The sequence below is a fragment of the Arachis hypogaea genome, chromosome 15 (assembly GCF_003086295.3).
Source record: "Arachis hypogaea cultivar Tifrunner chromosome 15, arahy.Tifrunner.gnm2.J5K5, whole genome shotgun sequence".
Classification (NCBI taxonomy): Eukaryota; Viridiplantae; Streptophyta; class Magnoliopsida; order Fabales; family Fabaceae; genus Arachis; species Arachis hypogaea.
Genome location: NC_092050.1, coordinates 140,423,796 through 140,495,884, shown reverse-complemented (window position 1 = coordinate 140,495,884; position 72,089 = coordinate 140,423,796). Strand labels below are relative to the sequence as shown.

General features: G+C 32.9%; 2 protein-coding genes across 2 annotated transcripts; both read left to right on the top strand.

Annotated features, from left to right (window-relative positions):
• The first annotated feature begins 22,981 nt into the window (after window positions 1-22,981).
• On the top strand, window positions 22,982-26,505 carry LOC112750918 (uncharacterized). Its single transcript, XM_029293286.2, has 2 exons — window positions 22,982-24,669; window positions 26,244-26,505. The coding sequence occupies exon 1, from the start codon at window positions 23,621-23,623 to the stop codon at window positions 24,656-24,658; it is 1,038 nt and encodes a 345-aa protein (XP_029149119.1). The 5' UTR covers window positions 22,982-23,620; the 3' UTR covers window positions 24,659-24,669; window positions 26,244-26,505.
• Window positions 26,506-33,087: 6,582 nt separating this feature from the next.
• LOC140179369 (uncharacterized) lies at window positions 33,088-35,712 on the top strand. Its single transcript, XM_072218226.1, has 4 exons — window positions 33,088-34,930; window positions 35,036-35,240; window positions 35,340-35,470; window positions 35,555-35,712. Exons 1-4 carry the CDS (start codon window positions 33,088-33,090, stop codon window positions 35,710-35,712), a joined length of 2,337 nt encoding a protein of 778 aa, XP_072074327.1.
• Window positions 35,713-72,089: the final 36,377 nt, after the last annotated feature.

Here is a 72,089-nt window from a genome sequence, read left to right as displayed (position 1 = left end):
CACCCAATCATGTCTAATACGATACACCCTAACCGCAACAACTCAACTACAGAATGACTTTTAAAGCCATAAACTGTAAATACAGAGCATGCAGATATAATACAGTTCTAAAAACACACCTAATCATGTCTGTTATAATACAGCTGAACAACAACAAGTAAATTAAAATAACAAAAAACCAGTAAAGTGTAGATACACCCACACTTCTACCTAAAATACACCCAAACAAGAATTGATCTACACCCGAGCGTCTGCTACAAATTCCAGGTAATTAATCACAACTAATACATTGAATCGACAGATTCAGGTAAACGTGTTACTTTCACAGTCAATGTTCAGCAATTTTTCAACTACACAATGCTATACAAATTACTGAAAGAAATTTCATACTAATCTTATGTAAATCAAACCTCAGGGACTTCGTTAGATTCTGACTCATAATCCACTTCGCCTGCATTCAGATGACAATCTGAGGTTGAATGATCCATTATCTTCAAAACGAGATCAAACTTTGATTTCGAAAAACAACAAATCAAAAATAGAAAACGAAGCTCCAGTTGCAGAGAGAGACAAAGGTAACCTAAACGAAGAAGATGCTAGTGAGAAAAGGAGAAGAAAAGGAGAAGAAAAGGAGAAGAAGGAGGGTAAACGCGGGAGAAGAAGAAGAACGAAATCTCAAAATAACGAAAACGAAAAGGGAAAGAAATATTTTAAATCTGGTAGTTAGATATACGCGCGATGTTATATAGCGCGTGTAATCAACGTACCTAAAGCAGCGCGTATTTTGATCTTATTGTTTAATAAACTTGTAATGCATACAAGCCATTGGGGCTTGTATGCAGAGCTTTTCCGTATGCAAAAAGGCCTAACTCTTATAAAATTTATATAAAAGTTCTAATTAATTCAAATTCGAATTACAAAAATCTAGTTAAATTAATTTTAGTAAAATAATTTTTCTAAAAATAAAATCTTAGACAAATAAATAAATCTCAACTAACTCATTATTTAATTTTCAAAAAATTAGGATCTTACATTCTATCCCATTTATAAAAATTTTTGTCTGCAAAAATTGATATAATATACGAAATATTATATAGTTTTAACACTTTACTAAAACTTAAAAAAGAAGTATAATGTAGAGCAAAAATAATTAAAAAATAGGTTTATATTAAAACAATGTATTTGACATACACACACTCTTGTTCTGTTGACAAATCAAAACGCTTTCCAACTCGTTTATCACTCCCCAAAGTACATCCGTAAGTCAAACATCAAGACTAATTTTTCAACTTGTACCAAGAATCAATTTAGCTTCCTCTTGAACTAAAAATTTTTCTCACCACACTCTTGCTTCCTAATCTCTTAATTCTAGTCTATTGCACACATCCAATATATCCATAGTATAGCAACCACTTTCACGTCAAGCTTTAGAATTTCAGCTTTCCAAGCTTCAACACGGTCGACTTCACTTTGACAAAAACAAAATAAAATATAAAGTGCATTTTCGTTAAAAAACTACAAAATATTTATTTCAGTAAATAAAATATTTATTTAATTATTTTAAGAAAACCGTTAAAAAATGGACCACCACAATAATTTTTTGAATTTTTTTATTTAAATCAAGTAAATATAATAATTACATAAATGTATTTAATGTAAAGAAATTATGGATGTGCATTCTCATTACACATCCCGGATATAAAAGGAGAAAATTCGTTAAACCCATAAATCAGAGACTCTGTACCAGAGATAAATAAATAAAAAAAAAAAACAAAAATCGAGTGTACCTGGAATATGACACAACTACGCAGTTGTGCATAAACCGAATACATTGTATCCGAGATATAGATGAGACCAAATTCGAGACACTGTACCCAAGATACATGTATAAATGTATGTGATTTTCTATATCCTAGATAAGTACATTAGAAAAAAGACCTATATAAATAACTTCTTAACTCATCCATTCATCACACTAAATCAATCTCAATTATATAAACTCTTTCTTTTTTTTGTTTCTCAAACAAATGGCCAATAATAAGTTTTTTTTTTGTGATAGTTTATCCCAATGAGATTATTAGAAATGGTGAAAAGGGAGTGATATTTGAGTGAAATTTATCTGTGATGTTGTGCACTTGCCGTGATGATTTTTTAATGCGCTTAAAATTGTCATACTGGGCAACATAGAGGCAATTGGTTAAAAAAAATTGCACTACAAGAAAAACGCTAATTACCGTCGGATTTATCGGAAAATTTACCAAAAAAAATCGCCACTAATATGTTTACCGTCGGAATAAATCCGACAGTATAAACCTCGCCGGTAATTATTTATCAGCAGATTTTTTCATCCGACGGTAATATATTATTAATTAATAATTAAATTAATAACTACTATAACACCATCACTATCAGAATGTCCCGCTTCTAGTTACATCATTCTGAAAGCAAGGATATCACGACGACTTAACTCTATATAAATATAATAAGTAGGAGCCTTTAAATAAAATGAAGCTTAAAATAGAAGACGTTTTTTTAACACTTTATTTTCTTCTAAAAATAAATCACACAGATATACATAGCTACATCACAATTCACGAATGCACTTTATATTTACTATAACAGTTTATACAAATAATATACAAACATATATTATATAGTTATAGTTCATATCCGTCTTTAAAAGATGTAAAATAATAAGGGCGAGGTGGCACCTTGTACCGCCGGCACTGTTTCTCTCTCCTCCCTCCTCTCTTCTCTTTTCCATTTTCTTCAATCTCCCGGTCTCCTCTCTGATCCCTTTCTTATTCTTTACTGTGTGTGTGCAGTGTTATGGTTAGGGAGAGAGTAGTGAAGGAGTTTGAATAATTTTAGGGTTAAGGTTAGAAAAGAGAATAAGGATATAATAAAAGTTTTGATAAAATTAGATAGTAAAATAGTAATTTAAAATTAAATATAATTATTTTTTAGAATATTATTTATTTATAAATTCACTAATTAATTTTAAATAGCTATTCTAATTTAAAAATTAAATATAATTTAATTATTTTTTTAATTAATAAAATTAAAAAATTAAATTTCAAATCTCAATTATTTAAATTAAATTAACAAATTTTTATTATTTTTCAATTAGTAAAAATATAACTGTAAATATGCAAAAAGGCCTCACTGTTATAAAATTTATATAAGAGTTCTAATTAATTCAAATTCGAATTACAAAAATCTAGTTAAATTAATTTTAGTAAAATAGTTTTTCTAAAAATAAAATTTTAGACAAATAAATGAATCTCAACTAACTCATTATTTAATTTTTAAAAAATCAGGATCTTACATTCTGTCCCATTTATAAAAAAAAATTTCGCAAAAATTGATATAATATACGAAATATTATATAATTTTAACACTTTACTAAAACTTGAGAAAGAAGTATAATGTAGAGCAAAAATAATTAAAAGATAGATTTGTGTTAAAACAATGTATTTGACATACACATACTCTAGTTCTGTTGACAAATCAAAACGCGCGCTTTTCAACTCGTTTATCACTCCCCAAAGTACATCCGTACGACAAACATCAAGACTAATTTTTCAACTTGTACCAAGAATCTCTTTAGCTTCCTCTTGGACTAAAAGTTTTTCTCACCACACTCTTACTTCATAATCTCTTAATTCTAGTCTATTGCACACATCCAATATATCCATGGTATAGCAACCAGTTTCACGTCAAGCTTTAGAATTTCAGCTTTCCAAGCTTTAACACTGTCGACTTCACTTTGACAAAAACGAAATAATATATAAAGAGCATTTTCATTAAACAACTACAAAATGTTTATTTCAGTAAATAAAATATTTATTTAATTTATTTTAAGAAAACCATTAAAAAATGGACCACCATAATAATTTTTTGAATTTTCTATTTAAATCAAGTAAATATAATAATTACATAAATGTATTTAATGTAAAGAAATTATGGATGTGCATTCTCATTACACATCCCGGATATATAAGAGAAAATTCATTAAACCCATAAACCAGAGACTCTGTACCAGAGATAAATAAATAAAAAAAAAGAAAAAACAAAAATCGAGTATACCTAGAATATGACTCAACTACGCAGTTGTGCATAAACCGGATACATTGTATCCGGGATATAGACGAGACCAAATTCGAGGCACTGTACCCGAGATACATGTATAAATGTATATGGTTCTCTATATCCTAGATAAGTACATTAGAAAAAAGACCTATATAAGTGACTTCTTGACTCATCTATTTATCACACTAAATCTATCTCAATTACATCAACTCTTTCTTTTTTTTGTTTCTCATACAAATGGCCAATAACAAGTTTTTTTTTTTTTTTTTGTGATAGTTTATCCCAACGAGATTATTAGAAATGGTGAAAAGGGAGTGATATTTGAGTGAAATTTATCTGTGATGTTTTGCATTTGCCGTGATGATTTTTTAATGCGCTCAAAATTGTCATACTGAGCAACATAGAGGCAAATGGTTAAAAAAAATTGCACTACAAGAAAAAAATTAAGTACCGTCGAATTTATCGGAGAATTTACTAAAAAAATTCGCCACTAATTTGTTTACCGTCGGAATAAATCTGACAGTATAAACCTCGCCGGTAATTATTTATCAGTAGATTTTTTCATCCGACGGTAATATATTATTAATTAATAATTAAATTAATAACTACTATAACACCATCACTATTAGAATGTCCCGCTTCCAGTTGCGTCATTCTGAAAGCGAGGATATCACGACGACTTAACTCTATATAAATATAATAAGTAGGAGCCTTTAAATAAAATGAAGCTTAAAATAGAAGACGTTTTTTTAACACTTTATTTTCTTCTAAAAATAAATTACACAGATATACATAACTACATCACAATTCACGACTGCACTTTTTATTTACTATAACAGTTTATACAAATAATATACAAACATATATTATATAGTTATAGTTCCTATCCATCTTTAAAAGATGTAAAATAATAAGAGCGAGGTGGCACCTAGTACCGCCGGTACTGTTTTTCTCTCCTCCCTCCTCTCTTCTCTTCTCCATTTTCTTCAATCTCCCGGTCTCCTCTTTGATCCCTTTCTTCTTCTTTACCATATGTGTGCAGTGTTAGGCTTAGGGAGAGAGTCGTGAAGGAGTGTGCGAATAATTTTAGGGTTAAGGTTAGAAAAGGGAATAAGGGTATAATAAAAATTTTGATAAAATTAGATAGTAAAATAGTAATTTAAAATTAATTATAATTATTTTTTAGAATATTATTTATTTATAAACCCACTAATTAATTTTAAACAGTTATTCTAATTTAAAAATTAAAGATAATTTAATTATTTTTTTAATTCATAAAATTAAAATATTAAATTTCAAATCTCAATTATTCAAATTAAATTAACAAATTCTCATTATTTTTCAATTAGTGAAAATATAACTGTAAATATGCATAAAGGCCTAACTCTTATAAAATTTATATAAGAGTTCTAATTAATTCAAATTCAAATTACAAAAATCTAGTTAAATTAATTTTAGTAAAATAGTTTTTCTAAAAATAAAATCTTAGACAAATAAATAAATCTTAACTAACTCATTATTTAATTTTTAAAAAATCATAATCTTACATTCTATCCCATTTATAAAAATTTGTGCCCGCAAAAATTGATATATATAATATACGAAATATTATATATTATATAGTTTTAACACTTTACTAAAACTTGAGAAAGAAGTATAATGTAGAGCAAAAATAATTAAAAGATAGGTTTGTATTAAAACAATGTATTTGACATACACACACTCTTGTTCTGTTGACAAATCAAGGCGCTTTCCAACTCGTTTATCACATTCTAAAGTACATCCCTAAGTCAAACATCAAGACTAATTTTTCAACTTGTACCAAGAATCTCTTTAGCTTCCTCTCGTACTAAAAATTTTTCTCACCACACTCTTACTTCATAATCTCTTAATTCTAGTCTATTGCACACATCCAATATATCCATGGTATAGCAACCAGTTTCACGTCAAGCTTTAGAATTTCAGCTTTCAAAACTTCAACACTGTCGACTTCACTTTGACAAAAACAAAATAAAAAATAAAGTGCATTTTCGTTAAAAAATTACAAAATGTTTATTTCAGTAAATAAAATATTTATTTAATTTATTTTAAAAAACCGTTAAAAAATGGACCACCACAATAATTTTTTGAATTTTTTATTTAAATCAAGTAAATATAATAATTACATAAATGTATTTAGTGTAAAGAAATTATGGATGTGCATTCTCATTACACGTCCCGGATATAAAAGGAGAAAATTCGTTAAACCCATAAATCAGAGACTCTGTACCAGAGATAAATAAATAAAAAAAAAACAAAAAACAAAAATCGAGTGTACCTGAAATATGACACAACTACGCAGTTGTGCATAAACCGGATACATTGTATCTGGGATATAGATGAGACCAAATTTGAGGCACTGTACCCGAGATACATGTATAAATGTATATGGTTCTCTATACCCTCGATAAGTACATTAGAAAAAGACCTATATAAGTAACTTCTTGACTCATCCATTCATCACACTAAATCTATCTCAATTACATCAACTCTTTCTTTTTTTTGTTTCTCATACAAATGGCCAATAAGAAGTTTTTTTTTTTTTTTTTTTGTGATAGTTTATCCCAATGAGATTATTAGAAATGGTGAAAAGGGAGTGATATTTAAGTGAAATTTATCTGTGATGTTGTGCACTTGCCGTGATGATTTTTAATGCGCTTAAAATTGTCATACTGAGCAACATAGAGGCAATTGGTTAAAAAAATTGCACTACAAGAAAACACTAAGTACCGTTAAATTTCTCGGAGAATTTACCAAAAAAATTCGCCACTAATATGTTTACCGTCGGAATAAATCTGACAGTATAAACCTCGCCGGTAATTATTTATCAGCAGATTTTTTATCCGACGGTAATATATTATTAATTAATAATTAAATTAATAACTACTATAACACCATCACTATCAGAATGTTACGCTTCTAGTTGCGCCATTCTAAAAGCGAGGATATCACGACGACTTAACTCTATATAAATATAATAAGTAGGAGCCTTTAAATAAAATGAAGTTTAAAATAGAAGAGGTTTTTTTAACACTTTATTTTCTTCTAAAAATAAATCACATAGATATACATAACTACATCAGAATTCACGACTGCACTTTTTATTTACTATAACAGTTTATACAAATAATATACAAACATATATTATATAGTTATAGTTCCTATCCCTCTTTAAAAGATGTAAAATAATAAGGGCGAGGTGGTACCTAGTACCGCCGGCACTGTTTCTCTCTCCTCCTCCTCTCTTCTTTTCTCCATTTCCTTCAATCTCCCGGTCTCTTCTTTGATCCCTTTCTTCTTCTTTACCGTGTGTGTGCAGTGTTAGGATTAGGGAGAGAGTAGTGAAGGAGTGTGTGAATAATTTTAGGGTTAAGGTTAGAAAAGGGAATAAAGGTATAATAAAAATTTTAATAAAATTAGATAGTAAAATAGTAATTTAAAATTAAATATAATTATTTTTTAAAATATTATTTATTTATAAACTCACTAATTAGTTTTAAATATCTATTCTAATTTAAAAATTAAAGATAATTTAATTATTTTTTTTAATTCATAAAATTAAAGTATTGAATTTCACATCTCAATTATTCAAATTAAATTAACAAATTTTCATTATTTTTCAATTAGAAAAAATATAACTGTAAATATGCAAAAAGACCTAACTCTTATAAAATTTATATAAGAGTTCTAATTAATTCAAATTCGAATTTAAAAAAATCTAGTTAAATTAATTTTAGTAAAATAGTTTTTTTAAAAATAAAATCTTAGACAAATAAATAAATCTCAACTAACTCATTATTTAATTTTTAAAAAATCAGGATCTTACATTCTATCCCATTTATAAAAATTTTTGTCCACAAAATTGATATAACATATGAAATATTATATAGTTTTAACACTTTACTAAAACTTGAGAAAGAAGTATAATGCAGAGCAAAAATAATTAAAAGATAGGTTTGTATTAAAACAATGTATTTGACATACACACTCTTGTTCTGTTGATATATCAAAACGCTTTCCAACTCGTTTATCACTCTCCAAAATACATCCGTACGTCAAACATCAAGACTAATTTTTCAACTTATACCAAGAATCTCTTTAGCTTCCTCTTGGATTAAAAACTTTTCTCACCACACTCTTACTTCATAATCTCTTAATTCTAGTCTATTGCATACATCCAATATATCCATGGTATAGTAACCAGTTTCACGTCAAGCTTTAGAATTTCAGCTTTCCAAGCTTCAACACTGTCGACTTCACTTTGACAAAACTCTCTAACAACACATGCAACTTTGGCAAAACTTGCTTTTATAGTTTTCTATTGTACTTTACCAAATAACTCCCGGAGGATTTTTAACCTCAATAATCACTTCGCAAACCTATTATCAACCATAAATTTGACGTTAACAAAACTTTTTTTGCGAGAAATCAAAACTTCACAACTTCTTGTAACGTCGCATACTTACAAGTTTCACCTTTCACGTCCATAAATCGTGTCTTAAAGAACTAACATATCGATGGTTATATACAGTGACGGATCCAAAAATTTTAATAATGGGGTAAAAATATACTAAAATAAAATTTATTAATATTAATATTTATATTATGTAATATAAAATTAGAGATATAAAAATTAAAAAGAATTAGTGTACAACTTCTTTTTAAAAAAATACTTTTTATTATAAATAATTTCTAAAAAATAAATTTTTTTGTTATATTCTAAAATCTGAACTCAAAATCTTAGTTAAATTATAAATAACTTATTATTCCATGTTCTCAACTAACTGCATTTTTATTATTTTTATATATTTAATAAATAAAAGAATTAATCAATAGACACGTTAAATTTATTAATACACTAGTATTTATAATTTGAAGTTTGAATTATATTTAAGTACCAAAAGATTTAACTCTATGGATTATCTCCTACTCAATTAAAAAATTCATTAATTTATTATAATATTTATGAAAAAAATAATTTTTTAAACAAAAATAACGGTACAAACAAGACTGTTTCAAAGTTAAAATATATAACATTAATTAATAGATAGATAAATAAATAATGTTCTTTTTTATATCAAATAATTTTTGAAGGAAAAAAAAAGACATTGATAATTTTATGTGTGTTTAAAAAATTAAGTTTTTAATTTGGTAATTAATAATTAGTTAGTTTAAAAAAAGTACCTTATCATTACTTATTAATTTTTTTTATTGAGTTGATTCATTTATTTTTAGTTTTAATATTAAATCAGATTTAACAAGATAAATACTGCTTCATGTTAAGTTTAATTAAATAAAATATTTTTTAAGTTTAATTACTCTGTTGGTCCCTATAGTTTCACAAAATTTTCAATTAAGTCCCTATACTTTTTTTTCTTTTAATTGGGTCCCTATACGTTAATTTTTTTCAATTTAGTCCCTACCGTGACAAAAAGTCTAAAATAACAGAATATTCTCTTAAAAAAAATGAATATTCTCTCTTTTAGGATAGCAAGACACTCTTATATTTTTTAAATTCCAAAAAAACCCTTCTCACTTCTACACTCACATATCCTTAGCCCTAATCTCTACATCGAGCTCTCTCCGGATCTTCCGCACGCTGCCCTCTCGCCGCGCCTCCTCCTCTCGGCATCCCTGTCGTGCCGAGCTTCCATATCCATGCTCTTGGTGACACTACCAATGGCTGCAATTCCATGGGTCCTCACTTCAATCCTCTTAACAAACACCATGGAGCTCCTGCCGATCATCACCGTCATGCTGGTGATTTGGGTAACTGATAAACCACTATTTTATGGTTTATCTGGTGCTAATTTGAGTGGTTTTTATCAGCTTTTCACCCACTTATTCATATGATTTGCATGGTTTTACAATTCCTTCCTAGATTTATTCTATGATTGAAAACTTGCTTCCTAAAGCTTTAAATTGTGTATTTTAATTTCTCCTTTATACCATTCGATGTCGTGATCTGTGCATTAAGTGTTTCAGGCTTTATAAGGCAGGAATGGCTTAGAGAATGGATAGGAAGCTTGCAAAAATGGAAGGAGCACGAGAAATAGAGGAGACAACCAGCGAGAAGTGACGCACACGCATGGCTCACACGTGCGCGCAAAACGGAGAAAATCACAGCGATGCGTACGCGTGCTCGACGCGTACGCGTGAAAGCAGATCAGCACAATGACACAAGCGCGCGCCTGACGCGCACGCGTGGAAAGGGAATTCAGCCAGTGACGCGTACGCATAACCGACGTGTACGCGTGACGTGCGCGATCTGCAGAAAATTCTGAAAATGTTGGGGGCGATTTCGGGCCGCATTTTGACCCAGTTTTCGGCCTAGAAACACAGATTAAAGTCAGGGAACATGCAGAGTCTCAAGACACGGCTCATAATTCATAATTTTAGTTTTAGATGTAGTTTTTAGAGAGAGAGGTTCTCTCCTCTCTCTTAAGTTTTAGGATTAGGATTCTTTTTATTTTTATTACTCCAATACCAGGTTCAATATTTCCCTTTAATTAATATTTCTCTTCTATTTTTATTTTATTCCAATGCTTTTACTTGTTAATATTCCAATTTAGCTTACGAACCTTTTTATGTCAAGATTTGAATATTCTATTTAATGTTATTTGAGGTATTTCAGATTTGATTTTGCTTTATTTTATTTATGCTTTTAATTTAATTTAAGGTATTTTTCCTTTTGGTTTTGGTTAAGTGATTAATAACACTTGAGTTATCAAACTCAGCTATTGATTGAAATTGGAATTCCTTGCTGGTTAATTTGTACTCCAATAACTCTAGTCTTTCTATAGGAATTGACTAGGACTTGAGGATCAAATTAATTAGTCCACTTGACTCTCCTTTGTTTAGTAAGGGTTAATTAAAGTGGGAGCAGAGTCCAATTCTCATCACATCTGATAAGGATAACTAGGATAGGACTTCAATTTCTTATACCTTGCCAAAAGCTTTTATTATTATTAATTTATTTTTTTTGTTATTTAAATTGCTTGTTCCCTATTTCAAAAACCAAAAAATATATCTTTTTACATAACCAATAATAAATCATACCTCCCTGCAATTCCTTGAGAAGACAACCCGAGGTTTCAATACTTCGGTTATCAATTTTATTGGGTTTTGTTACTTGTGACAACCAAACTTTTGTACGAAAGGATTCTCTGTTGGTTTAGAAACTATACTTACAACGCGATTATATTTTGATAAAATTTCTTTACCGATAGAAAATCCGATCGTCAAAAATGGCGTCGTTGCCGGGGAATTGCAAACGTGTGCCTTATTATTGGTTATTGTAAATATTTTTATTTTGCTTGTTTATTTGTTTTTATTCTTATTTTTAAATTTTATTAGTTACTATGAGTTATCACCCCCCATCACTTTGAGTTTGGTTCTAATGCTGTTGTAAGGAATGGAAGCTATAACAGGAACATGCATCAAGGTCAGAACAATCAGAGATGGATGGAGCCACGAGGATCTGGTCAACCCTTTAGGCAACAACACCTTCCAAACTACCATGGACAACGACCATTTACCAATGCATGTCGAGATAATAGTTATGGTGGACCCTCTTGTAATTACCGACAAGCCCCGCCATATTCCTATGAACCACCTCCTCAACACAGCTTTGAACCACCACACTCACAAGTCCCCTACCACCATTAACCTCCATATGACCCTAACCCGTATCCACCCCAATTCCAACCCAATTATTCCCAAGAACCACCACTTTCCTATGCGCCATGTTCATATCCATCGTCCCAAGAAACAAGGGAGCAACTCAAGGAAATATTTGAAAGATTTCATGCCACACTTCACTAATTGAATCAAGCGATAAATAGACTACCTTCCCGACGTTCGGACACTCAAGGAACCTCCATGGCTTCATATGGACAATCTAATGAAGAACGTAGCATGAAGGAGACACTAGAAACTTCGGTGGACAGTAAGGAGCATGACTTTGTATTGGAACAATTGGAGGAAGCCGTAATTATTGAAGAGGTAGAAGTGGTTGAAGACTTAGGAGATGCTGAACCTCCATGGGAACCTCCAGTCATAGAACCTCCCTCCAAGAAGCTTGAAATTGATGTTGAGGAGGGTGTATAACCTCCAAGGCATATCATGGTTGAAGACTTTGAAGAGGTTGATCAAGAGATGGATTCAATCATTGATGAATTCTTATATGCAATTGAATCTTCTCCCATTAGACTTGACATGGAGACTAAGGAAGAAGAAGCACAACCTCCCATGCCCTTGGTGAACAATGAAGAAGAGATCGAATTGGAAGAAAGCTACCAAGAGGAAGAGGTTGAAATTGAAGAAACTTGCAAGGAGGTGGAAGTTGTCAAAGAAGAGCCCAAGGGAATGAAGCTGAAAATCACCCTGCCAAAGTTGTTGGAGGCCTCTCCCCCAAAGCCATCACCATCCATCCCTTCATTCAAGTGGGTAAATATCTCATCTCTAAGCTTAATTAGCTCACTTGAATATGCTTTACTTGAGACAGATGGTCAGCTTAGAGCTCTTTGTGGCTTTAAGAGTGAGAGGGAGATGATTAGTGGTAGGACTCGTCATGCAAGATTCAATATGGTGGAAAGCTCAAAGTTTAAATGCAAAGGTTGGTGTAAAGCTCAACTGAATGGGTCTAGAAAGTTGTTTGGCCGCTTTAGTGAGAATCCAGATTGCTTGCTACCCGGATGGAATCATGATGATCAACAAGAAGACGGGTGCAAAGGGAAGATCTGGGACCCCGGAATTCAGTCTAGAAATCAACACTCTTGGGGCCTTGTCACTTGCTTTAACCTGCTTGAAGGCTTTTTGCGCCTAGTTTGGGATCCCGGAGGCCATTAAAATTCCAAACAGTGGTGGAGATTTTTGGATGAATACAAGCACAAGCCACTATAGCAGGAAGCTCACCAAATGTCCAACTTAAGGACTTTAACTAAAAGTTCTAGGTAGGAGACAACCCACCATGGTATGATCGTTCCTTTTTCAATTATAATTTTATTTAGTTTTGTTTGTTTTTGAGTTTTATTTTATTTTATTTCATTGAACCTAGAATTATTCATAACATCCACATCAGCATTACATTTTGCATCCTGCATAAAAAAAAACACGCACGCGACGTGTAAGCGTCGCTGACGCGTCCGCGTCACAGGTGCATTAGGAAGAAAAGAAAAGTGAATAGAAAGTCACGCGAAAGCATGGTTGGAGGCGTGCCTTAGGAACAAACATGCCCACGCGACCGCGTCGCTGACGCAGTCGCGTCATTTTGAAAAATAGCCTCCCACGCATCCGCGTCACCCACGCGAACGCGTGACCCTGCAAAATCGACGTAAAGAGGTGTATGGCAGTAAGTTATGATGGAGTGGGACTGGAATGATGCTAGAAGCACCAGCCCTATCACGCGACCGCGTGTCCCACGCGGCCGCGTCGTTTTCAAAAGATGGCCATTCACGCGATCGCGTCAACCACGCGAACGCGTCACCCTAAATTTTGGCAAAATGAGTTTCAAACAGAGAGTTGCGCGAACGCGAGGCTGCACTCGCGCCAATCACACAAAGCAGGCCACGCGACCGCGTCACTTGAACATTTCACACACCACGCGATCGCGTGACCCACGCGTCCACGTCGCCTGCGCCGCCCAACTTATCCAGATCAGCGCCAATTATCTTATCTTTTCTTTTCTAATCCTAATTTCTTCTATCTTTTCTTCTTTCTTCCTTCTATCCTACTTTCCTTTTCTTCATCTCTTTAACTTCTCATCCTTCTTTTCTTTCATTCTATTTTACTTAATTTACTTGCATACTTTCATTCATTGCATTTTAATTTTGTGCATATTTCTATTTTCTTTTCTAAATTTTTTATTTTTCCATTGGTGTTAAATTTTCTTATTCAACTGTTGCATCTTTTCTTAAATTATTCCGGTACTTCATGACTTGTTTTATTCTGATTGGGAATTATTATTCATAAGTCAATGCTAATTTTTGTAATACTGGTATTTCTTTTGCATTGATATGTACTTATACTATCTTGCATTACCCACACTCTCTCCCCTGTTGTTGCAAATTTTATGCCATGTGCTTCTATTATTTTCTCACTTGCATGTTGTAGCTACCATGTAATTGAGATCCTCATTATTTGGCATTAACCTAACCATATTTTATTTATTTTCTTATCTTTATTTTTGTATTACTTTTCTTCTTTTTCCTCTTCTTTCAGGCTGGCCACAGAGAAAGAAAAAGGGAAAGCTTCTCAAAGGGGCAACAAACAAGTCCATCTGCACAATCTTTGGAGAAAAGTGTCAGTTGGAACAACCCGTCCACTTGCACATCTTAGCATGCACCGAGGACGGTGCAATCTTTAAGTGTGGGGAGGTCGATACCGACTTCCAGGGATTAGTTACCTTCTTTTCAACACCAATATTCTATTTTCTTTGTTTGTTCACGGTTGCATTTGCATATTTGATTGCATGTTTGTTTGATTTTATGCATTTAGTTACTACTTGGTTGAAGTAATATTTTCTTTTTCAAGAAATTTTTATAGTATTTCACTAATTTAAATTGAAAAATTTTTGTTAAATTTGTTTGAAGTTGTATCTGGAACATGAATTATAGCTAAGAACACACAACCTGTGAGATTTTGAGCTTATTTATATGGTTACATTATTTAACCATAAATTTTTATTCTTGTGTGTTTTCTTCCCTATGATTGCAATCTTTGCTTTGTTCCATTCTATATGTCCACTATTTAGTGTATTTACATGCTTGCATATGATTGAGGCCATTGTTTGATTTTAGCTCACATATCCCAAATAAGCCTACCCTTTAAATTACCTTTGTTAGCCACTTTGAGCCTTTTAATCCCATCTATTCTATATTTCACCACATCACTAGCCTTAAGCGGAAAAATAATTAAATATCCCAATTGAATCTTTGGTTAGCTTAAGATAGAAATTGTGTGTTAATTAAGTATGGGAAAATTGTGGGAACATGGGTTAATAAGGGAATGTGTCATGATAAAATAATGGGAATTTGGGTACCTACTCATGTGAAACTAGAAAAATTAAAAATCCATATGCATTGATAAGCTATGTTTATTTTCATGTTCAAAAAAAAAAAGAGAGAAAAATCCAAAAATATTCAATAAATAAGTAAATAAACAAGGGGACAAAATTACCCCAATGTTAAGTTTAATAAAAGATCAATACATATGTGATAATAAAAAAAAATTTTTAAAAAAAGGTTTATGCATGAGTATGAGATGAAAAAAAATGGGAATTTTGGGTAGCTAGGTATGATTTTAGAATTACATAGAGTGTGTGTGTTAGGTGAGAGTTTAGGTTAGTCAAAGATTCATATTACTGCTCACTTGGCCATACATGTATCCTTACCTTTACCTCAGCCCCATTACAACCCTGAAAAGACCTCGTGATGTTTGCATTGGTATGCTAAATATTTGTTGATTGGTTAGATGAAGAACAAGGTTTAGAAAGCATGACTAGAGAAGAATAGAGTGATTGACCCTAGACACTTGAGAATTAGAGTGATATACACTACCAGTGAGGGTTCAATGCTTGATTCTATGTTCCCTGCTTTCATGAGCTCACTTCTTACAAGTTTACTTGCTTTCTTATTGTATGATTTGAATTAGTGAAAATTGGTTTGTATTTGTCTTGGAGAACTTGTTTGCTTTTAACCAAGTAGGTAGAATCATTTTAGCAAATCGTTGCATTTATATTTAGGTTGCATTTCATGAGTCTTACTGTCCCTTATTAATTCTCTTTGTCTCCTTGAGCTTAGCATGAGGACATGCTAATGTTTAAGTGTGGGGAGGTTGATAAACCACTATTTTATGGTTTATCTGGTGCTAATTTGAGTGGTTTTTATCAGCTTTTCACCCACTTATTCATATGATTTGCATGGTTTTACAACTCCTTCCTGGATTTATTCTATGATTGAAAACTTGCTCTCTAAAGCTTTAAATTGTGTATTTTAATTTCTCCTTTATACCATTCGATGCCGTGATCTGTGCGTTAAGTGTTTCATGCTTTATAAGGCAGGAATGGCTTAGAGAATGGAGAGGAAGCTTGCAAAAATAGAAGGAGCACAAGAAATAGAAGAGACAACCAGCGAGAAGTGACGCGCACGCATGGCTCACGCGTGCGCGCAAAATGGAGAAAATCACAGCGACGCGTACGCGTGCTCGACGCGTACGCGTGCTCGACGCGTACGCGTGAAAGCAGATCAGCACAACAACGCGAGCGCAAGCCTGACGCGCACGCGTGGAAAGGGAATTCGGCCAGTGACGCGTACGCGTACGCGTGACGTGCGTGATCTGCAGAAAATTCAGAAAACACTGGGGGCAATTTCGGCCGCATTTTGACCCAATTTTTGGCCCAGAAACACAGATTAAAGTCAAGGAACATGCAGAGACTCAAGACACGGCTCATAATTCATAATTTTAGTTTTAGATGTAGTTTTTAGAGAGAGAGGTTTTCTCCTCTCTCTTAAGTTTTAGGATTAGGATTCCTTTTATTTTTATTACTCCAATACCAGGTTCAATATTTTGATTTAATTAATATTTCTCTTCTATTTTTATTTTATTCCAATGCTTTTACTTGTTAATGTTCCAATTTAGTTTACGAACCTTTTTATGTCAAGATTTGAATATTCTATTTAATGTTATTTGAGGTATTTCAGATTTGATTTTGCTTTATTTTATTTATACTTTTAATTTAATTTAAGGTATTTTCCCTTTTGGTTTTGGTTAAGTGATTAATAACACTTGAGTTATCAAACTCAGCTATTGATTGAAATTGGAATTTCTTGCTGGTTAATTTATACTCCAATAACTCTAGTCTTTCCATATGAATTGACTAGGACTTGAGGATCACATTAATTAGTCCACTTGACTCTCCTTTTTTTAGCAAGGGTTAATTAAAGTGAGAGCAAAGTCCAATTCTCATCACATCTAATAAGGATAACTAGGACAGGACTTCAATTTCTTATAACTTGCCAAAAGCTTTTATTATTATTAATTTATTTTTCTTGTTGTTTAAATTGCTTGTTCCCTATTTCAAAAACCCAAAAATATATCTTTTTACATAACCAATAATAAATCATACCTTCCTGCAATTCCTTGAGAAGACGACCCGAGGTTTCAATACTTCGGTTATCAATTTTATTGGGTTTTGTTACTTGTGACAACCAAACTTTTGTACGAAAGGATTCTCTGTTGGTTTAGAAACTATACTTATAACGCGATTATATTTTGATAAAATTTCTTTACGGATAGAAAATCCGATCGTCAATAACATTCTTGCAGCCCTGATGGTATGATTTTTTTTCAATTCTTTCTATCAATTGATTTTTCTCCTAACAACACATTTTGTTCTTTTCTCATTCAGGGGTTGCTGAGATTTCTATCACAGATTCACAGGTAATTACTCAACTAAACTTTGGTTATTACTGTGTTTGTAGAATTTAAATTTGACATCTTTTTTGTTGTATAATTCATATTTCAATTTGATAAATGAACCCTTAATTGTACTTATCTCTTTCAACTTTAAATGTAGTTTAATTGGATCTAGAATGCTTTAGTTCTTCTTTCTGATGCCTTTCCGTTCTCGATGTAGATTCCGTTGAGTGGAGTGCATTCCATACTTGGCAGGGCGATTGTTGTGCATGCTGATCCTGATGACCTTAGAAGGGGTAAGATAGGCCAAGTAGTTGAACATATCAATGTGATTTACTCTTCCTTTACTCCATAACCGTTACTACTCTTGGATTATTTTTCCTCAATATTGAGATGTTGAAAGAGAGAATTATTTTTTGTTTGATTGATAATTAAATTGTCCCGGCATGTTAACAGCTCTTTATTTTTCGTAGGAATTGAGCCCTGGACTTTCGTTCAGAGGTTAGGAGAAGCTGTTTCATTCCAGCAGGTTGTCCTCACCAAGTTAGAAATCTGAAGGTAAGAACATACATGATGCATTAATGATTAGGCACATCTTTAGTGTATTGAGTTGTTTCTTTATATATCTGCAGTATTTTAATTCAATAAAAATGTAAAGAATTTTCTTTTGTGAAGTGAGCCGGATAAAATTGCTAATCATATTCAAAATAGTTATCCCACAACCATTCTAGCCATCACGCCAAATCTGGAGGATAATTTTACAACTTTAAATTTAGGAATAGAACCAGATATCGGCTTCTCAAAAGGCCTATTTCTGCTTATTAAGAATTTGTTTTTGTATATCAGAAGTTTATTGTCACTAACTAATTTGTTTAAATTTGATAGTTCCAGCATGAACTTTACGTGTCCTTTATATTGCGAGCTTAATAGTTTTTTGTTGGTGTATAATGTAAATGCTTTACACTTTTTGAATTGCTGTGTTATTTACACCAGGTGAAGAAAATTATAGTACACACAATGAAATATGTGGTTGAAAATTTGGAGAAAGCACGGTTAGTGTTTGCGATCTTTACTCCTATCTGGTCTGCATTGTGATGCATGCATGATTTGATTACAATATTCACTTTGATAAGGCATTGTTAGATTATTGTTTCTAGGTTCATAAATCATGACTATAAATTTAAGTTTATTATTTGATTTACTAAATTGGTGATTTTTATATAGGTCTGAGAAAAGTGAGGTTCAGGATGGTTGCATATATTTACTGATGAACTGAAGTCTGCTCTCTCTGCTCTCTCATAATTCTTCTCGGCTCAAAATTGTCTGTTATCAATGTTATTATTGATCTCTATGCTAGTTCAAGGAGTGAGAGGCTGCAACACGAGAACTGATTTTCAAATTTTAAATTTCAATAACACAAATTACATAGCCTTGTGGTTTTTTATTGTGTACCATGATATGATAAAGACACAAATTATATTCTATGAATCCATACAAATGTAAAATGTTACATTATCATAATGAATACTTGAAGGATGAAAAGTGAATTTTATATATGCTTATTACTATTATTTATATTTCATTTTATCGATTCTTTTTTTTAGGTTCTTAAGATAAGGTATTTTGAAAGTCAAAAAAAGAAGAAGGTATTTTTGGTACAATTTGTATATAAATAAGCAAAAGAATAATAGTGACAAAATAAAATGGATTATAAGAATATTTTTCATGTCTTAAAATCATTGAATAGGGATTATAAGAATATCTTTCATTGAATATTTATAGTTTCACCGAATTTTCAATTAAGTCCTTATATTTTTTTTTGTTTTCAATTAGGTCCTAAGGGTATAAAAGTAATTTCACAATTCACTAACATTTTTTTGACGTTTAATGTTAATAGGGACTAAATTGACAAAAAAAATTAACGTATAGAGACCCAATTAAAAGGAAAAAAAGTATAAGAACCTAATTGAAAATTTCGCGAAACTATAGAGACCAATAGAATAATTAAACCTATTATTTAAAGATAAATTCTAAAAGAATCGTCTATAATTTATTATGAAAAAAAAAATAACAGCATAATAAGAATAAATATATATAGTATATAGATATATATAATTTTTAGTTTTTCTTCAAAATTCCAATGGGGCAAGTGCCCTCTCTCCTTCTAAGGTAGGTATGTGCCTGATTATATATAGGAATCACACAGTGACCTCGAAACAAGCTCGAGTTTACTCAAAGATACAAACCTTAGGAAGAGAAGAATAAACATCACGGACGGTGTTCGTAAGAATTCGGAAACCTTAAGCCTAATTCCATTTCACACAATACACTCCCTCACCCTTTCACCAAAAACAGTCGCCGTCACCCTCGTTACCCACACACGAAGAAGGAAAAAATAAAAAGAAAAGATAAGAGAGGGAGAAACGGAGAGGGGGAAAACGAAAGGGAGAAAAGGAAGGAGAGGGATGGCGCGGTGGGCGTCACTGTCACCGTCGCTGCCTCTGTGCCATTGAGAGGAGAGAGCCCGCAGAGAGAGGGAGATGGCGCGGTGGGCGTCACTGCCACCGTCGCTGCCGCTGTGCCATTGAGAAGAGAGAGCCCGCAGAGAGAGGGAGGGAGGGAGAGAGAGGGAGGAGGAGGAGCCGTCGAGCCACACGTTGCGTTGAACGTCGTCGAGAGAGGGAGGAGCACGAGCTGGAAGGGGGTGTCGCTGACGTCCCGCGTCGTCGCATCTCGCCACGCCATCGCCGTTCATCGTTTCCAGTCGTCGCCGCCGCCGTCGTGTCGCCATTGCCGTCGCCCGTCGCGGGAGAGAGGAGACGCGCGAGTTAGGGACGCACGCAACGGAGAGGAGATGTGCGTGGAGAGAGAAGGCGTCGCGGGGTGGTTCTGCCGCTTATGAAGCTCGCCGGAGTTGTTCGGAGGTTGCTGCTGCTCTATCTGGTCCTGTTTTGAGCTGCGCCGCGATGTCTGTGGCCACTGGGAACGGTGATGTGGCCGCTAGAGTCACCGGCCGGAGTTGCTACTGTCCAGTTCAATTGTTCCTCCTTAATTACGATAAGCGTTTTTGTTCTGGAAGCTTTGAAATCAACATTCTATTATGTTTGCTTAAAGATTCTGAAGTTTTGGTATCGTAGAGTCGAGTTAAGGTCATTGCATGTTGCAATTAAAGTTGTTTCTGTTGCTGTAGAAATAAGACGGAGCTGTAGTTGTGGAGAAGAAGGGACTTTTGACGCGTTTGGTGAATATTAAGGTTGCAGGAAGATTTGGGGAACAAAATTTTAGAATTTAGTTTGTGTGTATGCTTTAAATCTTTTTCAATGTGTATTTGTTTTATAATTTGGATTTTGAAGTTTAAGACTAATGTAATAGTAGTTGGTTTGCATGGACTATCGAATTTTTATTAATATTGTTATTTATAGTTTTTGTAGTTGTTATACCTTAAATGCAATTTCCTAAATGTCATATTGTTCAATTGATAATTTATAGATTTAGTTAATATGTTTTCGGGTATATGATAAATTTATCATTAATAAAAAATTTTAAATATTTTTATTTAATGAAGATAAAATACATACATTAAAAATTTGAATATTTATATTTTCAATAAAAACTTTTCACTAATAACAAGTTTATCGTATGATCTTAAAAATTACTATACATGTTAGCTAAATTCATAATTTATTTTAGATAAAGAAACTAAATATATAATAACCTAAGTTCATTATATTAATAAAGTCATGTATTAATAAATCTAAAAATATTATGTTTGGAAAATATTAAAATAATTTTGGTGATTATCTTTATTATTTTCAAATAATATTTATATTCATTAAATTTTAGGATATTTCTATCAGTATTGTAAAAGTTGTTCTCATTTAAAATTGGTTTAATTATTCTGTTGGTCCTTATAATTTTGTGAAATTTTCAATTAGGTCCTTATATGTTTTTTCTTTTTAATTTGATCCCTATACCAAATTTTTTTTTTTCAATTAAGTCCCTCTTAGTTAGGGGTGGCAAACGGGTCTAAACCCGCCGGGCCGCCCCGCGTAACCCGCCGAAAAAGGCGGGTCAGGCTGGAAATTGGGACCGCCAAATAGCAAAAACCCGCCTAACCCGCACCGCTTAAACTGCGAGCTTTGGCGGGGCGGGGCGGGCTTCCCCGCCGGGCTTAGTGTTTTTTTAGTGAGGGGGTATTTTTACAATTTTTTGGCCAAAACCTAACTTCTCCCAACCTAACTTACAAGAGTATGAAGATAAAAATTGAGTGGTTTGGATTATGTTTATGTTATTTTGGAGACAATATTTATAATTATGTTTTAAATTATGTTTATTTTGCTTTGGAGAGAATATTTATATTTATGTTTTGGATGAAAACTTGGTTTATAATTATGTTTATTAGATATTTATAATTACAAAGATTTTATTGTTTATGAATATAAAAAATATAATTTTTTATGCCTTTAGAAATTATAATAGTTAAAAGTAAAAAATAGAAGAGATTTTTTTATATCTTTATATATATTATTTAATAGTTAAAAGTAAAAAAAAAAGGGTATTTGGCGGGCTTAGCCCGCCGGCCCGCCAGCCCGCCGTTAGGCGGGGCGGGCTAGGATTTTGGGACCGCCTCACTAGGCGGGGCGGGGCGGGGCGGGCTTTCCCGCTTGCCACCCCTACTCTTAGTAGTAATTGGCTTAATTTTATAGGGACCCAACTAAAAAAAAAGAATTGGTACAGGAACCTAAATAAAAAGAAAAAAAAGTGTAAGAATCTAATTAAAAAAAAAATTTGGACAAGAACTCAATTAAAAGAAAAAAAAGTATAGAATAAAATCTGTATTATTAATTAAAATTCTGATTATTATCTGAGTTGAGAAACTAATTTAATTAAAAATTTTGTGTAAGGATATTCTATTTTCACAAGTGTAATAAAAATAAAATTTTTACAATCTATATATATTTATATATTATAATAATTATACAGTGAATATAAAAAATAAAATTGCCTTTAACAACAGAATCTATGTTTGTAATTGTTTTGGTTTTTTTTTTTAATTATTATTAGTGTTAGTGGTATTGTTCATATTGTTATCGATTAATATTGTGCAAGAAAAAAAATGACATGAAATTATACATATAATTTCTATACACAAATGGACATTTCAATTTGATATTATTAAATGTAAATATTAAAAAAAAATGAACTTATTGGGCTTGGACTAGTAAAATAATACAAGTAGAAACAAATCAAACAATTAAACAAATAATCTCGCATAGATTAGTCCTTGACCTACTGAGTTATAATCTCGCGATGGATTAGTCTTGACCTACCGGTTGGAGGATACCGTGGAAAACAAAAAAAACAAATAATCTCGAACAAGCTTGATACTACCCTCACTCTCTCGGGTAGAGAGCACTCTTCCATTTTACGATACTCTCCTTCATTGCAAGAATGTTATCATTGTTCTCATTCTAACGAATAATGTTAAGGTATGCTCTTCAAATCCCAAATTCTGTTTCCCACTCTGCTCTCCGTCTTTGCTTCCCTTCAACTTCATCCCTACACTCTCACTCTCATCCCCAATCGCTTGATGAAGCTGTTGATTCCTTCACTCGCATGCTCTCTATGCGTCGTACTCCTCCCATCATCCAATTTAACAAGATTTTGGGATCCCTTTCCAAGACGAAGCATTTCCACGCTGCCGTTTCCTTTTTCAGCAATTGCAAGCCAGAGGAATCGCTCCCGACTTATTTACTTTGAGCATCGTAATTAATTGTTGTTGCGGCATGGGTCGTATGACGCTTGCTTTCTCTGTATTGGCCAAGATTTTCAGGACGGGTTTTCAGCCTGATACCATAACATTGAATACACTCATTAAAGGTCTCTCTCTCTCTCTGGTAAGGTTGAAAAAGCACTGCACTTTCATGACAGAGTGCTGCTGGCTCATGGATTTCACTTCGACCAAGTCACTTATGGGACGTTGATCAACGGGCTCTGTAAGACCGGGCATACATCAGCTGCTATTCAAGTGTTGAGAAAGATCCCACGGTATGGCATTGCTCCTGATGTCGTCATGTACAACGCAATTATTGATAGCTTGTGCAAGGTTACGCTTGTAAGTGATGCTTTTCATTTATACTCTGAAATGCTTGCTAAGGGAATCTCTCCCGATGTTATCACGTACAACACTCTAAGATTGTGCCTTGCGGGCCAACTTAAGGAAGCCATTGATTTACTAAATCATATGATTCTCATCAACATTACTCCAGATGTTCATACCTATAGTACTTTGATGGATGGGCTATGCAAGGAAGGAAAGATCAAAGATGCTAAGAATGTGTTGGCTATGATGATTAAAGATGGTGTGAAACCAGATGTGGTTACTTATAATTGTTTAATGGATGGGTATTGCTTGGTTAATGAGGTCAATAAGGCAAAATTTGTATTCAACACAATGGCCCAAAGTAGAGTGTCACTTGATGTTCAAAGTTACAGTATCATGATTAATGGCTTGTGCAAGAGTAAAATGGTCGATGAAGCCTTGAATCTCTTTGAAGAAATGCGTTGTAAATACTTGGTTCCAAACACGGTAACTTACAACACTCTTATTGATGGCTTGAGCAAATCGAAGAGAATCTCTTGTGCTTTGGAGATTCTTGTCGAGATGCATGATAGAGGTCAACCTGCTACTGTAGTCACTTACAGTTCCTTATTGGATGCGATGTTCAAAAACCAACAACTTGACAAGGCACTTATGTTATTCAATCAAATGAAAGAGTGTGGCATTGATCCAGATATATGTACATACAACATACTTATAGATGGCCTGTGCAAAAGTGGAAGATTCGAAAATGCAAAAGAGATTTTTCAAGATCTTTCAATTAAAGGCTGTTCTCCAAATGTGAGGACTTACAATATTATGATCAATGGGCTCTGCAAAGAGGGCTTGTTTGAAGAAGCATTAGCCCTGCTGTTGGAAATGGAACACAATGGTTGCTTAACAGATGCTGTGACTTTTGAAACTGTTATTCGTGCTTTGTTTGAAAAAGATGAGAATGACATGGCAGAGAAACTTCTTCGGGAAATGGTTGCTAGAGGCTTATTGAATTGATAAAAAAAAGGGTAATATACATCAACTCAATTTGAAATTACGTCTCATTGTTGCTGAATATGTATCATGGTTCTGTAAATTCGTATCATGGTTCTGTAAATTCTGTGTCTGTTGGGTCAGAGGACTTTGGCAATGCCATAACATCAATCAATTTTCCACTTTCGATTTTTGCAATTGCTATTAACCTTTTTAATTCCACTACTTTATTGATTCTTTAGATGATATTCTTAGATATAGCTTATAGATTTAGTGTTTAAAGTCTCTTTATAGCAATGGAGTGTTTTTTACTGTTATTCTATGAGATCATATATTATCATGCTACAAACTAAGCAAAACTAAAAAGATTGAAAATTTTGTTTTGTTGTTTGTTTTCTGCTATTCAGTTGTGCAACTTATTTTTCCGTATCTTTGTAGGTACTGCATATATATATATATATATCGAAATAATTCGTATCACTGTTTTATCATAAGCAACCACGAGCTATTGTTTATTTGATTAAATCCTCCGGGAATTGTTGTAAAAGGAAATTTAAGTAGGTACTAAGTATTTATTCTTAGGCTATATAGTTTTCACTTCCATCTTAAAAATAAAATCCACTTCTAGAATGCATGTCCCCTCTTTTCATCAACCTAAGCAACATTGAGTCAAGGTTAATATGGTTCAGTTATCTCAAAACTTGTGGCCATTTTCTTAATTAATGCTACTCAATTGTATTGCTTGGAAATTGCTTCTGCTGAAAATTTGTACATTATGAAATACATTTTAGGAGAATGTTTTTCTGTTAATTCTTAGATAAATGACCTCATTATTTCTTGTTCAGACATTACTCCATTGTCTCTTAAGTCTCTGTTTATTAGCATTTTAAAAGAAGTTACTGACTTGGAGTTTTGTTATGTGGTGTTGTGATGGGGGTGTTAAAAGTGAAACAATATAGAATTCTTTGGAATTGCAGTTGATTTTATTTGGTGAATTTCTTTGCATAATTATTGTATTTATTTATTTATTTACTTTCAATCAGATGGGTAAATACCAATCCACCGTGTTATATGTATAAATTTAATTGGCTTTATATTAGTCCAAACTATGTTGAAGCTCTCTAGTGTGAATTTTCCTTTATACTTCGATTTCTATTCGGCCTATTCGGAATAAATTGTGAGACACTAGAATTCTTCAGAATCATACTCACTGGATTTTAAACTTCAAAATTCACTTTTCTCATGAAACTCAAACAACAATCACTTCATCTCAAACGGATAAAATATTGATGTTGCTATAAACTTTGCAAAGTCAATCTTTGCATTATAATTATGTTCTTCATTTATATACTTCCATGCTAACTTGTGTGGTTCGTGCTGCATAAAACAGTACTCCAAATAAACATTTGTTACTGCAAAGGGCATAATTTTGCTGTATGGTAAGAGTATATGAATATACAATGTGTTTCGGATATTGCAAGTTTATCAACAAGAAGATATCTCTGTCATCAAGAGTTGTTTCAGACTCTACAGAAAGGGAAAATTTTAATATAGTTAACCAATTCTTTGTTCATTTTCACTGAATAGTATTATTTATTTATTTTTTCAGTTTTCGTTATGCAATCTGCAATGGAGTTCTTTTCAGGTTCTACCATTTGTAGGCACAGGTAATTTAACTTTTATGTCATTGAGAAGTTGCGGTTCTACCTTGGAGCAGAAGAAAAAATTGATGGTGCTGGTAATTATTGGCGCTATAAATAGTGACCGCTAGTATATTTAATATTTAATATTTATTATGAAATGTAAATATAAAATTTACTAATATTATATGATAATTTTTGTGTAAATATTATATGATAATTTGTTATTTATTGTTAATTTTCTAGTATTAGTTCCTGCAAAATTTCATAGGTTAAGTTTCAACTAATCAATTTATAAGAAGTTATTATATTGTACATGTAACTAATTTTTTATTTTATTGAATTTGAATTATATTGTTAATTGTTGTCTTATATATTATTGAATTTGAATTAAATAGTAATGTCAGGTGACTTCTAGTCTAGTTAATACAATATATTTCTAGTTATGCAAGAAAGAACACAATACTTGAGTGTCTTTCGTCTCCACTACCTCAATATATCAAATCTATTAAAATCTTTTGTTACATGATCTTTCAGATACCTATCAATCTCATTCTTATTGAGTTCACTTGGTTTTATTTTCTGTGTTTGCTTCCATTTTCTCAAAGGATCTTCAATCATAATGCTATTATTGTCACTTATCTCTAAATTAGAATTTGGTTTAATATCTAAAAAAAACTTAGCATTTTGAGTGATCGCTAATTTTGCCTCCAAATACTAATTTTTCCTGCACATATTCTTCTAATTCCTAATTTTCAACAATCATCATTCAATCATAATTTTTCTCTCCAAATAAATTTTTTTTTATCACCATCATTCAACAATGGCGAACACTTTCAGGACTCCAATAATAGTACTACACCTCCAGCATCTTTGTACTTTAGGCTATCACCTAAACACAAGAATATACAATGTTATGATAAAGGTGAAAATGAACAAGCACTGAAATATCTTCATGAAATGATTGTTAGAGGCTTATTGAAAAGACAATAGGAGAAATAAATCAACTCAAATTAATAAATTTTCTGTTGTCAAAATTTGTACAGAACTTGGTGAATTTTATATCTATTGGGTTGGAGGATTTGGGAAATGCCATGAACTCACTATCACCTTGATTTTGGTTATCTCACTGTTGTTGAATTAATTTTGAACTTGTGTTATTGGCTGATTTTTTACTCTTTGTTACCATGGCTATCATGCATCCTGTTTTGGTGAATATTCCTAGTTGTAACTGTGCTTAAGATTTCTTGATAGTAATTAAGAGCTCATGAATGGTCTGATGAGCAACTGTGCTTTATTTGACTAAATCTTCCTAGAATTCTTCTAAAAGATATGCGGTGGCAAGATTAATGACATGGATATATGATTTTCACTGCCGTCTTTAAAACAAATACATCTACTAAATGCATGACCCCACTTTTTTTGGTTGACAATTTCAACATTTTGTTATTTTTCAAAATCTGATCACAGCTGAAGAAACCTGTATACAAAGTATGTGATTACACTTAATTTTTCAAGGAAAAAAAAGAGGGGCTGTGCAAGAAGGAATTTCTAGGAATTTGTCTACTATGGTTCAAATATGAATTATCTTAAAACCTTTGTGCTTTTCATAATTAATATTACTCAGCTGTAATTCTTAGAATCAATTGAAAATATGTACATTATGTTTATTTTCATAATTAATGTTACTCGGCAGTTAATGCTTGGTTGAATTATTTCATTATTTCTCGTTAAAAAATCCTATATAGGGATTATTATATTGTTCTTGTTTAAAATCATGTTGAAAAGCTTTTATTATTAAAACATGGTTTGGAGATTTGTTGTCTGTTATTAGCTACACCTGTCACAAAAGATTTGGGGATTCTAATTCCAAGTACAATTGTTTCTACACCTGTTTCTTTGGGTTTTCTAAATCTTCTCTGCAGTGATGATTGGGGTTAGAATAAAGAATTAAAAGTGAAACAATGTTGTAGAGTTTGAAATTGCATTTCTTTTTGAAGAATATCTTTGAATATCAAAAGTTGAACTCTGCTTAAGTGCTGATTAACTTATTTCATGAAACTGATATGAACTTGAATTGGTGGTTGAATATTTTGGATTCTTGACATTTTCATCTTTGTTCCATGCTTACTGATTGCTAGGTGCACGCAAGCATGTTAAGTTGCAGCATGGCAAAGACAATATTGAAGTTCTCTAGTATGAATTTTCCTTTATACTTGGATTTCAGTTTGTCCATTTGATTTAATATTTTCTCAGCATATTTGATTTCTAGTTGAACACACCATTGGATTTTAAGCTTCAAAATCAGTTTTGGATGGAAGTGAATAATAGCTACTTACTTTCACAAAAAGCACTCTTCAGACTGCACTAATAAACATAAAATGAATTGATTTTGTTAAAAATCACTCTCAGACTGCACTAATACCAACTTAACTAACTATTTTGTTAAAAGTATTATTATATAATATAATATTTTTTTAAAATATGTGAAATTTAATTTTTTGACTTTATTTAATATGTATAACGTAAGTTACACATACCAAGTTCATTTTTATAAATTTGTCTTATTTATTGACTTTTTCTATATATTAGTTTACCGTCAGAAAAAAAATAATCTTTATGCATGAATAATGCTATGGTATGGCGGCTAATGCAACTATAGAAACTGATATTTGTATTGGAAAAGGTTTTAGAATTTAACACTATTTTTGTCAATAAATTAAGTAATAATAATTAAATAAAAAGTTAGATTATATAAAGTCGAGAAATTAAATTTATTTTGATAAAAATTTAGATTATATAATAATATTTTTAATAAAAGTAGTTAGTTAATAAGTTTTAAATATAATAATTTAATTATTTGTCGAATAATATAAAATAAAATTTAATTATTTTATATTTTTATATTACAGTTTAAAATATTATTTTAATATTATAAAAATATTCATATTTTTTGTATTTATATATTTTATATTTATTTATTTAAAAATAAAAAATTATGTTATCATTTTAAGACATATTTATTTATATATTAAAATATTCTATATTTATTAAAATTTATTAATATTATTTTTTATATTAATTTTAATTTTTTTATAATAAAAGCTGATGATTTATGTAAATGTGACGAATTTAATACACTACACAAAGTTGTTATGTCCTTTTTACACGGTGGCTGTCACAATATTTCTATATTGTTTGGAGTTTTAAACTCCATCAAATTTTAGAAAGAAAACTGCTTACTTAGTTTAATCATAAATGCATATTGATAAGATCATTAAGCAATTAACATATTCTTCTTGTAAAACTACAAACATATTAATTATAATTTCTAAAATATATTTTCAATAAAATGGCAATTATGATTACTATGGAGATTTTTTTTATGACTTACTATTGGGAATTTAACATGTTGTATTGGTATATAAGTTAAGATTGTTAAATTCGTTTATAAATTCTATTTAATTAATAATTTTTATTTTTATTTATTTTAATTATTTATTTGATATTATAATTATCTCATAAAGCTTGTCTTATATATATTTTTTGTTCATTTATAGCATCATGATTTTAAAAATTAACTATATTATAACATACCATTTATTTAAGATATATATATAAATATATATTAGGAATAGAATTAATATTATTTTAAAGTATTATTTTAAATTAATTTATCAAAAGATACTTCAAAAGAAATTAAAGAAGATATTGAAAACAAATTTAGATGCATTGAGGTACTGTATAATTTTTTTTTAAAGATTATATTGGAGATATTTAATTTAAGTTATTAGTTGAATATAATTTTAGATTTTTATAGTTAAAACTAAATTTAAAAATAATTTTAAGTAAGTAGTCACAAATCAAAGAGTAGAATAATATTACATTATCGTCAGATTTGTAACTAGAATTGTTGCTTCTAATGTTTAATCCATGAAGTTAGGGTGTAATCGGATTAGTTTGGGTTGGATTTGGAAAAAATTGAAAACTAAACTGATTAAATTTGATCGCTTTAAAATGGATCTGATAAATATATTTTTGTGACTAAACCTGAACCGATCATATCATATTGCATTAATTTAAATATCGAATTAGAATTAGATTTATAACAAAAAAAAATAACAAGAAAGAAAAGGAAAAAAATATTTGCAACGAAAAAAATAAGAATAAAAAGAAAAAAAATATGAATGATGGTTGAAGTTTGATTAAAATTAAATAAAAATTATATAAATTGTATATTTTTATTTTAGGTCAGGTCGGTCCAACCTCTAAAAAAAGATTTTGTAAAATTTAAAGTTTTTTTTTTTATTTTTTTAATGAAGTTAGCGGGCTAATTTTTTTTTATATTGGAGGAGTGTGTGAGTTGTGCTTGGTTATGGTGTATACAGGTGTTAGACACAGGTGTGGGACAGGGAGAAATCGGACCGTCCGAGTTCTTTGTTAAAAAATTCGTTGACTACAAATCGGACCGTTCGATTAGTTTTTGTTTTTGTTTTTTTTTATTTAAAATCAAATCGGACCCTCCGTTTACACTTTTTGTTTTTTTTTCTTTAACTGAAAACGGACCCTCTGTTTACAAGTTTTGTTTTTTTAATTTTTCCCTTAAAATAAAACGGACCCTCCGTTTTTGGATTTTTCTTTTTTTTTTTAAAAAATTAAAACGGACCCCCCGAGTTTTATTAAAAAAATATTTTTTTTGTAGATTTCCTCTAATCGAACCGTCCGAGTTCCTTACTCTAAATCCCTCAGTCCGATTTCAGCCCCTGACACCACATGCAGAAAAAGCACCCCTATTCTCCATAATGCTGTATCACCCCATACATTCTTCCATATTAAAAATAATTAGCGGGGATTCTAGATTTCTTTTAAAAAAAATATTTTTGTCTCAATCTTATATCTTGTCCTCTTTAAAAAATATTAGAGAGTAAGTTTGTTTAATTAAATTATGTATATAAATTACTTAAATCATATTTATTTTTTTATTTAAATTTCAATAATAATTTTAAAAATACTTTTTATTTTTGTGAATAATATTCTCTTTATAATACTTAAATAAATAAATTTTTTATTATATATTTATGTTTACTTTTATAAATGGTTATTTAAATAAGAAGATACAAAACAAAGAAAAAAAAAATTACAAGTGTGATTTAATATGTATAGTATAATAAAAATAAATTTTAAGTGTAATGGGATGAACTAAATATAAATAATTAAAATTAAGATACAAAATGTTTAAGATAATTCATTTTTAAAATTAAAAAAAAATTAATAATTAAATTCATTCTTTTATACGAGATATTCATTTTATGTTATATACTATACATATAAATTTAGCTTTTCCAAATTAAAGTTAAATTCATAAATATTTTTAAATAATTAATGGCATAGAGTTTTTTTTCTCTTTTAATATGCTTACATAAAATAAATGGTATTTTGATCTTTTTGTTTTAATATATTTAAATAATATTAATACTAAAAGAATATTTTTCTTTTTAATTAAATAAATTTTAAATTAAAATTAAATAATTTTAATCTTAAAGGATATTTTTTAGTCTTTTAAAATTAATACTAAAAATATATTTTGATTTTTTAATTTTTTATTTTTATTTCAATTATAATGTTATAATAATCTAATATGAGTAATATTAATTAAAAAGTATAACGAGCCCGAACTAATCCAAATTCCAAAGTAAAATATTAATCTTAATCCAAACAAATTTAAATAAAAAAATATAAAATAATCATAAATGCTAATTTTTTTTAACTCTTTAAAAAGAGTTTTAATCAATGTTCTGAAAACCGGTTCGAACCGGCCGGTCGAACCGGTCGAACCGTTAACCGGACACTAAAGCGATTCGGTCAACAAAGAAAACCGCAGAAATTAATAACCGGTATTGAACCGACGAACCGGCCGGTTTTTTAAGCTGGCAGCAAAACGTCGTCGTTTTGCAATAGGGGAACCCTAATTCCCTTTTCTGTTTTCTCCTTCGTCAGTTTTCGTGCTTCGCCTTCACTGCAGCGTCCAGCCTCCAGCGTCCCAGTCCCACACTCCCACTCCCATAGCACAACACCGACGAGGCCACGAGGCCACGACCCACCACGATCCACCGGCCACCACTGTGAGAGACAGAACGCCTGAAGCACTCAACGCACCAACCTCCATCGCGCCCTCAGCAGCGTCGCCCTCAGCAGCGTCGCGCCCTCAGCAGCGTCGGGCCCTCAGCAGCGTCGCCCTCAGCAGCGTCGCGCCCTCAGCAGAGTCGCGCCCTCAGCAGCGTCAGCACGGTCAGAGCCCTCAGCCACTTCGCCGTCAGCTTCTGCCTCTGAGAGAAAGCAATAGAGAAGCAGCAGCGTTGAAGAACTGAAGTCCTCATTTCCAGGTAATTTTTTTTTTAATTTAGTTATGAACATGATTTTGTGATGAAATCTGATACTCTGTGAACTCTGTGAACAAAGAATTTTGATGAAACGCTGAGTCTCTGAAACTGTTATGACTTATGAGTGAACTGACTGAACTATGATGAAGTCATGAAACTGTGATGAAATATGAATTGATTTTGTGAATTCTGATTTTGTAAAATCTGATAGTGTGAACTCTGATTTTGTGACATGATTTTGTGATTTTGTCATTGTGAACTCTGGTTTTGTATACTCTAATTTTGAGAGATGATTTTGTGAATTGAATTCTGAATTTTTTGAACCTGAGATGTTGTTTGTATACTCTGATTTTGGAATTTGGATGTTGTTTGTTCATTTGCTGTGAATTTGAGAGTTGAGATTATTGGGTTGGATTGCTGGTAATATTTAGGTATGGAAGAAAGTATCAACCAAGACCTACCTAGGAATAATAATGCTGAAAATAATTCTGCTTCGAATGAACGTTCTCTTCCTCCCGCGAGTAGCGAAAATCAGTCACAAACTTCTAGTGTTAGGGGGAAAACTGATCCTGCTTGGAGATACGTTGCTTTACAGAATATAAATGGAAAGCCGCATTACCAATGCTTATTTTGTTTGAGTACTTTTGGTGGCGGGGGAATTAATAGAATGAAAAAGCATTTGGCGAAGATAGGTGGAGACATAAAGAAGTGTTCTAAGGTCCCGTATGATGTAGAAAAACAAATGGAAGGTTTGTTGAAAGAGATTCAGAAAAGTAAAACTAGTAAAAGGAAAGTAAGTTTCAACGAAGAGGGTACCGATGAGTGTGAGGATGCAATTGATGAAGCAATAGCGCAAGAGGAACAACAAACTCCGAGTCAGTTACCAACTAAGGAGGTTGTTGGAGGCGATCCAAAAAAGAAAGCAAAAATCATTATTCCTCCTATGTTTGCACCAAGAACAACTCCGGGAAGTCAACCAAGTCTGAAAAGCGTGTTTCAAAACAAAGAGGCGCTTCATGAAGTTGATAAGCGAGTGGCTAGATGGCTTTTGGATTGTAGGATTCCTTTCAATGCGGTTATGTCACCTTTTTTTCAAGATATGTTGGATGGTGTAGCTGGCTTTGGGCCTGGTTATAAAGGTCCTTCTTACGACTCTTTGAGGGTTAATTTATTAGCCGATCTCAAAAGGGAGTGTCAAATGGTTGTTGATAGCTATAGGTCTGCTTGGAAAGAAACTGGATGTACTCTCATGGCTGATGGTTGGACAGATCAAAGGCAAAGAACATTGATTAATTTTTTGGTTTATTGTTCGAAAGGGTTGTGCATTGTGAAATCTGTAGATGCCTCAAGTATGGTTAAAAATGCTTCTAGCTTGTGTGACTTGTTTTCAGAGGTGATTGAATGGATTGGACCTGATAATGTTGTTCATGTAGTGACCGATAATGCTGCGAATTATGTTGCTGCTGGTAGGCTTATTAATAAGAAATTTGAAAATATTCACTGGTCACCTTGTGCTGCTCATTGCTTGAATCTTATTCTAAAAGATATAAGCAGCATGCCACATATTTCTAGCCTTGCAACACGTGCTTCGAAGATTACCGTGTTTGTATATAATCATACGATGTTCTTGTCCTGGCTAAGACAAAAAGAGGATTGGAGGGAGATTGTTCGTCCAGGTGCAACTCGTTTTGCCACTGTCTTCCTCACATTGATGAGTATCTTTGAGCACAAATCGGAATTACAACAATTGGTTGTTGATACACACTTTACCGGACACAAATTAGGAAGGAGTGCTAATGGGAGAGCTGTGAGTGCAATTATCCTAGACAATAAATTTTGGGATGATTGTTTTACTGTATGCCAAATTGTGAGTCCGTTGATTAAATTGCTGAGGTTGGTAGATGCCGATGATAAACCATCATTGGGAATTGTTTATGAAGGTATGCTGAGGTCAGAAAATGGAATCAAAGAAATGTTCAAGCATAGGAAGAGTGCATATCAACCTTACACAGAGATTATCAACTCAAGATGGGACAAACATTTGAAAAAAAATCTTCACGCAGCAGCCTATTTCTTGAATCCTGATTGCTTTTTTTCTGAAAATTATAGAGAATCACCTGATGTCATGCGAGCTTTACTTGATCTTGTTACATTGCATTGCAAGGTTAATAATTTAGATTCAGTTGAGGCAATGAAAGAAATACACATATATAGAGATCGAAAGGAAAGCTTTGATAGGCCTGAAGTTGTTCCAGCTGCAAAAAAACTTCAACCTGGTAATAATATCTGTTTGATAATAAGCTTTAGTTATTTACTTATTTTATGTTTTGATTTCTTTAATTTGATAACTAATACTTGAGATATGGGATTGTAATTTATAGATGAATGGCGGAGGTTATTTGGTAGTTCTGCTCCATGTTTACAAAAAATGGCAGTTCGCATTCTTAGCCAAGCATCTGCTTCTTCAGGGTGTGAAAGGAATTGGAGTCTTTTTGATCAAATTCATACAGCAAGAAGGAATAGATTGGAGCATGATAGGCTAAGTGATATTGTGTATGTTACATATAATTTGCGTCTTAAATCCAGGTAATTTATATTTCATCCTTTCATTTCATATCATTAGATTTTGTATAGCTAATATACTAGGCTTATCATATATTGTATTTAATTTGTTAGGAATGAAAGAAAAAAAAGAAAGCAAAAGTCCCAATATGATCCAATCGATATTGAAACTATTGATAAGGTTGATTTTTGGGTGACGGAAGAGGTTGTTGAAAAAGAGCCTAATCTTCCAAGTAATATTGAAGACTTGCTTGGTGAGTATTATAGTTTATTGAACATACAATAAATTACAATAGCTTTGATCTTTAATTTATTGATAATGTGTTATATTTTCTTAGATGAGATTGATGCTGATTTAGATCAAGGTGGTGGTGGTGGTAGTACTAGTACATTTTATGCTGCACCACTTGCTTTTTCTGGTCCAAGTAGTGGAAATGAAGGTGATGAAATCAATGACGCAAATCTGCAACAAATTATGGAGGATTTTGATGGTTGATGACAAATTTGGCTCATTTTGATGCTGCTATGTTATGTTTGGTTGTTTGTTTGTTGACTTTTGAACTTTGAATTTGTATTTGAATGAGATTATAACATTTGGTTTATGTAGTACTTTTAATTTGAATGATATTTTCAAGTTTAGATTAGACTATAATTATATTTTTATGTGCTTATTTATATTTTATTTATTATTTTATTATAAAACGATTTTTACGGTTTAACCACGGTCGGACCGGTTGAACTTATGAACCAGTGAACCAGTACCTAGAGCGGTTCGATGACCGGTTCGGTTTTCAGAACCTTGGTTTTAATACTCCAAAGTTTTAAGAGTATGAAATCGCGTACATACCGGATAAAAATTGAGAGAACTATTTCCGCAGAGATAGCAACGTCTAGTCGTCTACGTCTTGGAGCAGAGGGCAGAGAGGGCAGAGAGCAGAGAGCAGAGAGCACTCTCTCAAACTTAGACAACAGCGAAAGTGCGAATCACTAAAATGTTGTCATCCTCAACCTCAAGGATCACTTTCATTTTTAGGTATTCTCTTCTCCAAATCCCTAATTTTGTTTCCTTCCCTTCCTCTTCATCCCTTCACTCTCATTCTGAGCCCCCATCCCTTCGCCAAGTTGATGAAGCTGTTGATTCCTTCACTCGCATGCTCTCTATGCGTCGCCCTCCATCCATCATCCAATTCACCAAGATTTTGGGATCTCTTGCCAAGACCAACCATTTCTCCACCGCCATTTCCCTTTTTCAGCAATTGCAAGCTAGAGGAATCGCTCCCGACTTATTTACTTTGAGCATCGTAATCAATTGTTGTTGTGGCATGGGTCGTATGACGCTTGCTTTCTCTGTATTGGCCAAGATTTTCAGAATGGATTATCAACCTAATACGGTGACATTGACAACAATCCTGAAAGGTCTCTATCTCTGTAGTAGTGTTGAAAAAGCAGTGCGCTTTCATGACAGAGTGCTGGCTCATGGATTTCACTTTAATCAAGTCACTTATGGGACGTTGATTAATGGGCTCTGTAAGACCGGACACACATCAGCTGCTATTCAAATGTTGAGAAAGATCCCACGGTATGGCATTGCTCCTAATGTCTTCATGTACAGCGCAATTATTGATACCCTCTGCAAGGATACACTTGTAAGTCAGGCTTTTCATTTATACTCTGAAATGCTTGATAAGGGAATTTCTCCTAATGTTATCACATACAGTTCTCTCATTTTTGGATTGTGTCTTGAGGGTCAATATAAGGAAGCCATTGATTTGTTAAGTGATATGGTGCTTAGAAACATTTCTCCAAATGTTCGTACCTATAGTATTTTGATCGATGGGCTATGCAAGGAAGGAAAGATCAAAGATGCTAAGAGTGTGTTGGCTGTAATGACAAAAGATGGTGTGAAACTAGATGTGGTTACTTATAACAGCTTAATGGATGGATATTGTTTGGTTCATCAGGTAAATAAGGCAAAATATGTATTCAACACAATGGCCGAGAGTAGAGTGTTTCCTAATGTTCGGAGTTACAATATCATGATTAATGGCTTTTGCAAAAGTAAAATGATCGATGACGCCTTGAATCTCTTCGAAGAGATGCGTCGCAAGAACTTGGTTCCTGACACGGTAACTTACAGTACTCTAATTGATGGCTTGGGAAAATCAAGAAGAATCCTTTGTGCCTTGGAGCTTCTTGAAAAGATGCATTATCGAGGTCAACCCGCTAATATAGTCACTTACAGTTCTTTGATGGATGCTTTGTTCAATATCAAACAACATGACAAGGCACTTATATTATTCAATCAAATGAAAGAGAGTGGCATTGATCCGAATATATATACATACACCATACTTATAGATGGCCTATGCAAAAGTGGATGGCTTAAAAATGCAAAAGAGATTTTTCAAGATCTTTCCATTAAAGGCTATCACCTAAACACAAGGATATACAATGTTATGATAAAGGGGCTCTGCAAAGAGAGCCTATTTGATGAAGCATTGGCCTTAAAGTTGGAAATGGAAGACAATGGTTGCTCTCCGGATGCTGTAACTTACGAACTAACTATTCGTGCTCTGTTGGAAAAAGGTGAAAATGAACAAGCGCTGAAATATCTTCATGAAATGATTGCTAGAGGCTTATTGAAAAGACACTAAGGAGGAATAAATCAACTCAAATTAATAAATTTTCTGTTGTCAAAATTTGTACAGAACTTGGTAAATTTTATATCTATTGGGTTGGAGGATTTGGGAAATGCCATGAACTCACTATCACCTTGATTTTGGTTAACTCACTGATATTGAATTAATTTTTGAACTTGTGTTATTGGCTGATTTTTGAGTCTTTGTTACCATGGCTAGCATGCATCTTGTTTCGGCGGATATTCCTAGTTGTAACTGGTGGGTTAGTGCTTAAGATTTCTTCATAGTATTTAAGAGCTAATGATTGGTCTGATGAGCAACTGTGTTTTATTTGACTGAATCTTCTTAGAATTCTTCTAAAAGACATGCGGTGGCAAGATTAATGACATAGATGTATGATTTTCACTGCCATCTTTGAAACAAATACATCTACTAAATGCATGACCCCACTTTTTTTGTTGACAATTTCAACATTTTTGTTATTTTTTAAAATCTGATCATAGGTGAAGAAACCTGTATACTAAGTCTGTGATTACGCTTGATGATTCAAATAAAAAAGGCTGTGCAAGAAGGAATTTCTAGGAATTTGGCTAATTTGGTTCAAATATGAATTATCTTAAAACCTTTGTTCATTTTCATAATTAATGTTACTCGGCTTTAATTCTGAGAAATCCATTGAAAATATGTACATTATGTTCATTTCCATAATTAATGTACCGTTGTAATTAATGTTATCTTAAAACCCTTGTTCATTTCATAACAAATGTTACTCAGCAGTTAATGCTTAATTGAATTATTTCATTATTTCGTGTTGGAAAATCCTATATAGGGATTATTACATTGTTCTTGTTTAAAATCATGTTGAAAAGCTTTTATTTCTTCTTGTTTGTTATCAGCTACACCTGTCATGAAAGATTTGGTGATTCTAATGGCAAGTACTATTTTTACACCTATTTCTTTGAATGCTAATACAATTTCTTTTGGGATCAAAAGTAGAACTATTATATAGCCTCACGCTTAAGTGCTGATTAACTTATTCCATGAAACTGATATTGACCTTGTATTGGTGGTTGAGTATTTGGATTCTTGTCATGGATATCATCTTTGTTCCATGCTTACTGATTGCTAAGTGCACTCAAGCATGTTAAGTTGAAGCATGGCACAGACAATATTGAAGATCTCTAGTATGAATTTTCCTTTATACATAATTGCGAGACACTTGATTTAATATTTTGTCAGCTTATTTGGTTTCTAGTTGAACCCACCATTCGATTATAAGCTTCAAATTCAGTTTTAGATGAAAGTGAAAAATAGCTACTTTCACAAAAATCACTCTTCAGATTAGACTAATAAACATAAAATGAATTGATCTCAAACAAGATAGAATATGGTTGATGCTGCTATAAACTTTGAGGAATCAATCTTAGCATCATAATGAAATTAGGTTGTTCATGTACTATTTATTAGGAGGGGTTGTGACTGGATGATAGTCTTTAAGTACTGCAGAGATCTGAATTTGCTGAAATAATGGCGGTGTTGAAGGCATTGCAGAAGCAGATCGGTGGTTCTCAAGTGTCGAGAACCAGAGACCAGGTAGGCATGTGAAGCCTCAATCATCAAGCACTGCTGCAGACTTCGGTAGGAGATTTGGTTGTGCTTTGTTATTATGAATCTGTTATATATTACTAATTTTAAAGCCAAAATGTGCCACATCTCACTTTTTCATTGTAATTGAAATCAAATTTTTTCGTCCAAAATTAAAGAATTCTCCCCTCTCCTCTCTTTTTTTCTCTATCTCTCTCATTCATTCACACACTGTATCTCTCTTATATATCATTATCAATGACTAGTTACAAATTTGACAATCAAAATATTTAATATAACATTCTCTAATTGTATTTAAATTTAATTAAAATTAAAATTAAAATACTAAAATTGAAATATAGCTATATTATATATTATATTTATATATTTATATATTACTAACTAATTTAATAACTAAAATGTGTCACATGACACCCTCTTATTAAAATTTACAAAAAATATTTTCTTCTAAAATTAGTAAATATCCTTCTTATATTTTCTTATCTATCTCTTTTTTTTTCTATTTCTCTCTATCCTTCCCACTCTATATATAATTTATAATTCATATTTTATATTAGTAATTTGACAAATCAAAATGTGTCACCAGATATTTTCATTATAATTAAAATAATTTTTTTTTTAACTTCCAAAATTAACAAACTCTCTCTCTCTCATTCTTCTTCTTTATCTTTCTCTCTCTTTTCTCTCATTCTCTATTTTTCTCTACCTATATATTCTACAAAAAATAAAATTAACAACATAATATAATTTAAATAAAAATATTATTATATACATATTTTTTTATTTAATTTTAAATTTTTACTGCTTATCTTTTTAATATATTTTTTCACTTCTTTTTTAAAATATTTATTACATATAATTTAAAAAAAATACTAATATTGTGATTAAAAGTTAGAATCAAGATTTAATTGTTTTAAAAAAAATGAGTTAATTTTATAACTATCAATATAAAGTTTTTTATGTTAATATCTAATTATATTTTTATATATATAGAAAAATATTATTTTTAAATAGCAAGTATAAAAATTAATTATTTCTATTTGTGCAACAAATTTAATACCTAATTAAATATAAAAATATACACCTTAAATTCTTTCAAATTTTAGATAATGAGTGTTAAAATTAAGTAAAAAAATTAAACTCTTTCATTTGAAAATAATAACTAAAAAATTTATTATTTAATTTTGTTTAAGACTACTCTGGTCTTCTTAGTCGACGGAAACTTTTGTCCCTTACGACCATTTTATAAAAGTAGTTTAATGCTATAAATTTTTTGTGTCATAATCTATAATACCAGAATTGACGTAATTTTAAAAGATTTATATTCTCGTAATAGTATTATGGGTAAAAATACTAGTAAAATATGTATCAATAACCACGGCAAGACCATTGGAGTTACCAAGAACTATTGTTGATGTTAAAAAGATATGAATTTCAAAATTAATCATTAACTAGTATTTTTGCCGATAATGTTATTACGGGAATATAAATCTTTTGAAATTACGTCGACTTTGTTTTAATATTATAGAATTAAAGTACTTTTCCAAAAGGATCATATGAAAAAAAGTTTTTATTAGCTAAATTATATGTAATAAATATTTAAAGAAATGGAAGTGAAAATATAGATTAAAAAGATAAGCAGTAAAAATTTAAAATTAAATAAAAAAATATGCATACAATAATAAAATATTTATGTAAATAATATTACGAGATTATTTTATAATTATATATAATTATAAATTTAATATATATCTTATAATGTTGTGAATCTATTTGAATTATATTATTTTATTAATTTTATTTTTTGTACAATAGAAATGTAGAAAGAGATAGAGAATGAGAGAGAAAGATAAAGAAAAAGGAGAGAGTGAGTTTGTTAATTTTGGAGGAAAATATTTTATTATAATTGTAATGAAAGAATAACGCATGACATATTTTAGTTTATCAAATTAGTAATATAAATTATAAATTATATATAGAGTTAGACGGGTAGAAAGAAATAGAGAAAGGAAGAGAGGTAGATAAGACCATGGAAGAAGGAAATTTATTAATTTTTGAGAAAATATTTCATTTTAATTTTAATGAGAGAGTGACTTATGACATATTTTAGTTGTTAAATTAGTAATATAATATAGCTATATTTCAATTTCAAATTCAATATTTCAATTTTAATTTCAATTTCAGTTTTAATTTTAATTTAATTTTAATTACAATTAGAGAATATCATGTTATACATTTTGATTGTTAAATTTATAATTAGTTATTGATAATGATATATAAAAGAGATAGAGTCTGTATAAGAATAAGAGAAATAGAGTGTGTGAAGGAATGAGAGAGATAAAGAAAGAGAGAGGGGAATGAGGAGAGAACTCTTTAATTTTGGAGGAAAAATTTTGATTTCAATTGTAATGAGGGAGTGACATGTGGCACATTTAGTTGTAAAATCAGCAATATATAATAAATAATATATAATAGATATTTTTTAACAATTGTTGATGATTTTAATCGCTTTAAATGGGTTATTTTATTAAAATAAAAAAGAGAAGTGCAAAATCATGTAAATTATTTTATTAATTTAGTTGAAACAAAACTCAACTCTAAAGTAACAAATATCCGTTCTGATAATAGACTAGAATTCATTTTACATGATTTTTATGTTTCAAATGGCATTATTTATCAACGTAATTGTGTTGAAACCTCACAACAAAATGGAAAGATAGAACGGAAAGCATTAATGTAACAAATAACCCAGCTTCTAGCACGTCATGACCAATGCTAGCCGCCAGGCGCTGCTACACGGCTTTCCCTAGATACTCTAGACCTTATATTGAATATATACATATGAGCCTATAACGCTAGTCGAGATTGCGTGTCAGATATATAGATATAATGAAATAGATAATAGTTAAATAGATAATATATACATGAAGAATAGAAAATACAGAAAATATAACGATATCATACATATATTTCCAAAGGCTTATTTAGTACATTATAATTCATACTGGGTTACGTTGTTGCTTATTCATGAAAATATTTACAGACTCCATGTTTATACTATCAAGCCTCGACTCACAAGAGTCACTCTAGTCTGGGACCTATTCTAACTTGTTTATATAGGCATTTACAAAAGCACCTCTAGCCTTCTAATCTATTCAAAGCGAGGGCAAAGACAACTACTACCACTGCTACTATTATAACTACTGCTAGTCATCGATCCCTGGTAGATGAAGAAATACGGAAGTACTGTGTGGAAGTAAGAGAAGTCGCTCTGACCCTCCGATAATGCTACTGCTGCTCGCTAGTCCCAAGGCTGGAAACTCAAAGAAGATCTCGTCAGTTTTCATCTACGGAACAGGAAAGTAAGGGGTGAGAACCTAAGGTTCCCAGCAGGGTACTATACAGAAAAACCTAAGGGGTTCTGCAGCCTAAGTCTAAGACTTTGCGCAGTTAGGTCAGTAAGTCACACAAACAAGTACAAGCACAAGTATATAACAGAATAGTATCCAAGCACAGAATACAAGAAGCAGAGACAAAATACAATCACAAGTACAAGTAAGCAATCACAAACATAGATATTGCAGCAACCAAGTATGATGCATGCCTGGTCATATGCAGGCCATGAGCTCATGTGTCGTTTGACTACCTGCAACCCGACGTTACCTAGGAACTTGTCCTAGATATGGTTTCCCAATTGAGTCCATCCGTGCATACGTGTCAATGTGGTTAAAAATACCACAAGTCTGTGACAACAGGCAATCGTCGCAAAGCTTGACGCCATAATATACGCACAAAGGGAAACAAAGTTTTAGCAGTCAGTGGGTAATACCCGCCTCCAAACAACCTCTAGCACCTTGGGGTTTACAGTTCTTTTTTCGCGGCACATCTCAATAAAATTTATCTCTAAGGGACTTCCTTCCCTTTCTTTTTAAATAAAACTTGTGCCCGGTCTCTGCTCTTTAAATCACATCCTTTGTCACATTTACTATTTTACCTTAGTACTTTTATATATTTTCAATTTTGTCCTTTTGTACATGACTTTTCTTTACCGTTTTCTTTAGACTTTTAGTGACGCTTTCACCACTAATGTTATTACTTTATCATTCTACCCTCATATTTTTACTAAAAGACCTTCTTACCTTCTATTAAGTTAATGAATTATTTTTAATTTGACTTTATACCTAAAATTACTAATATGTCCCTAAGTACTCTAGTTTACCGTTTAACCTGATTTAGCGTCAAAATGTTACCGGATTAATCCTAATATTTTTCTAAGACCAAATTATGCATAATACTTTTATTTAATGCCAATTCTACCCTTAGAGATCTAAAAGATCATTTTACCCTTTATTAATGTATTTACTTATTCTAGTTACCACTTTTAACCGTTTTACTTCTAACTTTTACTAAAACTTTTATTTAGACCCAAAACTTTATTGTAATTATAATTTTGACACAATTAATTTATATAATTACTTTTATCCTCAACGACACTAAATTCAGAATTTTACTTATCTTTCAATTAGATTACATTTTTAACCTTCTGTTTATCCAAAAATGGCCATAATACCCTTTTTACTTTTACACCTTTGTTCTATAGGATTAAAATCAGTCTTTTAACCTTTTTTTAACCCTGATACACGTGACTTTCATGATCATTTAGTGGCTGGATTTTCAGGGATGCAATTTTTCATTTTTATCCACTTTTAGTGACTTTTAAGGCTTGAAACTTAAACCCCAAGTGCTCCATTAAGTTCTTACTGTCCCATACATTGTTCAGAGGCAAAGAAGCTTCATATATCACTCAAATAACAGTCTAAAAATAGAGAAGCATCACTGAATTTCCAGAATTAAGAATCAAGCACAAAATCACCAAAAAGTGGCTTATATGAACACCGAAAACAAGCACAAACATAATCTAACTAATCCTAACCCTTATCTCTTATGTAATTCAGTTAGTAAACCTTTTAGACACTAGAAACATGCACACAAGGGCTGAAACATAGCTGGTGGTGGTGAGTTTCGTTTTGGGCCTAAAGTGTCGCAAAACGTCGAAATTCAACCACTTTGATCTCGAATCTCTCTAACTCCTTAGGCGTGCTCCATGGGTGCTTCAAGAGGAGTTCTCTATACATGAAAGAGAGTAATAATTCTTCATGGCTACTATTTTAAAAAAAGAAATGAAAAGGAGAAAGAACAAGAGTTTACCTAGCCGAAATTTTGATATAAACACAAGGATTAGCAAAAACAGGCAAGAGTTTGTACTTGTATGGTTTGAGTCCTTGAAGAACACATGAAGAACAATGGAAGAAGAGTTGAAATATGGGCTGGAGAACAGAGAATAGGTGCAAGAATTTTCTCTCTTTCTCTCTGAAGAATTCGGTCAAAAGAGTGTAAAACTGTGTAAAGTGTTTTATGAATTTTGCGGGTAATGCTTCCTTAAATTAAAAAAAAAAAAAATCAAAGTCTTGCTGAATTTATGATGGTAAAAGTGGCTGAAATTTTTGTGGTCAAGGGATGGGATTCAATGAATAAGGGGCATGAAAACGAGGAAGCTTGGTTAGCGCTTACGTGTCGAGCTTATCCACAGTTAACCGCATTTAATTACTCGAGGTTAAAAACACAGCAGAGAGGGGTGAAAGGCTGAGATAGTCTCGTCCCAGAGGCTGAGAAGGAGATACAAGTTACTTGGGTGGCAAGTAAGAAGATTTTGGGTCTCTAGGAGTCGTTTGCGGAATATAAGTCAGAAATTCGGTTCGAAGTAAATTTTACCGTGTGATGAAATAATTAATGACTAAGATTTATTCTTAATGAAATAAATCATAAATGTATGGCTAATATTAATCACAGGACACAATTACTAAGGTCGAAATTATTTTTACCACTAGTTTCGAAATTTTCGGTTACAAGAGTTTTTCTCGGTGTATGCAAAAGCATCACTAAAAGTAAATTTTCGGCTCAAAAAGTCTCTAGTGAGGAAAATAAACCAATGGTAATCTAATATTTATTATTTACGAGTCAAACTTGACTTAGGGTGATTAATTACTCTCATAAAGTCAATTTTGACCTTATTAATGGTCTTTTTCTATTTATATTTTTTATTTTTTCTTTAATTTTCAATTTTTTTTACCATTGGGCCAGTCTCACTATTTCTTGTTGGGCCGTGGTTTGGGATTTTGCAAAATTAACTTTAAATAGCCAGAAAAGTCTGTTTACCAAAAATCGGGTTCTTACATTTTACCCCCTTAAAGAAAATTTTACCCTCAAAATTTCAATTATGCACAAGGAATTATAAGGACATCTTTGTCATGTGTTATGGTTAAGATTCTTAATTAGCATAACACTCACCTCAAGCAAAGTGATTGGGTCTAGTGGCGCTTGTTAGTAGTCACAGTAAAACTCTGCCTTGTTGATGGGGTCTAGAGGCCCTATCTGTAATCCTCTTGCGGCAGTCTCCTGCCAGGTGTCCCTTATTATTGCAATAGTAACATATATTTGTACCAAACCGGCAAGGCCTACCGCCATAATTTTTCCCACACTTGGGGCATATGAGGCCATCTTGAGTTTGCTGAGGTTGTTCTCCCTGTACCCATCCTAGGTCATGATTACTGTTACTACCATTGAAACGAATAGGAAGGTCGCCTCCAGGTCGGTTCCAGTGCTATTGTTGTCCGTTAGATTTGAAATATCTACCTCGAGGGGCTAGTCTCTGATCAAAACTTTGTTGTGTAGCCTCTCGACGATTTGCTCATGCAACTGTCAACTTCTTTGAACATTCCTCTGCCAGTTGACTCTTATTGACTAATTTAGCAAAGTTCCTTATCTCCATTGGACCCACTAAGGTCACAGATCCTCCCTGAGACCTTCCTCATATTTAATACACTTTCAATCCTCATATTCTGCAAGATTTCCTTGGCATGTTCAAAAATCGACACAAGTCTTCGAATATCTGGGTGTACTCAGCCACCGTCATGCTTTCCTACCTCAATTGCAGTAATTCCAACTCTTTGGCAGTGCGGGCGGACGGAGGGAAATACTTCTTGTAGAACTCAGTGCGGAAGTCAGCCCAAGTGATCTCAGCACCTCCTTGTTTCAACAACTTGCTCACTCCCTGCCACCAATGTTGTGCATCCCCCTTCAGCATGTAAGTGGCGAACTCCACTTATTGTCCTTCAGGGACATGTTGCACCTGTAGATCCTATTCTATGGCATGAAACGAATCATCTGCCCCGGTTGGGTTGATGGTTCCAGAGAAATTAGACGGATTAACTTTAAGAAAATATGCTAAATTCATTGGCCTATCCCCCTCGGGTACACTGTTTTCCAATCCATTTCCCCATTTCCATGGCCGTTCCCATTACCGTCGTTCCATTCTTTCCATTGTTCTATTGGTTGCAGCAATGGAATCACGCACAGCTGCAGCCATTGTGTTCATAGATTCTAACAAGGCGGCCGGGTCAAATGCCAGCTCGGAACTCAGACTCGATTGCCGAGGGCTACGCCTGTTTGCAGTCATTGAGGTCCTGTTAACACCAAATGATCAACATTAAGATGATCAGTCTTAACATATCCAATTTAAGTGCTAACATTTACAAAATGAATGCTCACAGATCATCATGCAAGATGTATCATTAGAGATACCTTAGCAGCATGAAAATACACAAACAGAGCATGTGGTGAAGCATAGTCAGTCCAACTCTAGGCTCTACCAAAGACGAACTGCTCTGATACCATTTGTAACGACCCAGTTTCTAGCACGTCATGATAATGCTAGCCGCCACGCACTACTACACAGCTTTCCCTAGAGACTTTAGACCTTATATTAAATATATACATATGAGCCTGTAGCGCTAATCGAGATCGCGTGTCAGATATATAGATATAACGAAATAGATAATAGTTAAATAGATAATATATACATGAAGAATAGAAAATGCAGAAAACATAACAATATCATACATATATTCCCGAAGGATCATTTCACTACAAAAAAAAGGTCTATGGTCACGATATAGCTAGTGAAAAGGGTGACCATAGGTCTATGGTCACGGTTTTTGACCTATGGTCACGGTTTTTCCACCGTGGCCTATTCTCTCGTGGCCATAACATGTGGTCACAGTTTTTTTTATCTATGGTCACGGTTTCTATGGTCATGGTTTTAGTGTTCAAATTCTGGCACTTTAGGCTATGTTTTTCTACCGTGACCATAACCTAATCTATGGTCACGGTTTTCACCGTGACCATAGCCTCTATGGTCACAGTAGCCCTATCTATCGTCACGGTTTTCACCGTGACTATAGCCTCTATGGTCACCCCACTTAAAACCGTGACCATAGCTCATCTATGGTCACCCCACCTTAAAACCGTGACCATAGCCTATTTTATTTTATGACATTTAATTTTTTTTAAAGCATAATCACATCCCAAAATGATGATAATCACAGAATAAATCTGAAAATAAAAAATGATAATCAACAATTAAGATAAGTTGTGATTAAAACAACCAACTAACATATCAATATAGATGAGTGAATACACTTGTCTCAATCTCAGTTTTATACAGTGATATATACACTAACACTAAGTAGACACTATTAACAGAATTATTTTACAGGCGTGAGAGCAATACAATTTAGACTCTGCCAGGATAGATTATTTCTGGTATTTCTATTCTTCCTTCTCAATGCTTGAGAACTTTTGTTTCAGCCACTTTACCATTTGAAAGCTCAGCACCTGCTTCATTAACATGCAAAGTAAAGTCACATTAGACATAAACACCTACATTTATTCTTCTTCAACTTAGGGGAAAAAAAGCATATCATCAAAACATATATACATCACACATATATTAGCTAGTACACACTATACAACACACATCCACATCATAATATATGAAAAATCATAAAACAATATAAAGAACTTGAAGAGATACAGTATATATTACCAAAGTACTTGAAATCCTCTAAGTAGCTTCTTTTTGTTTTTAACACTTCATTTTTGACAGACTTCATTGCAGCTCTCAATTCCTATAAAGCACCAAATAAGATAAATATAGCACAAGTAAAAAGAAAATGGAAATAAAAAATGAAGCAACATAAACAACAAAGTAAACCTGAAAAGCTCTAGCTTGGCAATCGACAAAACTTACTTTGTTCAAGCTGTAAAGAAACCTGATGAAACAACTGACTGAAGTTAGTAGCCAAACAGAACTAGAGTTGGAAGCTGGAAAACATGTTTTGTAATTTTAAATGCTAAAGAATTTCAATATTAATCAAATCATCATTTACTTTTCAAAATTATTAAAGGTAGTCCTTTTGCAATTATAGGAACTTTATTATATACAAAGGTAACAATGCTGCATAGTTTCAAACAAATTTACATAAAAACTAGCTTTGTGTACAATAAGCAACATGAGCTGACAGTCCAATCAATTTGAGCTACTTAATCATGCTGAAAATAACAATTTCAAGTTTTAACTTCTAACAAAATGAGGATCTATAAAGAAATACCTTCTCAGCAACAGAACTCATATGCATTTTTATTCCCTGCAGCAAAGTTCCACACCCCCAGCTCAATCAACAAAGAAACTACCTTATTCTCTTCGGTGGCCCCAGCCGCAAGAGTTTCAAGTGCATTTATTCTTGATTGGTACTTCTCCTCACAAGCCTTGAAAATATTGTTTTGCTTCATATATGCAACATAGTAAAACAATCATTCTTCAAGGATAACAAAATTAGCTAAATCATAATTTCAGCAACAAACTCAACTTTCAAAAACAAATTCAAGATGTACTAATTATTTACAGCAATGAAATTGAAAGAGAAATAACAGGGACGAAGCTAAAACTCACCTGTTCAGAGACCAACTCACGGCGAAGGACGCATTGATGGCCGAAGCAGGAAGACGAGCTTGCGACGGTGACAAAGCGCAACAAAGGACGACGAGCTGTGACGGTGACAAAGCATGATGAGCTTGAGGCGGCGACAACAAGGGCGATAATGGCGAGGCGGGATGGATGGCGGCAGCAGTGCGGCTCCTCCCTCTCTCACGTGTGTCTTTCACCCTCGAGCTCGACGGCTCTCTCGCGTGCGACATGGATGGCGGCAGCAGTAGGATGCGGCGGCGGCAAAGCAGTAGGACGCGGCACGGTTTCCTCTTCTTCGTTCCTGAGCTATCTCCCTTCCCCCCTTGCTTTCTACTGCTGTTGGTTGTATTTGGGGAGGGGGGATAGGTTTAGGTGGGGGTTTTAATTTGGAAATTTTTAGGCTAATTAGGGTAGTGTAATTTAAATAAAATTAGGGTTAGAGTTTAAAAATTAGAATTAGAGTTTAGATTAGGATAGTATAAGAATTTAAATAAAATTAAAAAGTAGAATAGTAATTAAAAATCAATCATAATTTATTTAAATTAATATTTATTTATCAATTTATTAATTAATTTTAAGTTTTAAATAATTTTTTAATTTAAAATTTTAATATTTAAATTAAATTATATAAAACTTGAATTAGTTTTCAATTATTAAAATTTTTAAATTTTAATTAATTTAAGTTCAAATTATCAAAATTTAATTTAGTTACAAAAATATTCTTGAATAGTAATTAGGCTTAGGGTTAGGGTTAGAACTAAGGTAGTGTAAAAATTTTAGTAAAATTAAAAAGTAGAATAATAATTGAAAATCAATCATAATTTATTTAAATTATTTTAAAAATATAATATTTTTTGTCAACTATTACTTAGTTTTATATTTTAAATAATTTTTTAATTTAAAATTAATAGTATTCTACTTAATTTTTTATTTATAAAATTAGATTTAGAATTTCAATATTTAAAGTAAATCATATAAAATTGTCATTAGTTTTAATTATTAAATTTTTTAAATTTTAAATATATAAGATATTCACTTTTAAGTCACCCACCAAAACCGTGACCATAGATCCTTTTAGGTCACCCTTTAGTAAAATTGTGACCATAGACCCTTTTAGGTCACCCTTCAAAACCGTGACCATAGACCCCTTTAGGTCACCTCCAAAACCATGACTATAAACCCTTTTAAGTCACCCTTTCGAGAAATCGTGACCATAGACCCTTTTAGGTCATCCCCTAAAACCATGACCATAGACTTCTTTAGGCCACCCCCTTACACTGTGACCAGAGACCTTTTTAGGACACCCTTTCAAAAAATCGTGAACATATACCTTTTTAGGCCACTCCCAAAACCGTGACCATAGATACCTTTAGGTCACCCCCCAAAACCGTGACCATAGACCCTTTTTGGTCACCCCTAAAAACTGTGACCATATACCCCTTTAAGCCACCCCCCAAATCCGTGACCATAGACCCTTTTAGGTCACCATCCAAAACCATGACCATAGACAAGTATAGGTCACCCCCGAAAATCGTGACCATAGACCCCTTTAGTCACCTTTTTTTTGAAAAACCGTGACCATAGACCCTTTTTGGTCACCCCTAAAACCGTGACCATAGACCCCTTTAGGCCACCCCCAAAACCGTGACCATAGACCCTTTTAGGTCACCCTCCAAAACCGTGACCATAGACATGTTTAGGTCACCCCCAAAAACCGTGACCATAGACCCCTTTAGTCACTCTTTTTTGAAAAACTGTGACCATAGAACCTTTTTGGTCACTCCTAAGAACCGTGACCATAGACCCTTTTAAGCCACCCTTTTTTTAAAAACCGTGACAAAAAAACCGTGGCCATAGGCCCAAAATGTTGTAGTGTTTAGTACATATAATTCATACTGGGTTACGTCGTTACTTATTCATGAAAATATTTATAGACACCATGTTTATACTATCTAGCCTCGACTCACAAGAGTCACTCAAGTCTGGGACCTATTCTAACTTGTTTATATAGGTATTTACAAAAGCACCTAGCCCTCTAAAAGTCTATACAAAGCGAGGGCAAAGACAACTACTACCACTGCTACTATTATACCTACTGCTAGTCATCGATCCCTGGTAGCTGAAGAAATACGAAAGTACTGTGTGGAAGTAAGAGAAGTCTATCTGACCCTCCGGTAATGCTACTGCTGCTCGCTACTCCCAAGGATGGAAACTCAAAGAAGATCTCGCCGGTTTGCATCTACGGAACAAGAAAGTAAGGGGTGAGAACCTAAGGTTCCCAGCAGGGTACTATACAGGAAAACCTAAGGGGTTCCGTAGCCTAAGTCTAAGACTTCACGCAGTTAGGTCAGTAAGTCACATAAACAAGTACAAGCACAAGTGTATAACAGAACAGTAACCAAGCACATAATACAAGAAGCAGAGAAAAAATACAATCACAAGTACAAGTAAACCATCAGAAACATAGACAATGCAGCAACCAAGTATGATGCATGCCTGGTCTTATGCAGGCCATGAGCTCATGCATCGGTTGACTACCCGCAACCCGACGTTACCTAGGAACTTGTCCTAGATATGGTTTCCCAATTGCGTCCGTTTGTGCATACGTATCAATGTGGTTAAAAATACCACCAGTCCTTGACAACAGGCAATCATTGCAAAGCTTGACGCCATAATATACGCACAAAGGGAAACAGAGTTTTAGCAGTCAGTGGGTAATACCCGCCTCCAAACAACCTCTAATACCTTGGGGTTTACCGTTCTTTTTTCGTGGCACATCTCAATAAAATTTATCTCTAAGGGACTTCTCTCCCTTTCTTTTTAAATAAAACTTGTGCCCGGTCTCTGCTCTTTAAATCTCAGCCTTTGTCACATTTACTATTTTACCTTAGTACTTTTATATATTTTCAATTTTGCCCTTTTGTACATGACTTTTCTTTACCGTTTTCTTTAGACTTTTAGTGACGCTTTCACCACTAATGTTATTACTTTATCATTCTACCCTCATATTTTTACTAAAAGACCTTCTTACCTTCTATTAAGTTAATGGATTATTTTTAATTTGACTTTATACCTAAAATTACTAATATGCCCCTAAGTACTCTAGTTTACCGTTTAACCTAATTTAGCGTCAAAATGTTACCGGATTAATCCTAATATTTTTTATGACCAAATTATCCATAATAATTTTATTTAATGCCAATTCTATCCTTAGAGATGTAAAACATCATTTTTACCCTTTATTGATGTATTTACTTATTCTAGTTACCACTTTTAACCGTTTTACCTCTAACTTTTACTAAAAATTTTATTTAGACCCAAAACTTTCTTGTAATTCTAATTTTGACCCAATTAATTTATATAATTACTAATTTATCCTTAATGACACTAAGTTCAGAATTTTACTTATCTTTCAATTAGATTACATTTTTAAACCTCTTTTTATCCAAAAGTGGCTATAACACCCTTTTTTACTTTTACACCTTTGTTCCATAGGATTAAAATCACTCTTCTAACTTCTTTTTAACCCTTATACATGTAACTTTCATGATCATTTAGTGGATGGATTTTCAGGGGTACAATTTTTCATTTTTATCCACTTTTAGTGACTTTTAAGGCTTGAAACTTAAACCCCAAGTGCTCCATTAATTTTTTACTGTCCCATACATTTTCCAGAGGCAAATAAGCTTCATATATCACTCAAATAACAGTCCAAAAATAGAGAAGCATCACTGAATTTCCAGAATTAAGAATCAAGCACAAAATCACCAAAAAGTGGCTCATATGAACACTGAAAATAAGCACAAACATAATCTAACTAATCTTAACCCTTACCTCTTATCTAATTCAGTTAGTAAACCTTTCATATACTATAAATTGTGCACACAAGGGCTGAAACATAGCTGGTGGTGGTGAGTTTCGTTTTGGGCCTAAAGTGTCGCAAAACGTCGAAATTCAACCACTTTGATCTCGAATCTCTCTAACTCCTTAGGCGTGCTCCATGGGTGCTTCAAGAGGAGTTCTCAATACATGAAAGAGAGTAAGAATTCTTCATGGCTACTGTTTTTAAAAAAAGAAAAGAAAAGAAAAGAAAAAAGAACAAGAGTTTACCTAGCCAAAATTTTGATATAAACGCAAGGATTAACGAAAACAGGCAAGAGTTTGTGCTTGTATGGTTTGAGTCCTTGAAGAATACATGAAGAACAATGGAAGAAGAGTTGAAATATGGGCTGGGGCGCAGATAATAGGTGCAAGAATTTTTTCTCTTTCTCTCTCAAGAAGTCGGTCAAAAGAGTGTAAAAATGTGTAAAGTGTTTTATGAATTTTGCGGGCAATGCTTCCTTAATTAAAAAAAAAAATCAAAGTCTTTCTAAATTTATAATGGTAAAAGTGGCTGAAGTTTTCGTGGTCAAGAGATGGGCTTCAATGAATAAGGGGCGTGAAAACGAGGAAGCTTGGTTAGCACTTACGTGTCGAGCTTATCCACAGTTAACCGCAGTTAGTTACTCGAGGTTAAAAACACAGCAGAGAGGGGTGAAAGGATGAGATATTCTCGTCCGAGAGGTTGAGAAGGAGAGACAAGTTACTTGGGTGGCAAGTAAGAAGATTTATTCTTAAAGAAATAAATCATAAATGGATGGCTAATATTAATCACGAGACACAATTACCAAGGTCGAAATTATTTTTACCACTCGTTTCGAAGTTTTCGGTTATAAGAGTTTTTCTCGACGTATGCAAAACCGTCACTAAAAGTAAATTTGCAGCTCAAAAAGTCTATAGCGAGAAAAATAAACCAATGGTAATCTAATATTTATTATTTACTAGTCAAACTTGACTTAGGGGGATTAATTACCCTCATAAAGTCAATTTTGACCTTATTAATGGTCGTTTTCTATTTTATTTTTTTATTTTTTTTATTTTTTCTTTAATTTTTAATTTTTTTACCATTGGTCCAGCCTCACTATTTCTTGTTGGGCCGTGGTTTGGGATTTTGTAAAATTAATTTTTAATTAGCCAGAAAAGTCTATTTACCAAAAATCGGGTTCTTACAATTAACATTTTAAATATAGCTTGTGCTCTTATGTTTCAATCTAATTTACCATAATTTTTTTGTCTTGTGCCGTTTAATCATGCTATTTATTTGCTTAATAGATTTTATCATCTGCAATTAATTCTAAAACACCATTTGAGGTTTTTTTTTTAATCATCCACCAAATTATCATGACCTTCAAGTTTTTGGATGCTTATGTTTTGTTTCTACCCTAATGCCAAATAGATCAAAATTTGATCCAAGACCCAAAAAAGTTATGTTTATTAGTTTTTAACACGGTTTTAAAAGATATATTATTTATGTTTTAGAAGATAAAAGAATTGAAATTTTCAGAAATGTAATTTTTTATGAAATGATCTTGTCCTTAGTCATAAAAAATGTCCAATTCTATACACCCACCCCAACATCATCAAACATACCTCAAAAACAAAATTTAGTTAGTCTTCTTTTTGGGTCTAAACCTATTCCTATTGAGTCACACCTCATTTCCACTAACCCATCCATTCTGATATTTCATCTTCACTACACCACCAACATCTCCCATTCTTCCTTTAGTCTCCCCCGAAGCCTCACCAAACTAAGACACATCTCAATCCTCTACATCCAACACAACACCATTATCTTCCTCCAGATCCTTTTTCTCTATCAGGCCCATCATCACCGTCCCCTTCATTAGAGGAGCCCCTTTTTTTCCGTCACAGCCACCGAGCTCGCCGATCACCAGCTTACCTTTTCGATTATGTTTTTCTCTCAGATGCACAAATTTCACTTTCTCAATGTGTCTTTATCCAATTTCTTCCGTTATATCTTTTTCTTATATTTCTCCTGCTTATATAACCTATCTTTTATCTCTACAACATGAGGTTGAGCCAAAATCTTTTAAGGACACCAACAATCATTCTAGTTTGCGTAGTGCCATGAAAGATAAACTGGATGCCCTTGAGTTAAACAAAATTTTGTATCATATTAGTTGTCCTACAAGTATTAAGCCGATTAACTGTAAGTGGATTTATCGAATCAAACGTAAGTTAGATGGTTCCATTAATAGATATAAAACACGTCTTGTGGCTAAGGGATTCACTCAGACTGAAGGTATTGATTTTTTAGAGACATTTTCTCCTGTTATCAAGTCTGCTGCTATCAAATTAGTCCTGGCTTTGGCAACCATGAAACACTAGCCCATACACTAACTAGATGTCAATAATGCTTTCTTGCACGATGACATCTCGGAAGATGTTTGTATGTCTCTGCTCTCTGGAATTGTGCCAACTCTCTTGAATCAATGTTGCAAATTGTTGAAATCTCTATACGGTTTACGACAATCTAGTCGCATGTGGTATGAGAAACTCTCAAATCTTTTACTATCTCATGGATACCTGTAGACCATTTTCAATTATAGTTTGTTTGTTAAATTCAGTGGTGATGAAATCTCTATTCTTCTGGTTTACATTAATGATATTGTTATAACTGAAAATTCTATTTTTGAACCTGCTATTGTTAAAACAATTTTGAACCAGCATGTTAAAATTAAAGATTTGGGTCCTTTGAAATATTTTCTGGGTATTGAAGTTGCTCAATCAGAAAAAAAAATTTCTCTCAAAGAAAATTTTGTCTTAATCTTTTAGAAAACTCAGGCTTGTTAGGTGCCAAACCAACTTCGATTTCCATGGATAGTGCTACAAAACTTCATCAAGACAACAGTCCCCTTCTCTCAGGTCCCTTTGTCTATCGACGTTTGGTTGGTCACCTCATATATCTTACCATCACGAGACTAGACATCATGTATGCAACACAACAATTAAGTCAATTTTTGGCGTTTTCTACTCAGTTTCATTTTCAAGCCGCAAAGCGAGTGTTGACTTACCTAAAAAGTAGCCGCAGAAAAGGAATTTTCTTCTCCAGAACTTTAGAGATTCAGATTCTCGACTTTAGTGATTCTGATTGGGCTGGATGTCTTGACACTCAGCAATCTTTAACAGGCTATTGTTTCTTGTTGGGCAGCTCTTTAGTCTCTTGGAAGACCAAGAAATAAATCACCATTGTCCGCTCATCCACCGAAGCAAAATATCGTGCACTTGCCAACACAACTTGTGAACTTTAATGGATACTCAACGTGTTATAATTTTTACGCATCTTTCTAGTCCGACCACTAGTTTTATATTGTAATAATCAGAGTGTCCTTCATATTGTTGTTAATCTGATTTTTCATGAATGGATCAAACATTTGGAGATTGATTGTTACTTCCGACAGAAAACTCAAGTTGGAGTGATGAAACTTTTCCAAATTTCTTCTTCCGGGCAGTTAGCTGACATCTTCATCAAGTCTTTGTCTCCTCAACCCTTTTATTTTAATTTCATAAGCTTGGTGTTCTTGATATTTTTCATCTTTCAGTTTGTGGGAACGTATTAAACCACTCTTTTACATTAGCCTATGATAACAATAAAGAAGTCTCACACCAGTCTATAAATTCAGTCTAATAGAATACATAAATTTAATCACAATTTTAACTTTTATTGCTTTATTTGTTATTATCTTATCCTTATTTATTTTTATCTTTCATAGATAATGCTAAATATATATTTAGCTTTATTTTTATAATTTTTCAATAAAAAACACAAACCACAATATTTTTTATCTTTATTTTTTTTATTCTTTCAGTGTTTTATTACAAAATACCAAAAGATTAACAAACTAACTCATATATATAGTATATTCCCTCACAAATTTAATGTACGTTTCTGAATTTTGTTCATCAGATTCATGGGATAATGGTGGCATAAGCTAGTGAATACTATTTTATCCCAAATTACTAAATTTCAAAACTGAATCGGGGGAGGATCAAACAAATAACCTTGCTTAATCCCATGATTGCTCCATCAAGCCAACATGGGAATTTTATTTTGATTATTAATTATTATATATAGCATTTAGAAGCTTTAGATAAATTATATTTACATATTTATTTAATATTATTGTATTAGAATCTGTTACGGCCTGGCCCAGAATCCCTGCGGGTCGGCCCGACCCGAACGCCACCCGGTCCGGATATGCGCCCCGCAACCGACCCGGACACGCGTCCAAGACAGCTCATGCGCAGCTGTGGGACAACGTCCTTGGAAACATGGGCATGTTCTCATCGGGCCCACCTCTGATAGGTATATAAGGGGAAGGCTTGCTCTTCCCCCAAGGTACATCACATATCACATTACCCTTTCCGCCTGCGCATTTACTGACAAGAGCGTCGGAGTGTCTTTGCATGTGGCACCCCCCTTTTTCTCCATACGAAGTACTCGGGACCTCGCGTATCGTTGACCGGCAGTCCACGACTTGACGAGCCCCTACCATCATCCCGGATCACAACCCGAACTGTCCGGTAACCGATCTACCGAACAGAATCTATTATATATATATATATATATATATATATATATATATATATATATATATATAATAGAGATAGGCAAATTCTATGGTATGGACAGTAGAAGACATCCATATGTCTGGATGCTACGTGGAATGAGTATTCTTTCAACGCGTGCAGAGGGGCCAGCAGCGTTGTGAATGTTCAGCAGTTAAAGTGTAACACCCTAACTACCAAAGCTCACGCTTCCAGCTGCGTAACTCTGATAGCTCGGACATTACGACGACACTTATACTATTTAATACTAAAATATGAGCCTGTTTAAAACTTTAAACCGCAATACCGCTCCCAAAGATACTTTCGTTCGATAACGTACATCCATAAATACCATACAACTTACAAAAACTCATAAAGAGTACATCCATATATATACATACATATATATAAATAATATTACAAACATAATCCAATACAATTTCTATCCCTCTTACAGATTATATCAAGATAAAGGCGAGGGTACAATAAACCATAACTAAAACAATATAGAGCATCACAACAACAATTAAATAAGCTCTTCGTAACTTTTGCGCCCATATCCTGAAAGGGAAAAAATGTAGGGGGGGTGAGAACATCATCCTCGAAAGGGTTCTCAGTAGAGGGTTTTTGGGAATTACTGTAATAGGATACATGAAGATAATCGCACCAGTGATTCATAACCGTCTTATGCCTCTTTTCAAAAACAACGGTTTACAATGAAAGTAAAGTCGGAAATCTTTTCAGAAAGAAAAACTGTTCAATTCTCAAAAACTCAAAAGCCTTTCAAAACGGTTTATCTATGCGGAACCAAAATAGCCTTTCATAATTTATTCCAAACCAGAAACACAAAACCGAAATCAACCATCAGTTCATCTCTTTCCAACCACGGCCCTAGGCCCAAACAATCCAACCAACAACCAATCACCACCATCCAACAGAGTCCCAGATGCAAACACAGATAGGAAGTTCAAGCACAAACAAATAGTTATTACAAGTAGAACAGTTAGCAATTAATCACATAGGCAAACCAAGTATAATATGCACACCCAACCAATGTCACACAAATGCATATGATGCATGCCTGTCCCTAGTGGCTGATGATATCATCTGTCGGTTATAGAGCCAACCCGACAAGTCCTGGTAGCTAACCATTGGACTGTCCCTCTGTCGTGCATCCCCAACTCGAGTTATACTCATCATAAACTTGATCATAATCATGATCCATATCTATCACCCTCACTGGTGAATATTTATCCATCACCATCACTAGTGAATATTTATGGGGGCGAGCTCATCCGGGACTTTCACAGTGCCCGGCCACACTTACGACATAGGGTCAACAGAGTATCAAGTCTCAACCTGGAGCACGTGGTGGCTAGCCACTGCTACTACCCAGGGAAACTCGTATCTCAGATAGTGGAAGTGCAACATTCACATTTATCAATGATTCAGCATAAACATGCATTCAATCTCATCCATGGATCAACATCCATCTCAGCCATCCGGCTCACGGTTCAGTCCAGAACCAGCCAATATTCATATCATACACAGCCATTCCGGCTCATGGTTCAATCCAGAACCAACCAATATTTATAATCATACATAGCCATTCCGGCTCACAACAAAACAGCACTTCCACATTCAACATCATAAATTCATAAAATCGGCATTTAAGCCATAAATCACTTTTTCCCCAAATCATTTCACTTGAAATAGAGTTTCAACTCTTTTTAGCCTTGACTTTGAAGATATCATTTTTAAATCATCTCAGGCTCATAAGCCAAATTTACTCAAAGTGAGTTTCCTTTTTAAAGCAAAGCCACTCTCGGCATTCTCTTTCCAAAACTTTCAAAACCATGGAAAGTTAAAGATTCTTTTTGGGAACATCCAAAATCACCCATCCAACAATGGGATTTTATAACAAAAGTTTCTTGCCAGAGTCCCAAGTCTTTAGGGAAGGTCAACTTATATAAATTCCTTAAAATTCATTGAAACTTTTAAAATCATAGATTCCCGGTTCAAGTAAATAAAACTGAATTTATTATGAAACCGATCATACAAAATCACAAGTTCCAACCCGGTCCAAAAATCAACTCATTTGAAACGGAACCGGTTCATTTGAATCAAACCACTTTCAGGTTTCTTTTTGGAACCCATTTTTCTAACTCTTCCAAAATGCCTCAAACTTGATTACTCAATCAAAAGTCTAAATTCCTTTAAAATCACTAAAAGCTCCTTTTTATATTGAAATCAATATTAGAGCCTCATTCTTTCCTTCAGTGATTCAAACTGTACAAATAGTTCGTTTCTAAATAAGCTGAACTCAACGCATAAAGTTCATTAAATAAATTAAGCTTGAAAACATAAATATTCTCTTAATAAATCAATTAATACAATTTCTCAAATCCAACCCTTTTTAAATAACTTTACAAACAAGAGTAGGATTTTGTAGAAATTTCGGCAGCACCTCCCCTAAAACTTGGACTTTTGCCACCCGGTTCGGGTCCCAACTAAACCGATTCTCATTCCTTTTTAACAGCCCAAAACCAGAAATCAATTCAAAGGCAAGCTAAATCCAACAGTCGCCTCAGTGGCATCTCTCAAGGAAACTATTTCAGAAATCAACTCAATATCAATCAATTTAACTCATTTCCAAAGCTTTAAAGAATCGGTTCAGCAACAAATCATTTATCAAAACCAAATCAGTGAAAGCAAACCAGGCTGAATTTCAAAGAGTATTCTATCTTTCACATCATCAAAACAATTGACTCAATTCAAACCAATCCTCAACGGATTAAACTCAGATTTCAAATATTTAAAGAATCAGCTTCAAAACATTACATTTCACAAACCACACGACAATTTAGCCAAACCAACATCCATAGTCATTCGAGTCAATCAATTGATACATAAGGCAGATACAATCACCAAGTACACAATATCTCACATCAGTACCCATATGTAATAATTCCAATAATAAACTATAGTTTTCGGAAAGTGCCCCTACCTCAAAACGCAGATTCCATAACTCAAACGCATCACAGAGTCCTTTCCGCCTTGACCCGAAATCAACAATCAAAATCCCGGCTACTAAACCACAGCTCCAAACCGTTTTCTCAGCAACCACAACGACTCTAATCACAATATATAATAACCGAGATTAACTCTCATAACAACAATTGCTACAACTCCTCAACGTATAATAGAGCAGTAACTAGAGGGCTTTCAGATCGAAACGCTTACCGAACCAAAGGAACGGCTGAACCAAAACAGCGGCAATCTCTGAACTGGTTTCGCAGCAGCCCGGCAGCCACCTCAAGTAGTAGCGGCGACCGGACTCCGGCAATGGCGCCTGGAACCCACATACAGAGACGTTAAAGCTTCCAGAATCTTAAACGAATGAAGACCGAATTCAAAAATCCTTACCGGCAGAGTTTTCTGGCGACGGCAGCAGGGTCTCAAGTGGCAGAAGCTCAGCCCGGAGCTCCGGCAGCAATCCCGGAAGTCACAAGACCATCCCTGGCGGTCAGAATCACATAGATGCAGCTCTCTTCTCCGGCAGCGACACCCGCGGCGGCCTGAAACCCCTTTTTGACGGCGGTAATTCCGATCAAGGCGGCACCGGTGACGCAAGCGCGGCTGGACAAGGTGGCTGAACCCCGGCTCAGCCGCAGATCTCTCTGTCTCACCTGTTCGGTGTGACTGGACGGTCTTCTCCTCAATGGCACGGCGGCAGAGCAAATCAGATTGGCGGCGGCAGAGGTTACGGCGCGCTCGGCGGCGACGCGGGCTGGGGGTGCCGGCGACAGCGGTGGCTTCACCTTCTCCGCGCGCGCTCCTCCTTCTCCATCGGTGGCTATGGCTTGCGCTCTCTCCAGGTCGCGGTTCTGCTTGTGACGCTGCGCAAGGATGATCGGCGAAGGTGGCAGTAGCAAGGGGCGACGGCAACTGCGACGGCGGTGCCGCCCCTTTCTTTCCTCTGGGCTCCTTGTTTCGCGACAAAAGGCAGAGACGGCTGAGCGTTAGCGACGGCAACCCGTGGTGGCAGTGGCACGGCTTGCTCTCTCTCGATCTCCACCCTTGGATGTGCGACGGCGTTCCTCTCTCTCCCCTCCTCCCTCAATTTCATTTTTCTGCCTCTGCTCCTTCCTTTTTCATGGAAAGAGAGGAAGAAACCGTGTGTTGTGGCTGCTGGGGCATGGGGGAGCAACGGGTTACCGGGTAGGGTTTTAGGGTTTCATTTCTTTTTTTTCAAAATAATTAGGGTTAGGGGCATTATGGTAATTTCGTATAAAATTGGGAATAACATAGTAATTGAAACTCAATTAAATCCAACCCTAGTTATATATAGAAAATACTATTTGTTCCTCATTTTTGCAATTTGTTTTCAATAAAATGCCCAAATCTAAAAATTAGAAATAATATAATTAATGTCTTCATTTTTCCAAAATAGTAATAGTAATATTTAAAATATTTATTATCTAATCCAAATCATATAAAATCCTTATTATTTCATAACTATCAACCTTATACTTTAAATATAGAAAATAATCTAATAATTATAAAATTGGATAATAATAATAACTTATCTCAAATCCAATAAATCAAAACTTGCCTTAATTATCTTTAATATAATAATTTCTGAAATTAAGGTTATAAATAACTATATAATTTGAGACTTGATCATGATAAGACTTTTTTAAAAGTTCTGGGTCTTATATAAAGCGACTGACAGTGGCAGTCGGATGCAGTGTGTTGGAATTCGTTTCAAGTGACATTACCGAAATAAAGAGAAGTGGTTAATTTAATGATGTAGTTTATCTTTTTTGAGAGATGGACCAAAGAAATACACATAGAATTTTTTTTTATTTTTTGTAATTGGTTAGAGTTTGGATGTCCAATAAAATGTAAGAAAGCCTGAAAACATGTGATCTACGAAAGGGAAAAAAAATACTGGGTTAACCGAGAATAAAACCCACGAGCGTCCAAACAAAAAGCTAACGCTACTGAAGGTATTAAAAAAAAAATTCAAGTTATAGTAGCGCCATATAAAATATGCATTCCGTTTTCTATCTTAGCTTTTTTATTGTTTTAGCTATATTGAATTATGGATCATGCTTTTTAAGATGTAAATGAATTAAAAGGCTATCGTTAATTAATTTTAAGAAGCCAATAATTTATTCTATTTTATTATATAAACAAGTGTATTAATCCGTGTATGATAAGATTAAAATTATAATTTTAAATTATTTTGTTAAGATTAAATTAAATTATAATAATTTGATTAATAAAAATATAACATGTTATGTATTATTTATTTTTTCTTAATCTAGTGTTAAATATATTAACTCTAAAATAGTTATTAATTGGTTTTAGTAATCTACTTTCTTCAATAAATTAAACATATATACTCAATTTGATCATAAACAACGTAATAATATTTAGACTCACCAACAAATTCTTATATATTTTACTGTCAAGTAAGAACATATCAAAATTAGCTCAAAATAAATAATAAATTGTTAGAGAATTCTAATGTACAAAATTCGCTAATGAACAATACATAATTTAAATCTACTAAAAAATAACTCAACACTTTTCCTTGATGCCTGCAAAATATATACCTGAAATAATATTATATCAATGTTAGTATACAATTTTACAATCATGGAGCGTATTTACTATACATGGCTCATTCTTAAAAGTTATTCTACACACGTGTTTATGTATTATTCATTAAAGGCTAATTGTAATATTGTAACTTAATTATAATAAAGATATTTTTCTAAAATAAATTTAGAAGAGAGAATAGTGCTTTCATTTTGGAGGAAAAATGAATTCATGAATAATTGACACCTCACTTTTATTAGTTGATAATGTATTAAATATTAAGCCAATGAGTAATAGCTCAAATGGCATAGTCTCCCCATACTCAATTAAGAGGTTGCGGGTTCGAGTCTCATATCTTTGGTAAAAAAAAATGTATTAAATATTAATTTTATATAATTATAATAAAAATATTTCTCTAAATTAGTATAATCATGCATTATTCATTAAATTTTAATTGTAATATAATTATAATAAATATATTTTTGTAAAATAAATTTAGAAAAGAGAACAGTGATTTCATTTTACAGAAAAATTAACACCTCACTTTTATTAGTTGGAGAAAAAATCCAATTTTAGTATATTTTGTCGTTATTATACATTTTTCTGTAATCATATATCGACTGTTTTTTTTTCTTGTTTCAGCATTTTGAACCTGGGTTTAACTTCTCGTAGTTTTCATTTCTCAGTCATTCTATTAGATGTAGTTGATAATTATTGAAATTCTTCGATTAATATAGGAAAAAATATATTATTATATGATATAATTAATATGAATATATTTTATTATTAAATAAACAAAATTAATATAAAATAACATTATACATAAGAAAAAGCAAAGAAAATAAAATTAAAATAGCAAAAATGATAAAAATATTATTTTTATAAATTTGTTTTCTCATTTTTATTTATAGAAGATTAGAAAATAGTAAATTTTTAAATAAATTAATTTATATTTCTTGTATTCAATTTAAATAAGTAATAAATTATTTTATTTTAATTTATTCCTTAAATTTATATATCATAAAAATTAAATCAAATAATTAATATATATAATTTTAAATTGTGTGATATTTAAATCACATGAACCAAAATTAATTTGAGGAAAAACAGGACCCTTCAATGCTTATGAGTTTAATGAGAAAAAAAACGGAAACAGCAGCAGAACAAATCAGTTATCATTGATCACAAATTTCGAATTCAAAACACAAATCAATAATCAAGTAATCAGAGATATTCAAAATCACAAATCACTACTTCAGAGTTCAGAGACATTCAATTTCAATAATCCAAGTACTTCAGACACATTCAAATCCTGCCTAAAGCCTTTAACAATGTACAAATTTCCACCATTAGCTAAGTTTCTACCATTAGCAACGATACACAGTAAATTCTGCCTAACAGAATAAGTTTCCACCATTTGCAACCATACACACAAATTTCTACAAAGTGACAGAGCATTCAGAACCATACATCCAAATTGGCAAATACAAGACAGAATCAAACTTCAAACCGAGACCGAAGATCAAATAAGAAGAATAGAAGAACCAAACTTCAGAACCAACATGCATAGCAAGACCGAAGCAGACTTGGAGAAAAATGGAACAAAAATTTAAGAAGAAGACCAAAACCTCCGTGAAGATGAAGACCAGAAGCCACTAACCTGGGTCCGTGCCGAGAAGCCAGCGTAGATGAAGGGCCGAAGAGAATCTGCCGAGTTACTGGGTTAGGCGGCGACGCTGGAGAAGCTGGGTTAGGCGGCGATGATGGAGGCAGAACGGGCGGTGCTGAGGACCTCAGACTGGCGATGGCCCTGACGACCTGGGTTACGCGGCGACGATGGAAGGGCTAGGCGGAGGGCTAGGCGGCTACGGTTACTTTCATTCTGCGTTCTCCAGTACATGAAGGAATTAAGGGTTGGGGGAAGAGGGTGGGTGATTAGGGTCACGGGGGGGGGGGGGGTTGGGAATGACTTGGATCTGTTACCTTTTTTTTAACAAATTAAAAACCGGCGTTTTTCATTAACTCAATATTAAGGCCCAACTTGCATAGCCCAACACTGCCGAAAAATTCTGTTGGCCCACCATCTATGTTCTTCCAAAAAATTGTTTAACATTATTATTCCATTACCAACGATACTTAATAACTAATTATCTGAGGCATCTGAACCCCTTCATGACCCACATCTGCAAAAGCCTTTCTCTTTCCATCTTGTGTCAGGAGCACTGATATCTGACACCACAGATGTCGTCCAATAGGTGCATACACATGGTATCCATACCTCTAGATATTCTCAGTGCTCCATACCATAGCCTTTGCCATAGAGATATCGATTTAGTTATTTTTTAAAATATCCTTTGTTGTATATAATTTATAAATAAAAAAGTTATTTGACATTTAAAAGTCTTTCTCTAGCCGTGACAGAGCTACGTTAATGGGAAGGGACAATGACCCCTAAATTAATAATTTGTACATACTAAGTCTTTAATTTTTCAGTTTAACCTTTTCTTAATTTTCAAATTTTCTCTCTTCTTCACTGACACTTATTTAAATGAACAAATAAGCTGATCACTTGACCAATCCAAATTAATTAATAGACATATTGCTAAATAAATATATATTATTTATACTAATTACATATGAATATTTAATTATGACTAAGTATAACTATTCATACTCTTGTTCTACTTTGAGCAGAGCTTTCCTGATGGGCAAACCCATTGAAAATAAGAGTTCCTTACTCGGTTATCAAAAGTCAATGCTTCTTACAAGGAAATCCCCTAGAAAAATCTCAAGAAATTACACACCATATTCAACACATGCAATCATAAGCTAGGGTACCCTCTACAAATATATATAGACTAAAATGTTACACCACATTCATAATTAATTATCAATCATTGTTATTACCTATCACAAATCACCATCATCAACATGTGTTTGAGATCATTCAGGTGCAGTTTTTGCTGCATCTTTGTCACATTTTACACCTTATTTTTGTGCTTCATTCTATCCATATTCCTATTTTGGATAATCATATCCCCATCAAGTGTCAAATTCCAACCTCCAAGTAACCAATACTTCGCTCACTCAATTCAATCTCACCACTACCACCACCACATTGAACTATTTAATTTTAGATATTTTACATATTTATTTAATTTTAGAAACGGTTGAAAACTCAGAATTCAAACTTAAAAAGGTAATTAAGATGGTATAAAATCTCAATGCCCTTATGGTGAAAATTGGAAAAGAATGAATTCATTGAGTACTATCAAATAATACAAAATACCAAAATATTAACTATAACCAACTCCCATAGATATAGTACATTCCTTCACAAATTCAATGTTATGTTTCTGAATTTATTCATCAGATTCATGGGATGATTAGATGATAGTGGCATAGGCTAGGGAATACTATTTTATTCCAAATCTGAATTGGGGGAGGATATAAGAAAGGACTTTTACCCCCATGGACCATGGTTGTTCCATCAAGCCAACATTGCAGCTGTTATTTTGATTGTTAATTATTATATATTTTATCTAGAAGCTTTAAATAAATTATATTTATATATTTATTTAGAATCTATTATATATAATAGAGATATGAAACTGATTTAGTTATTTTTTAAAATATCCTTTATTGTATATTGTAAGAATCACGACTAATTAACCGCCTAATTAGATAATTAAATTACCCAAAATAGGATCTGACAATTTAGAATGAGAATTTGAAGATTTAAATATGATTTTTGGACTCAGTAGATTTTTCTGAGTCAGAAAATGTATTTTTTTGCGAAAAACCGAGAAAAATCGCGAATCGGCAGTCGAACCAGTTCAAGTCTGCCCGGTACTGAGTGAGAAAAAGTGAAAACAATAAAAAAATCTTAGAAAAATATTAGAAATAAAAAACCAGGCGTTAATTTTAAAGGTTTGGTCCAAAATTGGGCCGAACAAGCTAAAAACGCTAACGGGTTAGATCGGACCCAAGTTGGGCCCAAGCCCAATATATAAATAGGTTTATTTAATGAACCCATTCAGCAACAACATACTTAAACACAACACCACCAGCTGATAAGAGAAGAAGGAGAGGAGACTCCATTGTTACTATTCACATAGAACTTCCTAAGCTCATAACTTAAGCTACGGAGCTCCGATCGCCGCACCATTTGCGGCCACGCGTTCCTCGCGAAGAGCTCTACAAAATCTGCCCAAGAAACTGGTAAGGTAATCACGAAATCCTTCTCAGTTTTCCCTTCCAAAATTTTGAAAATTTAGGGCTTTGGATTAATTGAAATGTTGTGATTTTAGGTATTTAGGTACACTCTAGCATTTGATTCCTATTGGGTTTGCACTCAATCAACCTTGGGTAAGGTGAGCAAATCAACTCTCTTGTGGTTTTGTGGATTTGATGAACCCTAGGTTGAATTATTGTAAATTATGTGTGTTATAGCTTGAAGTTGTGATTATTGGTAATTTTGGAGGTTGTTGGTGATTGTTGGTGCTTGATTGGAGTTGATTGGTGACTTGGATTGTGGTTGAAAGCTCAACTTGTGCTCAATTGGGGTTTTAGTACATATTGAGAATCGGCCAAGGTATGGTTTCGGTTTCCTCTATGTAGTATACAATATTTCTGGACACTTAGGCTATTGACCCATAGGATAGGATTGGATTGTATTGGTTATTTGGTTTGTTGAGATATGATGAATGATGAATGATAAATTGATGAGCTTTGGCTATGTTGATGAAAGTGTTGTATGATAATGTATGATGATTTGATGATTTGGAATGTTGATAAATTGCAATGTTGATGTTGGTAGCTTGATATTGGAGATTGAGATTGAAATTGATTATAATGATGGTTGGTAAGGGTGAAATGATATTTGATTAATGTGTTGGTGGAAATATGAATATATTACCATGTATTTGATAATGAGAATTGATGATCTCATAAGGTGGAGGGGTGAATTGAGGTACGGCAAATGGTAAGATTTGATGTGGGATAGAGTTAATGTGGTTTTGGTTGGTTTAAGTTGTGAAAATTGGGAAATTGATAATTTGTGAATTTTTGGTAAAACTGAAAATTTGGTAAACTTCTATGAATCATATCTTGAACTACCGTGCTTGAAATTCAATGTATTTTATATCAAATGAAAGGAAATTGAACAAGCTTTAAAATGGTTTAAATTTTGTGGAAATCTGAATTCGGTAGAAAAAGATATGAATGTGGAAAGTTTGGTGTCAAAATCTGAAAAATCTGTAATGTTATAGAATTTTGTGATTTTTGGTATGTGCGCACGCACAGCTTTGTGCGCACGCACACCCCTGTGATTTTTCGAACCTGTGCGCATACACAGGGGAAGGCCTCCGGTTGAGGGCGCTAGCACAACCTGTGCGTGCACATAACCAATGAAGATTTACAACCTATGTGCACACACACGTTGGGAAGGGTAGTTTGTTGAGGGCGCTAGCACACCTTGTGCGAGCGAACAGAATTTTGAAATTTTGTATTTGTGCGTACGCACACCTCTATGTGTACGTACACTCTTTGAAAATCTCTTTGGGCGTGCGCACGCACACACATGTACATACGCACATGCCCTGTTTTTCAAACTAAATTCTTGTTTTCAACTATTTCACCTTCCCAACAAGCTTGTACACTTCTGAGACACCATTTTAAGACTCTTGGGCTTAATTTTGGGTATCAAAGTATGGGAAAGGTCCTAGGATATTTAATTTGGTATTAATGTGAAAAGTTAGCGAATGGAGGCTTAGGTTTCTGGTGTACTGAGTATGGGTTTGGTGGAGTGAGACTGAAGAATGGAATATGAATTGAGGAATTGACGAACTAATGAGTTCTGAATGGAAATGTTGAATTGTCAGTGGTTGAGATGAGTCGAGGACTCGGAATGAAATGATGAATCCATGCTATACTGAAAAATGTTTTCTGAAAACCACTGAACTATTGTTTTATACTGAGAAATGATGAGACGATATGCGCCTGGCAGGGACGGTGGTTAATCCCGCCTGTCGAGGTAGCGGCGGCGGCGTAAGGACGGTGGTTAATCCCGCTTACGTTGAGATGTGAGGTCTGTGGCAAGAGTATCCCGCTTGCATCCCTTCGGATCAATAGAGTGTGCAGGCACAAAATCTTGGACGGTGTTCCGAGCACCATATCTCGGGGGGGTTCCCAATGATGATTCCGAAGGGCGACATCTCCATGGAGATGTGTCGGGTTGGCAGTTGAACCGACAATGTGATATCATAGCCAGTAGGACAGGCATTCATCATATGCATCTTCTATCTGTTTGTTTGCTTTGCCGACTTGTAATTGCTTGCCTAATTGTATAACATGCCTTGCTTACTTGAATTATTTGCCTTACATGCCAATACTTGTGTTTTACTTGCATTGATATTAATTGTACTTTCTACTAGGATTGAGGAGGTTCGGAAGGTGGTGGCGATGGGATCGCATGGAGGATAGGTTGGTGAAGGCTGTGGGATAGCAGAGAACTGTTAGATTAGAAACTCCTCAAGTTAGATTACCCCTTTATTATGTTATGGTTTAAGTTACTCTTTAATGTCCTTAAGTTATGCTTGTTGTTTTAGTTATGCCTTAAGATGAATCTTGTGATGGATATGAAGTCTAGGATTACCTTTGGCGTTCCGGAGTCTTATATCTTACATCATTGACATTGTTACTATACTAAGAACCTCCAGTTCTCATACTATATTCTGTTGTTGTTTTTTAGATGCAGGTCGCAACCCACCTCGATGAATTGTTTTGATGGTAACAGAAGCGAAAAATCCTGAATATACTTTTGGGAGGTTCAAGAGCAGCCGGTTCGATCCGCAGTTTGTTAAGTGTCGCCGACTCAGAGTTCCTTTGATTTCGAATGGTAAACCGGCGGCAACATTTAATGTTAGAAGGTGCAGTAGTCCTTATTTCTTTCAGGATCGGGATGCTGAGGGATAGCCCCGTATTAAATATAAATTTTGAGTATTTGAATGTGAATTTGCAATTATATATGGCATAAATAAATAAATATAAGTATATACTAATAATGCCATATGTAGGATAAGCAGAAAAGCAAAAATGAAAATAGAAATCCTCGTGTTATATATGTATCACTTTGATTTTCTCATCGAGTTGTATTATTCTATTTCATTTAATTAAATGAAATTTGTTGTTGAGTTCTTCTAATTTGTATGCATTATTTTTTTTTATTATTTCTTTCGTGCGTATATATATTGTTTTATGATATAAAAGATTTTTTTTCCACTTCTTATTAATTATTTTTAATATCCACAATAAAAAATTGTATAAAAGAGACATGCATAAAAATCATTTATATAATATTCTTCTTTGAATTTTGGCGACAAATTAAATTAATAATTCATCCATAAATATATTATACACATCTAAGATTAAAATACTTAGAATGTAAATATATTCATTGTACTTCTCTTGCGATGGTACTATAATGTATATATATAACAAAAATATTATTCGCACATTAAGATTAATTACTAGTGTATTTATATATAAAATATGTGTAGTTTAATTTATTTTTAATATGTATTTAATTTTAATATATATTTTATACTGTGACTAATTTTAATAACTAATTTTAGTGTACACATAATATAATCATATATAATTATAATTTCATTAGTAAAAATGAATCTTTTAATTTTTTCTTTTATATAATATTATAAAATGTAGTTTCTTATTATACATATTTTAAATAAGAAAATATATATAATATATAATAAAAATAGTTTAAATAATCTAATAAGATTTATGTATTTAGATCATTTTAAAATAAATAAAATTTAAAATTAATTATTTTTATTAATATAACAATTCTAATAAAAAAAATCACACTTAATACTATCACTTAAAAAATGAGGAGATTTAATTCTTAAATAACGACAACCTAAAACCAAAAGTATAGACTTAGCTATTCAAATATTTTCTCTCAATCATGGTTTCTTGTATGGTCCCAATGAATCATTTCAAAGCTAGAGAAAAGTTTGACGTTGACACAACTGATTTATGTGATTCTCTGATTTTGCGATTCTGATTTTGTGATTATATGATTCTGAATTAATTTTTGGTTTTCTGCACTTATTTTACTTGTTTTGAAATTTTGTTAATAATACTGATGAGTTATTGTGCTTGTTTACTGATTTTATTAATTTGAGTTATTTGTTTTGAGTTGATTTTATGATTTAATTTATTAATAATTCTGATTCTGTGATTCTGAGCTGCTGGGTTTAATTTATTTTTGTTTGTTTTGAGTTAATTTTGTGATTTATTTGTATTCAATTTCTGTTCAATCTATTTGTTTATTGTTGCTGATTGTTGTTCATTGTTGTTCATTATTTGTTCATTGTTGCTGATTGTTGTTCATTGTTCATTGTTGCTGAATGCTAGTAATTTTATTTTGTTGTGTTTTTGCTTCTGTTTTTTTAATTATTTGTTCATTGTTCATTGTTGTTGATTCCTAGTATTTGTGAGAAAGTACATTTCAATTGCAAGTTATGAAGTTCTTTGTACTATGAAAGATGTCTTCAACATTCTAAATATACTGATATAATGGTATTAAAAATAGAAAGGAAGAGTTTTATTATTTGTAATATACCTTTAGATGTGTTATCTTCTTGCATAAATTCTGTTAGTCTTGTGTTATTTTGTGTCATT

Excerpts from the sequence above, each read along its gene's own strand:
- LOC112750918 (XM_029293286.2), top strand. The coding sequence starts at position 23,621 with ATGTACAACGCAATTATTGATAGCTTGTGCAAGGTTACGCTTGTAAGT.
- LOC140179369 (XM_072218226.1), top strand. The coding sequence starts at position 33,088 with ATGGAAGAAAGTATCAACCAAGACCTACCTAGGAATAATAATGCTGAA. Across the intron at positions 34,931-35,035 it reads TGCAAAAAAACTTCAACCTG|ATGAATGGCGGAGGTTATTT; the intron begins GTAATAATATCT and ends TGTAATTTATAG. Across the intron at positions 35,241-35,339 it reads AATTTGCGTCTTAAATCCAG|AAAAAAAAGAAAGCAAAAGT; the intron begins GTAATTTATATT and ends TAGGAATGAAAG.